The sequence below is a fragment of the Ixodes scapularis genome, unplaced genomic scaffold, assembly GCF_016920785.2.
Source record: "Ixodes scapularis isolate PalLabHiFi unplaced genomic scaffold, ASM1692078v2 PGA_scaffold10__122_contigs__length_95168666, whole genome shotgun sequence".
In the NCBI taxonomy this organism is placed as follows: Eukaryota; Metazoa; Arthropoda; class Arachnida; order Ixodida; family Ixodidae; genus Ixodes; species Ixodes scapularis.
Window position 1 is genome coordinate 24,921,616 of NW_024609836.1, and position 72,089 is coordinate 24,993,704.

At 45.7% G+C, this 72,089-nt stretch overlaps 2 protein-coding genes and 1 long non-coding RNA gene across 3 annotated transcripts; 1 reads left to right on the top strand and 2 right to left on the bottom strand.

The window, feature by feature from the left end:
• Window positions 1–10,552: 10,552 nt before the first annotated feature.
• LOC120840685 lies at window positions 10,553–15,333 on the top strand. Its single transcript, XR_005715617.3, has 3 exons — window positions 10,553–10,807; window positions 10,877–10,966; window positions 15,241–15,333. It is a non-coding gene; the product is annotated as an uncharacterized LOC120840685 (long non-coding RNA).
• A 9,920-nt stretch (window positions 15,334–25,253) lies between these two features.
• On the bottom strand, window positions 25,254–28,291 carry LOC120840748. Its single transcript, XM_040211406.3, has 2 exons — window positions 28,271–28,291; window positions 25,254–28,049 (listed from the first exon to the last, which is right to left on the bottom strand). Exons 1-2 carry the CDS (start codon window positions 28,289–28,291, stop codon window positions 25,419–25,421), a joined length of 2,652 nt encoding a protein of 883 aa, XP_040067340.1. The 3' UTR covers window positions 25,254–25,418.
• An 8,183-nt stretch (window positions 28,292–36,474) lies between these two features.
• On the bottom strand, window positions 36,475–54,377 carry LOC121046744. Its single transcript, XM_040501310.1, has 4 exons — window positions 54,372–54,377; window positions 50,735–50,896; window positions 37,735–37,854; window positions 36,475–36,624 (listed from the first exon to the last, which is right to left on the bottom strand). The coding sequence occupies exons 1-4, from the start codon at window positions 54,375–54,377 to the stop codon at window positions 36,475–36,477; spliced, it is 438 nt and encodes a 145-aa protein (XP_040357244.1).
• Window positions 54,378–72,089: the final 17,712 nt, after the last annotated feature.

Consider the following 72,089-nt stretch of genomic DNA (forward strand, 5'->3'; position numbering starts at 1 on the left):
CTACACAAGGTCCTTATGCGGTCTACAGACAAGCCATGCATGGTCTGCACGGAGTCCCTACGGGGTCCGCAGAGAAGCCACTCAGTCTGCAGGGCGTATATCTACGGGGTCCGCAGAGACCCACGTACACTTACCGCCCATTCAGAAAGTAATTATTCTGGTAAATAGTCAACACTTCCACCTTCACATTGAATATGCCCTGAGGTTGGACATGTCTTCAGACATCAGTGTAACATATGGATGCTTGGTGCCTAATTAACAACGCTTTGACTCGGGCACCGGCCGACACCTAGCGAAAATATCGACCCGGAATCATTTTAATAATCTACCAAGCTATAGCTGAGACCATAGAAAGACACTCGGATATCGATAGACTCGGCAGGGCCTTAGCATGGCAATAGAAAGGAATGAAAAACGTTTTGAATCGGGAGATTCCTATATCGTTGTTATGGCAAAGAAGCGGTCCATAAATGGTCCATGAACTTTCTACAGGAATCCATAGAATGGACGTAAGGGCAGTAGAATAGCACTAATATGGACATAGGACGTGCATACCTATTTTTGTAAGGCACCTGCCACCGACTACAAAAGTTGTAATCGGAGTTTTAAAACTCGCCATAATAAAACCCGAATGACAGAACACTACATACTTCGAAAATACGGATGATCCCCGTAAGAGGAAGACTTGGCTTTGCTACAACGTGAAGGTATTCGGCGTTGCTCACCCCACTCTCCAAGCGGTAGGTACACTTCGTGGTAAGATGTTTTATAAACACAATATCTTGTACTTTTACATTTTTTGTCTTAAATTCGTCAATATGTCTGAGCACCGGTTATATTTTATTTGTCTCCAAAGCCACACCTTATTGTTGCGGTTGTTTTTTAATTTTAAACAATCGATGCTTTGAAAAAAAAAAAGAATCTGGCGATTGAGCTCACGGGTTCGCAGCGCCTCTTCTAGGTAGAACCTAGAGCCACTAAATCGGCTGCGCTTAGAGTATAGGCACTCCCTTCCTCGGCATTGTTGTGGGTGTCGCCATTTTGGGGCTTGTGCAGAGCAGAAGCAACTGCCGATCGTCATGATTCAAAGGTGCGACTTCCTCAGCGTTAGATTCGGTGTTAGGAAGCTCATGTAATATTGCTTTGCTCTGTCGCGAACTGTTTAAACATTTGTGAAGGACGGAAAAGCGTTTCCAGTGATTTCAGATAAAGCTTCAGATAACTGACAACCATGATTTTGGGCCACAATATGGCCAAGTGTCGTTACTCTGAAGCGTAGCTTATTTAGTGGCACTAGTGAAACCCGATGAAGCACCGGATATTCGCCGTGGTCAGTTTGGGACTTCTTTCAACGCTTGAGCGGTCTCCGCCATTTAGTGTCGCTGGGCGGAAGCGGCGTCGCGTTAGTTCTGAGGAATGCTGGCCGCCTTCAGGCAAAGGATAGCCATCACTTGTGGAGGCTGTTCGTTGAAACATTGTGTAAATGCTAGCCGCTGTCTTGAAAATCCCGTGAAGGTTCTGCGATACCGGAGCACTGCAGAGACTCTGATCAGATTGTTTGGAAAGTTCATGTTGGTATCGGAGAGTTCTTTGAACACGCTGTAAATTTGTGCAAGTCGCGCTCAACTGATCTGCGGTGTCAAACACTTGGATACGGATCTTAGAACAAACACCTTGGTTGTGTTCGGGTGGGCGACAGGCGAGAAGAATTGTAGTTTTTACTTTGACGTCTCGTCTTTTCTCACGCTAACGACATCGTTTAATTGTGCCCAGTATCTCAAAACCCTCGGTCAGCGTGCACTGGGGTTTTGCGTCGCGTCCAGCAGGATGGCGCGGTTCGGGTGCCGGTGTTGCGCTGACTGTTGGCGGATTGCAGCAGGGTAATAGAACACGCTCTTTGCTGGGCTTCCACGTAGCGCTCGTGCACGGCGTGTGCCCTGCGCAGGCATGCTGTGCGTGTCGTCGACGTTAAGGCGCGCGGGCCTAGAGTTGCCTAAAAGCGTTGACAGGACCCTGTTACTAGAGAGTTTTAGGGAACCGGAACAATATACGATCGATAAACAAAAACGATCGATACCTTGGATCGGGCGTGTGGACCGATCGTGTGCCCTGAAACGGCTTTGGGGAAACCGTATTTGCAGACGATAACAGACGATCGGTACAGGTCGCGCCCCCTGGCAACCGAAACCTGCATCCGCCTCATCGAGAAAAGACAAATTTGCGTGTGTTTGTACAAATCGCAGAAACTCAAGTAAATAAAGATCGCACCCTAAATATATAGAGAACCTAAAATATTGTATACCTACTTATAGTTCGTCTCGTTTTTTTACTGGAATGAATGCGCTTCTGTAATACAAAACCTGGCGCACCACGAAGTGTCGCCCCTAGCACAGCGAAGTTCTAAAATGTTTGTCTGCTAAAAAAGCAGACGAGCTTTCCGACAACAATGGCGCTCGATCTTTTTGACCATGACTTGGAGTTGGTTATATTCAGCAAAAACAATTTAGAAAAAGTGATTTTGTACGACTGTCTGCGCACTAGGTGTGGCGTGAGCCTTTTCTGAACTTCCCGCTTTCTATAAGCTAGGCACGCACGCGCGTGCCGTGGTGCCCGTGACTTGTCCAGGGGCACGAGGGAATAAACATTCTTTTTGGTTTGCCGTGACACGGAGTCAGTCGCATTTCTTTTGGGTGCCACCGAGCACCGATACACTAAGAGAAGGCGCTTGTTGGCGGCAAGGCATAGGACGTTCAACTTGGCGTTGCTTTTGAGTAAACAAGAAAGTTGTGATACCAGGAATGATGTGCGGATACCACGAATGATGTGCCAGTGTATCTTGGGTTTTTTGTTTTCTTTCAGTTTACCAGATTTACATACTTTGGGAATAAAATAATGCCTCGACCGTACATGGTAGCTTGTTTTCTAATAAATCATGCGTTCTCAGCGGGCAAGCTTTGGTGTATTACAACAACCAAACATGATGTTTACACCAACCACGTCCTGATATGCTGAAACGTTGCCGAAAGCAAACTCGATTTAGCACAAGAACACGCTTGCGCGCGCTTATCATCAACATTCGAAGTCGTCTGCTAGCGATCCTGTCTCTTTCCCTCGAGGCCCAATGCAGGATCGAGTATTAAGAAAGCTATGAACAAATAAAGCTAGAAATATAAAATCTCGAAGAAAATACAAAAATAACCAAAATATACACACTATCTCAAGTTGATGCGGTCATTTTTCTTGTACAAAGTTAATTCAATTCCATTTTCAATTCAATTTTCAATTTAATTCAATTTTTATTTTCAGATCAAGTCATACAAAATAAAGAGCTGGCCCACAAAAGCAGCATTCTGCTTGTATGTGGGGCCAGGCGACCAACTAGAATACATGTTGTTACGAAAAAAAAAAAAAAGAAACACTTCGCAGCACAAAAAAAAAAATGAAAGGAACACAAAATTAGAAGCACAAATAAATACAAATAGGAACACTTTAGAGAATGAAATATAGGTGTTTATAGCCAGATCTACTCACGGAACCATGAAATAAAAGTTCGATATATCTTTAACGGTTAGGCTACGATATCTACAGCTCAGATACATGACACCAATTCCTTAGCTTCCTTTTTGGTACCCTAGTGGATTCTATATTCATAAGGAACTCTGGGAGTTCGTTAAATAAGAAAGGAATGTAATTATTTCTGTTTTTTCTTTGTTTTTTTTTTTCCATACAGTGTTTATATTTTTGGAATTACTTATCTTTCAGTACGTCTGAAATCTCTATTTTTATATACGAGGAGGTCAATCCGCTCCTTCGCTCCTCGCAACGAGAAGTTCTTATTCAACGCTGCGTCATTCCCAAGGGCTGGAGTAAAAAAAGGAGTAGCGCCTAACACCTCCCGAAGTAGAAAGATGTCTTCTGCTGTAAACCGCTTGCGAGGAGGTGACGGAGGGACGGAGGTAGATGCGGCGCTCATGTTGCTCTCTTACGGTACAAAGAGCAGACGATCACGGTCGTACGCCCGCGTACCGATCGTTGCGCCGTGTACGGTACGACCACGAAGAAAATATAAAGGAAAACCTGTAACTTTACTGCTGTGCACTTATTAAAACTATCACCCAATATTCAAAGGGGTCGTTTTATAGGATACATGTGATTAACATTTGTACAGAAATTTTAATTCATGCAACATTTTTAAACTAAAATGTATCCAGAGCCTTGATGCAGAAGGTTGTTGCTCACTGTGTTGCCACTACAGATAATCCTCAGTCATAACAGCAGCTGTAAAAAACGGGTGATAAGTGATCGAAATGCACATTCAATGTATGTATAAAAAAAAAAAAAGACTATAATATGTAAAAAAAAAAAGTGTGTGGGCAAGCGGGATTCGAACTCTTCACTACCGCTACTCTTCGAGCTCAAGAAATCGGCGCACCAATCCGCTAAAGACCAATTTATTCCTATTAAAAAAGTCCTTTTGCGTTTTCTTTCTTATTCTTTTTCTTAGTTGCTGACTCAAACTTTATGGACTTGCTGTAACACATGGCGCTCCTGCCAGGCACTGCCACGATTAATTTTATTCATGTTTGGAGCCACGGCACGCTCTCTCGGCCAGCGAAATCGCCGTTTTGCTAACCAAGCGATACTGTACATGTCGGCCATTGGTCGTGCCGGTCGTGCCTTACGGTTTGACCAGCGCATTACGGTAAAATCGCAGAAGACAAGCGCATGCGCAGTTCGTACCGGAGGGCCCATCGTACCGTATCGGATGTGCAAAAACGGTTCCCTAAAACTCTCTAATCTCATCATTTCCGGTGTTTTCTTCCTTACGGGCACGAGTACTACAACTGTCACTAATGGAGATAATCTTGTTTGTCTTAGTGGCGTTTTAATTTACCCCGGTTACATTCGTGACTTCAGGAACCCGCGGGTGCACACGTAGTTTACATGGCCGAGGAAAGAGGTTGAATTACATGGTTAACATGCTCTTAACATGCTTAACATGGAGGGGGACGTTACGGCGGCGAGATAACAGACTGACCAAACTCTCCCTATATGTGGCTCTGCTGCAATGGGAACATTTTTCTACCCTCATGTTCAACGGGTGTCGACTGGGGATACTACTCCAGTTCATACACTCACTGAGCACGAGAGTAGAGTGTACCAGCAGAGGGCAGGTGTCTGGATAGATAGAGTTTAGTTGGCGCACCAGGAGGCTAACCAATAAATATGGGTACTATACTCTGAGCAAAATGCCAAAAAAGCGCCAATCTTGACGCAGCAGTAACAGCGACACACAGTATCTATTTTACTGACTAAAGGGTACTGAATCATTATTTTTAGCTACCTAATAAATATTCTTCCCAGTTTGCTTTTTATGAAAAACTTTAAATTTACAAGAACTATTAAGACAACTACTAAAAAAAGCAACGGCGAAACCAACAATTGAATTTGCCTGCTCTCCAGTAGCAGGACATATATGGCAGGCGGAACTGCAGAATAAGCAAGCAGTCTAAAAACAGAGTACGTCCTATGCATATTTTTTTTCATTCTGTACGAGCAAGTGCTGGGTGGATGTTTCACGGCGTCCATTTTTCACGACCAAATTTCTTGCAATCATTTGAGAACAAGATTGAGCAGTGAACTTGTCCTCGCCGCTGGCATAACGTTTTAGGGTTGCCCGTGGAGACTCAAATAAATTTCTAAATAAAAATAAGGAAGAGAACCCCTTCATAAACATTCTGTAACTTCAGCAGAGAAAAGTTATCTTGACAAAAATATGTGGGATACAGTTTTACGGCGCCTATTCCTGTGCTTAACCAATTTTGAGGCAAATCGGCGACCATGAAAAGAAAATGCCCGAGTACCATTAAAGGAAAAACAGAAATGATGCATACCTACAACAGAAAAAGTTAGAACGACCACGGGCAGGAAACTCTAGTGAGGCTCTCGGAGTGATTCCCTGCAATGGGCCTGCGCGGACCACATAACAAGATTGGTCACAGCTTGCAGCCGTAAGGTGCTTCATACCTTGAAGTTCCAGAAGCAGCTGGAATTGAAACCAAAGTGCATTTCATTTCTATGCAGAACAGAGAGTTTAATAACTAGTATGCATTCATTAGGATTAGGTCATAGAGCCATGAATGCACCGACTTTTCATTGCAGCACTATATAACCAGTGTTAACCGTGCCGGACAACACTTGAAACCGGAAGCATTATTCCAAACTATCTCAGCTTAAAGTTAACCACGGCTGAAGCTTCAAGCCATCCTCGCAAATTTAGTTCGGAAAGCAAGTCATGTGACCTTGTCGTTGGACGCCATGGTACGTCGAGCTTTTCATCATGTGTCACACTGTTTTTGCTGCAATACCTTGTAGTGTCAAACGTGGTCCAGATTAAAGATGTACAAAGTATAGACGTTTATGAGTGGGGCCCTGGCCTAGTCTTCAGCTACCTTGCGAGGAAGGATGTTCAAACCAGGATGTTTGCTGCGTGTAATTGCATGACCAGCTTGTGCCCAGCGATTCTTGGAGCTGAGTACATGACCTCGATAGTGCCGTTGTTTGACAAGCATATTTATGAACGTTAAACATGACTGACGTAGAGAGAGAGCCTCATCAACTAATGAATTGGGATACCTTACTGAATACTGATATATTAACTAAATACAAAACAACTACTTGGCAGGCATTATATTTTTCAACAAGCTGGGTCGACTCCTCATTTAGTCAAAGTAGTTGATGCGTAGTAGCACAATACAAGCAAAAATATGCCTTACAATTCTTTTTGCACCCCAAAATTATGTGTTTTTAAAGGTAAGAAACACAAGGTACTTAATTTAGAAAGTGCCTCAGCTGTACGAATGCATATACAGTAAGGGCACTCGCCAAGCCTATTCTCTTCAACTCTGACCAGGTTAAGCCGAGTTAGAGTATAGAAGTACACGCTCACTGACAGAATGAGAAAGGGAGGGAGAAGTCTTACTTGTTCCGCCACCAGCCCCCCTGCTACCTTCGATAACGTTTCAGCGTCTCATGAGCCTCGAGTGAGCACGTCCTTTCAAAGCGGGGAGAAAAGTAGAAGCGCGTGCTGGAGGAATTCCCTTTTTGTCATTGGCTATACTACATATTTTTAGTGCAACAAATTTTTAAGTGAGTGAAAGTATCGCAAATATGCAGTACAGCTTTGACCATAATAAAGATTTCTGATAAAGATGACAACAGCGTATGCGTATTGCCATCCGCCATTTTCCAAATGAGTGCTCCCGCCTATCGGAACATCAACACATGTGGTGCGTAGAGTGGGTCCAGGACTGAGAGGCTAGAAAACAAAGCGCTCACAAGGCTTGTCTGGCCCTTTGGACCATGCGGGTACATTCGTCGAAAATCGCCGATTTCTAGCCAAATTTTTTTAGAATATGCAACTCTTGTCCACGCTCAAGGTAGACCACTGAATCGCGGTTCCCCCATATTGTGCGATTCCTCCTTCAAACTGCGGTTTAACTTGCAAATGAAGTCTGTTGTGCTGCGACAGGCGTCCATGCTGCCTGCTTCAGAGGAAAACCACTATTCGTGTTGAAGACGGCATTCCAACACGTACAGGTAACGGCAAACTGACTAAAATTAAATTTATATCATTCAGTAGACACAGATAGGCTCGCAAAAGTGACGACACCATTATTGTCGCTGTTGGTTTTACTCTTGCATACGAATAAAAGTGACATCTTATTTTCTCCGATGTGCAGTAAAACTCCTTATCTTCGTGGCGCCTATTTCTTCTCGAATCGGTCACAGAGGACATAATCGCGGCCACTAAATTTCGCAAAATTAAAGGACGTGAAAATTAACGGCTAGCCAACATTAGGGGGTTTACAGTCCTTCCGTGTGTCACATGATGTTAACATTTCAAATAGGCTGAAGGTATTGGCTTAAAAAAAGTTGGCCTATGCAAAAAACCAAAACAAAACAAAAAAATGCCCTTCTCCAGGTTAGGCACGCGAGGTTCTTTTGTACTCCTTAAAAGGTGGCAGATTTGTTTCGGCAGAGCTTTTGGTAAAATGGAGTCAACTAATTTGTGCTGCATTGTAAAGGCTAGAATGGCTTCCACGGAGCTTTAGCCCAGCATTGTCGCGAGGGCATGTGGTTTAGTGTTACGTCTCGTTTGCATGGTCTAGAAACACTAGCGCTGACGGAGTTAGAGCACTCCGGAATAATAACACACTGGCTATAAAAGCATTGAGAGATGCGCACATGCGAACAGTGCATTTCTTAAAAGTGGATTCGAGCAAACGTAAAACATGTGTAATTACGGCAGCCATACTTGCCATACTTGCCTTTCTCAAGCATGATCACTTGTCCCTCGGCAGCACCATCCAGTAAGAAGCACCAGCAACACGCCCATGAGACAGTGCCGATTCCTGGATTGAATGACGACCAACCTCAGGCCTTGGAGGGAGATCTGAAATACTGCTTTAGACCACATGTTGCATCTGGCGGGGCAGGGGCTAAAAGTAGAAATGAGCAAATTTATCTGAAGCGATACATTCCTATAGCATAAACTCTAGGATAGCAGGATTTTTTAGGTCAGTCATGTGTCTTAATTAGACACAGAAATGGTTGGTTTATATGATGAGCCAGCAGCCCCCGTTTTGCACAAATAAAATGGACAGGGTGAAAACAATCGCTAGTATGAGTTGCGTCCCTAAACTCATCAAACAGAACTTTCTATCTGTTATGACATATTGGGGAGAGGAGCCGAAACATTTGACGCGAAGTTTTCTTTTCTCACAAAGACGCAGAACCGTGTATCTTCGTGACGCTTTTCATTGAATGTGCGAAACATCCCTACCTATTCCTATACTCTGTTTCATACTTATCGTACAACGCTGTTAAAGGTACTGGCGCGAGCGCGTAGCTTCGTCTGTGGTTTTGTTCGCGCGAGAACGCGTGCAAACGATCAACGAGATCACGCTCCGTCCTTTCGCCAGTAGCTTTGACAGCGTTGCACGCTAAATATGAAAAAGCGTATAGGCGCCGAACAAGAGCAGCACGAGAGAGCGCCCGGAGACAGCCGTGGTTCATACGTGTGACGTCACGACAAAGATGATCAGCTGCGACCACGGTGGCTGCGACCGACATGCTTGATTGTCTCTATGATGGAGGTTTTTGTAGTTGCATTCTAAATTCAACACCGTCGAAGTTGATAGACTGATATCGTTCTTATTTCCGCCGATTAAGCAGCATTTAGTACAAAGCGTCCCTGTCCTTTTATTTATTTCGGTGATCAAAGTGTAGCCCGACGTGGCAAGGTCACAACCAGCCGAGTAGCATTGTTCACTTTCGGACGGATTTCGCTTCCAAGCGGTTGTCTCCCCCATCGTGGGATAAAATCATTTTATGATAGACTTTCGAAGATTAGCCAAACTGGGATTAATTATGCGTTCTTTAACGAAAATAAGAGTCATCTCAGGTTGTCAATATTGGCGGTGGTGTTTCGAGAACGCGAAGACACCAAGCTTTCATCTTACAGAACCAAACTTGTCAACGTCGACTTGAACAGGCGCCATCAAATTTGTCGTTCACAACTTATAATCCTGACCCTGATGTCAAAGGTATGAACTATAAAAGGACGTCACTGAACGCGCCTCTCGCTTGGAAGTCTGTCATGACCGCTTGTGAGTTCATGGAACGCGAACCATTTTAATTCCGGAATCTATAGAACCACTATTTCGAAAATTGCACGCTGTGCTGTTCCTCGTCATCACTCAGTCGGAACGCCTCTAGCAGGAAACAGGAGGACGGAGAGGGGGTCATTCCACCCCCAGTGGCGTCGAAAGAGGGGTCAAAGGGCGTAAATGTGTAAGGGGGGGGGGGGGGGGGGGGGGGATCGCCCCAGCTTTTGACAATAGCAATTCAGAGACTTAAAATAAAAAAAAGTAAATACGTTTGGAGTCCTCTGTAACGTCGAATTATAGCGCAGCTCTTGAGGAAAAGGAGGGGAGGGTATGCCCTTCCACCTTCCTCCGTACCCTCGCCTCCTCCTCTCCTGCTCCCCTCCCATTTAGCGGGGAAACTGAATCGGTGTTGGGATCACGTGACGTCAATTTCCCCGCTACATTTAGCGGGGAAACGTCCCATAATGCAACACGCGCGGTTATGCCAACGGCGGCGCCACTAAAGCCCGAAACCGGTGCTTGAGAGCTGGGTTCTAAAAATTGGGGGAAGGGATATACCCCTTCTTCACAATCATTACCCCCCTCTTTCTCTCTCCCTCCCTCTCTCCCAAACAGTTTGTACGACCTTTCCTGTCTCCTATATGTGTGCGTGTGTCTGATGGTCGTACCTTTTTTTTCTTTTATTTCCCTTCCTTAGGTTAGTTTCTCACCATCCCTTGTCGCTCCCTCTTTTCTCAAACACTACCGATGTCAATCAATACCACCTAGAAGACAAGGCCTGCGCATGACGTTTCATTAGTAGATCCCCGACCCGCCCCAAGCGGCAAACACGCTAAGCTCGACGAGAGTACGGTGCGTCAACCTCGTTGGGCGCGGCGGGTGCGGCTGGTGCGGCTGCGGCATCGGCGGCACGTCATCGAAACGAAACTTGTGCGGCTGGCAGTTGGTGCAACAGTGGACAGTGCGGCGAAGATGAATCGCTCAGCCTAGAACAGGAATCATCACATCGACGGGTGCTTCGTTTTGACGTTGGTCTTGCTCTGCACGGATCGTGTCTATTTTCTTAGTCTACGTTCAGCATCGTTTACAAGGCTCGGCAAGGCTGGCGTGGGTTCCGCAGTGCTATGGCAGCAACGGTAGGAAGACTACCATTTATTTCGCCTCCCTTTTTCTCTCTATTCCTTACGTATCCTTTCTCTTGCCAGGGAACCAGCGTCGTGCTGAGGAGTTACGGAAGCAATTTCTCTTGAGGCTTGCATCACCGGCCGCGCGGTCGATTGCACCCGCACAACCCGGTACGTATGGGAAACACGGTATGTAAACTAAAGCACTGCTCGGGCCTACTTTTTGAGGCCCGGCCGGGCCCTGGCCCGCTGACTCTCGACCCGGCCCGATGGGATGCTTACTTAGTCAGGCCCGGCCCTGCCTGCCTGAACAGGCCCGGCCCGGTGTGAGCTAGGCCAAGGTGTGCCCCATCTCTTAAATGCAAAGGTGCCCTGCGGAGGTGTTAGGGTAGTTAATTACTAATTTTCATGAAAGACGCTGTCATATCGCAGACACGTGGTGAACATTCGAAAGTTTACACAAATATAAAGGCATATCTTTAATAGCAAGATGCAGTTTTTTTGTTGTCGTTTTTTTTCTTCAAAAGTTTGAAAAGAAAGGGCAAGACAATCGTGCTGTCCCCTGTGACTGCAGATTGCCCTCGTTTTCTTGCCTGCTGGTGGTTGTCCCGCTATGCTGATGGAATCCCCATAATTCTATCTTTTTGCGGGCTTAGGCCAAAACAGCTTTGCTTATTTCAAAGATTATTTTAGTGGCATTGTAGCGAGATGGCCCTTCCGTTTTTTCTCTCTTTAAAATCTAAACTATCAGTGCGCTAGCATTTTCTTCTCAATGTTTTAGAAAGTATGCTGCATCATTGCGCGAGCCCGGCCTGGGCCCGGAAAGAATTCGTGCTACCCTGGCCGGGCCCAGGCTTTCGGGTTGGCCCGGGCCCTTGCAGAGCTAACGTACATTCTTTGTTGTTGATGTGCCTACCGATGTACAGTCGGGGACAAAAGTCTCCAGGATGCGCGAGCTGTGACTGAAACGAATTGCTCTGCCATCTGGCGGCGGGTCGCCTGGTTTCGAGATCACACAGAAGCGCATGCGTGTCCTACTGTGCCTTCAAACGTGTGTTTTCCTGCTCTTGTGCGGCACAACGCCTAACTTGCAATCGGGCGCGTGGTACCGCCTCTAAGATTGCGCTTGCGGCTGACCAGAGCCTGCTACGCATTTCGAAACTGGAGATACTGCCTGCAGCATTGCGCCGTATTTCGCCGTGTCAGCGCACTTTGGTTTATATATAAACCGCTAAGCTGAGCTGCCGTGACTTCTTGCTTTATAGGTGCCATGTCAGTAAGCGCGGCCGAATCCGAGTTTGGCGCCATGCCGCAGAAGAGCGGGAAAACGCATGTTTGCAGGCACAGTAGGACACTCATGCGCTTTTGTGTGATCTCGAAACCAGGCGGCCCGCCGGCAGATGGCAGAGCAATGCGTTTCAATTGCAGCTCGTGCGTCCTGGGGACTTTTGTCCCCGACTGTAGCTTCAGCGTATGCACTATTCCACGTAACATGATGTATGGAAACCTGAGATGGCGCTAGGAGAGAGGAAACTCAAAAGTAGAAGGTGCACAGAACGAAGATACACAGGTGCGTAAAACAGCAGTTAAGCCGTCGCTGGTTTTGTCTAATCTCCAGTAATTTAAGTGTTTTACAGGGGGAAAGTGGGCCAAATTAGGTCTACTGCACATGTGAAAGGGGGCGAAAAGCTAGAAGAGCAGTTTGGTGACGTTTTGCGCTTAGCTCTGCCCCGGCACATGCCGATAAATGGTCAGGACTAAACAGCAGGCTCGTTTGATTTACCTGCACCGGTGCAGAAAACTGTAGCGCGGTGTACTTCTGGTGTAGTACAGCAAGTATGTCGCCCTACACTTTTCTGCACTGGTGCAGGAGGAGCAAGTAAATGAACAAGCCTAACATCTAGGCATCACTAATGGCAGTCATGCTAATGCGGCATCCGTGAGTTTTTTTATTGCTGTTTTTGTCGTGCTGGGTACTTGCCGAGTTCAGAAAAATGATACTTTTGTGACTAGTATCCTTCTCAATCGAAGGGCAATGAAAGCAAGCTGCGTTTTGGATGCACTGCGTGCTTAAATGACGGCGTGTTGCTGTTCAAATTTCTGAAGGATGCCAAACTGCAAAAGATGTGGATCCGGCTAATAAACGGGGATAATTGAAAACCATTCCTCCATTGTCTGCTCGAGACATTTTGACGATTGTTAGATCAAGACGACAAGAAGGCTTTTCTAAAAAGAGGGAGCACTTGTCCATTGTTGCAACTCAGGGGTTCTTCTGTGGCTACCAGCCACAGAAAAGCGCCTGCCAATCGTACCGGTAAATTCCATTTGTTCAGCTTGCCTTACCTTTAAAGACTTAACCAACTCTTCCCTCTATTGGGTTCTTGTGATCCTTGGGTGATGAAAAACAATGTGACAGACTTGATCACAATTAACCAAACCGCCTTAGCATTGCAAGACAAACTTTAGCCGAGAACTCTACACTTTTAAGGCGGAAGCGCATCTTGAAATTAGTACTTGCCCCTGTGGTCCACGGTTAACAGGCGGTCACCGGTTGGCACCGATTTCGTTTCGAACATGACAGTTTGTGTGATCACAACAACTTGTGTAGGGCAATGAGTTTGGCGGTACTCGTCAAACATGGGCTCTCAGGGTAAATTAATTTACTTAAAACGACAGAACATACGCTTTGCGCTGTTTCCGCTCATGTTTCTTGAACTCTACAGCCTTGTCTTTGAAGTAGCAGAGTTTATCCGAGGGCTGCTGGGAAGCAGCCATTCCTATGGCCAAGCAGAGAGCACAAAGTCGTCACGCCACTTTGTTTACTCGCGATAGTCCCCAAGATCCCGCCTGAACCTCTCCTCCAATCGGAGCTCGGTGCCGTGGCGTCACGGCAGCCGCCTGCACGAAAGAGCAGACGACTTGCTTGCCGTACGGAAACTACAAGTTCTGGGGAAAGTACTAGCAGGAAAACTACCTGGTCGTGAATGAAAAAGCGCCAGTGTCTGGCGTTTTTCAAGTTTTTACAATTAATTGTGTACGTCGGACATGCATGGTTATTAGAGATGGCCCAGGATGTCGGAAAAAGAAAGCATACAACACAAAACTCTGCGCCCTTTGCCCATTTATGTGAGGAAACAAAGTGTCGCAGCAAAGCACGCATTATATTCAAAGAGTAAGACTTCACCATTTTCACTTCCTTTAGCGTGGGCCCACAATCGGGCTCAAATCTTTTGCCGATATGCGTCCCTTCAGTACTCTTCAATCAATATCATGAAAATAATCAAATCCCTAATGACGAGCCAAAGTTCTGAAGATTCAATAGGCATTTGTTCTTTGACAAACGCGGCCGTCAGATGCTTCGTTGGTTAATGTGGCCATTTGGCACTGCAACGCAACAGCATGCTTACATGGGATTAAAAAATATGAAAGGACAAAGCAGAACACACAGCTAAATACTGTACATGGTGAGGTATAAATGTGCTATGGCAAAACGTATTAGCATGTGTTTGTCAGCGGGCATTGCTGGTGGTCGTTATTGTTTATCGATGACATGCGTCTCTAAGAAACTTGACTAAGCACACCCGGCATATCTCCAACGAAATTCGCGACTCCAGCGACCTATAGGGACGCCACTATCGGGCAAATATGGCGGTCGAATCCAGGTCCTGCCGTGCCATGTGCCAGCTCAACGCACAATGCTGCAGCACCAGCAAGCAAGCATTTGACTCCAAATGGCTTGCCTCGCATCTTATCTTCCATGTTTCGAACCTGTGGTGCTGTGGTTGGGTAAGCGAACTTCCAGAGGCCTGACTTTCTTCGAGGAAACTAGGAAAGGACTGCCACCTGTCCTACAACGGTGCTGATGAACGTTTATGAACGCAGAATGTCTTTCTCACGCGGTTCCATAGGTCGCGTGCAGAGTAACCTTGATCACAAGGCGATACTCTGGTTACGACACAGTCATTGGTAGAACTGTTCTGTCGAGCAAACCATCGACAACATGTAATCACGGAAGCCACAAGAGACGAGCGGAAATCGCGAAAGGACCTGTTCCGGCCAGCTCAGTGTTTTCCCGCTAGGTGCCGTTCGTTTTGCTGGACTCGCGAATTTGTCGGATACAGTTCACCTGTCTTTATACACAGTTTCAAGCGCGTACACACACACAAAGAAACATTGCATGACTGGGTACAGCATGCACATTCTGCATGATCCAGTATCAGAACCTAATATTCTGAGGGATCTTAAATAGGTATGTATATGATTCCGGTACTCCCTCTGTCTGTGTCCATTTGTCGCGTAAATCGGTGTTGATTGCCAAAAGTTGTTGCTCAACTTTATGTAGCTCATTTCATATGCGTTTAAAATGTTTCATGCGCTAGTGAAGGAGTGAGTACGGGATCAACCATACCATGTGCACCACTCATTTAGTCCTCTTGCTCGTCCAGGCTGCGGCTCGCCTCCAGCTTCCGACCCCATCGCTCCTGCTCAGTTGTGACAACCCTGTTTTGGTGCGCGACTTCAACGACTGTCATGGTGAAGCAGACCAATAACAGGAGTGTGCGGCCTATCGGCCACCGATCTGTACCAACCAGACTGTACGGACCACCGATTTCTTTTCCTTGCATGTTCAGGTTGGTCCAATACTCTCGTAAAATTGTAAAGAAGCAACATGCGTTTACTGGTGTTCCTATGCCCAGAAGTGCCTTGTAAAACTGTTTGGGACTGTTGATACGGTAATCCTCCTCCTATCCGGTAACATTAAGATTATACCGGTCCGATGAATGAACAACTCAGACAATTCAATAAGATGCACAAGATGCTGGTAGAGGTTGATACACACGCGCTTAAAATAGGTCGGGCTGAATCAGGAATACTGGCATCACTAAACAAGAAATAACGATCCCAAGGACCTATTCAAACTGCCGTGACAGATATTATTGCTATATTGGCCGAGCTTGAAAGTAGAACTACTGCTCTGGTTCGAGAAGTTTGCGTGACTAGAAGATTGATAGAAGTAGTCCAACAAGAAGATTGGGCCCTGCGAGCACATCTAAATGAGGATGACGATCACTGTCGCTGTGGCGACCTAATCTTTTATGGGATATCTGACCACTTATCTGAAAGTTTGGCACAAACAGAGGAGGTAATTTTGGACATATTAAGGTAGTTATTGAATCTTCAAGTAACTCATGGAGCTATTATTCGGGCCCATGAGATGGGTAGTGAGTGATGTTCAGTTATCACCAAATGGGCAACATACACACTAAAAGTCCAAATTCTTCTGCCCAGGTCATCATTTAGATCTAGCCCCAGCACCGTGTGTGAGGACCTCTCAATTGAAACATGTCATGCATGAAAAAAAAACTGATAGAATTTGCCAAAGAATAAAATGTCACTTTCAAGCTTCGATACAGTAGCATGTGCATTAACAATAAATACTGTGTGTACAATCCCATTAATGACAATGTGCTTGAAACAGGTCCCTCAGTCTTGATTTCCGAAACCCAGAGTTTGTTTTGTGCTGGGGATCCACCTGGAATATCGAATTTAGAATAGCAGGCAGAGAGGGGAAGAGTATGCCATCCTCTTGTCTCAGATGTATCGGGGATTCTTACTAATAATAGAAGCATTATTAAAAGGTGAATGGACTTGCGTTTCATTATTGACTATATATGCAAGTGGGTGTTATTGTCTTAACTTAAACTTGGCTATCTGTACAGAAGTGAGTAACTGTGAACTTTTTGGTGGGCCTAAGGAATCTCTCTATGACCACCGTTCCTTGTAAACTCCTTGAGCATGTTATCTTGTTCTCACAATGGGGGGCAGGGGGATCTAGTCCCCCTGAGAAATTTGAGATATTTATAGCAAATAACTTCAAAGGCCAGGCATGTGTTTGTCACCTGGAGCGTAATTTTGAAATGGGTCCAGTACTGCAGAAAAAAATGAAGTAATACGGAGGTTGTTTCTAATCACCAGGAAGAATAACTATAAACTTTGGAGAGCAGACATATGATCTTGGCTTGTGCCCATAGCTTGGTGTTCGTTCAAAAGCAATGATAAAGTTTTGCGGCACCTCAACCTATGTATACACGAACTCAACTCTGATACGTCACGGCGCTTCGGGCGCACTTGTCTGGGGCTGTAGGCAGAAGACCGCATGTGTGATGCGTATTCCTGCGTTGTTTTGAAAGGGACCAGGCAAAAACCTGCCTTCTCATAAAAATGCCGTGACTGGGGCTGTACCAAAAGAGTCGAGAAAGTTTGGAAGATCAGTGTTCATGTGCTCGGTTCGTCCGAGAATCTGGGTATGTGCCATGAAAGGGCAAAACCAGACGCCGTCGGACCACGATTGCTTGGGCAGGGAGCACTTTGGGTTGAATTCTCGGATACTTGGGTCATCCGATTCATTTGCTTTGTTCCAACATGAACGCCGGAAAAGCGTGAGGTTGTACAGGACCACCTTCGGACAACAATCAGTGCGTCTTCACGTTGAAACGGCTGCCTGATCGTTCAGAATGTCGTCTGCTCTTACAAACGTTTCTGCTTGTCGTCTGCTCTTTTAGACGACACCGGCCCATTGACCAAACGTTGGGCCGATACTTGCGATAAGAAGTAGGTGCAGGCCTCAAAAAAAGACTTAGGTCAAGGAGATGTTGATCATTGTTACCAGTGGCCACCACCGACTTGTTATGCCTGATTTACTTGGTCCAATTCTGCTTGCTATTTTCAGTATCGATGTCGACCATCTCAGCTACGGTTCACGCTTTTGCAGCCCGAGCGGCGTCGCGACTGAAAATTGCGAACGAAATCTCATCATGCGAATCGGGCTGTAAGCGTACATACTGCCGCGTCCACGCGTAATGAATCGCCACATGTCATATTATTCACGCAAAGTTTGGCGGTGTAACGAGCCTCGGTAATTTCGCTGAGGCTGCTCAAGATAGTCAGACATTGCCAGGAAGACGTAGAATCAACAATTCGAACGCGAGAAAGGGCAGGGGGACTCGAACCGACGCCTACAACATCGCATTTCAATGGTTTGTTTATGGGCGACGGAGAGCTTCTTGCCCACACTCCATTGCGCATGCACGGCGCCGGTGGCTTCCGCTAGGGCCACTCCGGTTTGTTTCTAAACATGAGTTGGTGTTTGAGCAGCCGGAGGCATGCAAATAATGCTACCATGTTTTGTAAATAAGTAAACCTGGAACAAGGCTTAAAATCATAATCAATCATTATGTTCAAGGCATCAATGGCCTGGCAATGAAAACAAATACTGCTGCACCCTTTCACTCTATATGGGCAGCAATAAGGAAGAAAAGTGCCGTAGCATATAGAAGAAATGGGCCGCCAACACGGATATTCATGTCAATGTCTTCTGAGAATTGGGATTTGAAGGAAGTGCTAAAAGGAGGAGGCTTTTAGGGCTGGGCTTTTGAGGTCGGGCGCTTTCGTGCACCACTCCGACAGAATATGTGGTGTAACCCTCTGCGCGAAAGTTTGAGGACTAATGCGAAGGTGTGCAAGTGCTTGGCATTTTACTTTTTACCATTGGACAGTATTTTTTATTTAAGCCTCACATGCCCCATTGAAGCTTCATTCTGTATTAAAAACTCCAACAGAAATACTGAAAAAAAAATACTGTAAACGACTTAATTTTCGCGAATCGTCTGCGAATAACGAAAAATAGGTCCCACGAACAATTCCGGTAAAATGTAAACATATTGGAAACTATATTGAGATCCTACCGCATCGCGAAAATTAGAGCCCGCAAACTATTCCAAAACTTCAGCTTTAACCTAAATCGCGAAATATTGAGCCCGCGAAAAATATGTCGTCTGCAGTATATCTGAGGTTGCCAATAAATGCACAAAACATCAAAGTAGCGATTAATATACCTCTATAGCTGTTTTGTATTTGCCATCTTCATGTGCACTCATAATTTGTTATGTCACAATAGTTTCTTGTTGTTAAGATATTTATTTACCACTTCCTTACTTTTTCAGTGGGCGAGTCTCGAAAACCAGATGCCACCGGGTGTGGATACTTGGGACAACATTGGAACAGTGAACTTGAAACACCTCTGCAGGAATCGGTGCATGAAGCAGTTTGTGATATTTGGGAACTTCAAAAGCCACATTGTTGATACTTGGGAGACGGTTAGCAAGGTGGGTGTGCATGGCATGAAACAAGGTGTGTTTTCTGTATATATCGGATGTCAAGGGGATCAATAGAGGTGTTGAGTTCAAAACTTTCTGCGAACAATTTGATTTTATAAATCCTAATATGTATAGGGTCTTGGGTGGCCAAAGGCATGGTAGCACTTTTTAGATGAGGACAAAAGAAGGAAAGACAAGACAGGCACGAGCTCTTTTGTCCACGTCTAAAAAGCGCTACCATGCCTGTGGCAACCCAAGACCAATACCAACTAGCCATTCAACATTGATATATAGGGTGGCATGAATAGAGTTGTTGACTGTAAATTGTGTCAGAAAAATTGATAGCTGCACGTGGGCAGCTGAAAGTTTTGTTAATGGTGTATTTTCACAGTGCACGCTAACTTGTCAGATTTCAAAGCGGAGCTTCGTTTCTGTAAGAAATTAGAACAACATTTGTCTAAATTAAGATGACGAATGCTGATGCGGAGAAACAAGCCACAGCGAGAGCCACATTTGCTTTATTGACGAGAGATGGCGCGGCGCAATTCATCTTGGAGAGTGCTCTTGTTCCCACCGATTTTGTCTGCGTGGCGTCTGCTTTATTTCACCAATCGCCTATACTTCACTTTATTTGTGTTAAATCTCACTGTGCACACTTCATATACAACACAGGCAGAAAGACGAATCAAATGAATTTTACTGAATGTGGCCATCACGGCTAATGGCCCCAGTGGCTCAGATTCGAACCGCTGGCCTATGGATCCCCAGTTGACGGTTTAGAATGCCGGCCGAGGTTCCCACCATAATACTGATGCGTATTGTGAAAAGGGCACCGTGTAATTCAGACTTGTGCTGCAGGTGTCTTTTGTTGGTGTGGCACGTAAACCCCCCAATTTTGTTTTTTTTGCATCACGGCTAGTCGCCAAATCTTCAACAGTTGTGCCATCTCATGTTAGCAGTAGCAAGCACGGCTCTCGCTGTTCGTCTACAGCAGCGTCCGTCGTAGAAATTGTGGGCACCCTGGCGGCTTCCCAGTCCCGTCCAGTTGCCCGACTACGGGCCACAGGTGGCAGACTTTCCCGCAGGGCGGTGGAGTCAAGCCGGCCACGCGCACATCGCGCGCACCGCCTTGATAAGGCGGATCAGAGGCAGTGCACAGGCAGTCGCTGACCAGACTTAAGCGCCCCGGTAACGATGTTAGTGTATTGACCATCTCATTCATGTCCAATTAAATGTATTTTTTTCTTGGAGCCATTCGCTCTGTGTTATTCGTCCGGGTCGAGTATGCAGCAAGCAAACCGACCATAAAATTTACAGAAATATTCTAATTTCTTACAGAAATGGAGCTTCACTTTGAAATTTGACAAGGTAGCATGCACCACCAAGAGTATTGACCGAAGTTTGAGGTATGTACTTGCAGGTTCCAATTTTTCTGGCTCAGTTTACTGCCTGCACTCTATTTATGCCACCTTATACCTTGCGTATAGCGGCAGCTTAACAGGATAATTTTGCAGTTCACCCTCATTGGAGTGCAACTCGTATTCTCAAGGCACTGATGCACATCTGGAAGAATCCTCCTGCTTCAGGGTTTAAACCCATGACCTCTCCACTACTAGCATGGTATTTCCATTAGCAAAGTTATGAAAAGGTCCTGGGTTTAAACCTTGCAGCAGGCAGATTTTTATATGTGTGTGGCACTTTTTCTTCAAAATGGTATTTTTGGGCATCAAAATTTACCCCTTAACGTTGTGACCAAATGAGCACTTCCCACGACATTGGTAGTTTTAATGACAGCCTTTTGAGTCTAAAAGAAAAACAGCAAAAACCAGAGACCCCCTGTTTGCGGTAACAGTGTCACGCTCTGCAAACCAGTGCCTATAGGGTGCTAGTTGTACTTTACTCAGGGGAAGTGTAAAATTATCCCATCATGCTTTTACTCCACTTCTGAGATTTTTAGACAATCTTTAAGCTTTTTATCAGCCTTAAGGCCTGTTCACACATGCAGCGGAGCGCTACAAGCATAGCGCTGACCTCGCGCTAAGCACGTGCCGACGGGAGCGTTCACCAGCTTTGTATCGCACCGTCAAAACTGTTGCTCAGGCCAGACGATAAGTACCTGACGGCACGTGAGCAGCGCTACATCAGCGCTTCGCTGCATGTGAGAACCGGCCTTTATAGGAAAGCCTAAAAACTGTACAGAGGCATGTTAACTTTTAGAGTTTTTTTTTTATATGCTAGAAGGGCTTTGTACGGCACTGGGGTGAGTTCGGAAGGTATCGGTGGCAATTTTGGAAGCCTCTCAGATCTATCGATTGTAAATTATTTTTTCGCCTTCAGATCAAACCATGGCACTGCCCTACGGTTGGAAATGTGAACAGCTGCTTGCTGAGGGAGAACTTCGAGCTTTTCTATAGCTGGCTTGCCAAGCAGCTGCCGGTATGTTGGGGTCGCGAATGATGTAAACTTTCTCTAACTCGCTGCAGTTTTTGATTGAAAAATTCAGTTTTGTTCCTCCCAGAACCTGAAGTGACCTTCTGTTGGGTCCCTAACACCGGCTTCTAGAGTCTTAAAATGGTCTTCGGGAATCCCTGTCTCAACTGCGCCAATGTCTATCTTGAATAGTATCGGAGTCAGTTCTGAACGAGTATTATTGGCTGCCACTTTGAAGCTTGGGAGTTCGAGGCCATGCCAAGGAATTCGGCTCTTGCTTACCATTGGTTCTTGTGGCTAGATTTGAGGCAGTCATTTTATGTCCTTTTGAGCAAAGTCCTTCCTCTTCTTTAGTGACATTCCTGAGAGAAGACTTCAACCAATGAACTGCTATAAATTGTTTTCTTTTTTAACAACCTTGGCACACCACATCTTTTTCTAGACAACTCGCCCGAGGGTGTACTTCATATTGTAGTGATTGCGCTGGCGAGCTGGTGGATGTTAACCATTTTGTTCTTAGCCCGAGACTGAGGCAGGAAAAGAGGAAAGTTTCAAAGTAGAAGAAAAATGAACAGTCGAGGACACGTCTCAGTCTCAGTCGTGTTCTCGATTGTTCATTTTTCTTTTACTTTGAGACTTTCCTCTTTTCCTGCCTCAGTCTCGGGCTAAGAACAAAATGGTGTACTTCATGTTACCACGAGGTATTGAATCATTATGAATCATTGGCGTCATGTTGGTGATGTTTGACAAGGTCATATCTCAAGCGACCGCAGCCTTTTATAGTCCAGTACTTTTTCTTCTGATATGGACCTCATCTACAGATTCTGTACTTTGCGGCAGCTCTAGCTCTTTCTGCTGTTGTCGGACTGTCTCCTGCTGACAGGCATTCGTAAGTGCTTCCATTGGGCCAGTGACAAGTGCAGTTGTAGTAGGTTTTTTTTAAACCATTCGGTTTTCCAGGCCGATACACAAGCAGTCTTTGATAAGTTCTTCTCTCATTTCACCGAAGTTGCCTGTATCGGCTAAAATGTGCCTTGGAAAGAAGTAGGCTTTGTAGTGCACTAGTGTGACTTCAATCTTCTTGGAGCTTTCGGGGTTTAGACTGTGTCTCAGCTGAGCCTAAGCGAAGGCTACCACACCAGCAAAGTAGAACGCAAAGTTGACACTCAGGCGCTTGTGCACCCCAGGCTTGTTGGGCTTTCTTTCACCCAGTCTCAGCTGAGAGGTCCATTAAAAAAAGCCGGCCCTGGACATAAGCTTACCGGCCATAAACTTGTCTGATGGTTGCTGAGGTTTTATGTGACTGTGAACTGGAATGACTGACCAGCAGATTCCAGTGATGTGATTGGCCTAAGCTGTTTTGGAGCACCTTTCGGAGCAGCCAAAACAGTGTTTTGGAGCAGCCAAAACAGTGTTTTGGAGCAGCTAAAACAGTGTTTCGGAGCAGCAAAACTGGCTTTTGGTGCAGACATTCTTAGGAAAATAAAAATATTTGTTTTAAGTGCTGGACAAACAAAAAACACTTTGCTCGCCGCAATAAACAAATTATAGTCAAGGTAAACCACCTGGGAGTCTTTCAACATGTAACTGAAATGCCAATGACATGACACATTTTGCAATGCTTCAGTTAAATTATACATATATATATATATACCCGCTATAGGTAAATAAAAACCAAACTGCACATATTAAAATTTATTTGAAAATGACCAACTTAGTAGTAAATATCACACCATTAGGTTGTCTAGTTATGCAATAAATAGAAGCAGTCTCTAACTGTTGATACACGTGACCACTGGAGTGCAGTGCAAAATTGTCGTGCGAGAGGAGATTGCTGTTCGATCGAAACCATGCCAGTCCAATCCCTCGCCAACTGGTTCCCAAAATTGTAAACAAAATGTAACTGTCCAGCATACAAAAAAAAAAAGTCCATTCGCACATGCTTGTTAGATTGGCTAGCGAGGTACAAGCTAAACACAGCAAAAAAAGAATTTGAGTGCATCAATGCAAGACATCACGAGCGAGGGTCAAGAAGTTCTTGAAGCGCTTGGTGTAACGACTGATCTTGAGAGAAACAAGCGTGTTGTCCGGGTTCAGAGTGCAGACATTGCCTTCTTTGCTTTCGCTCACTTCTCTTCACCAAGTCCCTTTCGCGGCAGATTTTTTACGTACCTGAGTCCCCCTCGAAAGAAAGCCTACCAAGAGAAACCTTGGTAATCAGTACTTCGACACAGCAGTCTTTGAGCTTGAGGGATTTTTCGAGCAGCATATTGAACAAGAACAGGAATGTTGATGAATATTAGGGCGGTCCTTATGTTTCAGTTTAGAAAGCGCCATATGTGTAGCGACGTGGGGACGGCAACACCCAACGTCGCGCGACCATGGCGACTGGCAAGCAGGGACCAAATATAGTTTTCCCACAGCCGTTGCTTTCAGGAGCAAGTGCTTCAGCTCACAATGTAACCCCCGCCACGCAAAAACGTGATTTCGTTTCACAACATGATGGCATGGATGGTACCCAGCACCCGAGCGTCGGGGCGTCTGCAGATGCCCGCCTCTATCGTCGAAAAAGTTTTAAAAAAAAGATGCGAGACGATGAGAGCGCAAAACGCGAGACTGTGGTAAAAACCCTGCAAGATCGGATGAACGATTGATGAAGGGTACTTTGGTGTCAGGCGGCCGCTTGCGCCACCTAGCTATGTGTGCCCATTATGGTACTCAATATAGTTTCGGTTTTGAAAGTCCTTCGGCGCAGGCTTGTTACAGATTACCCATATTTTTGTAAAATGTAGCAGGATGTAGCAGGGTTAGCCCCATGGTGCAGTTTGGCGCAATTGGCGCAGCAATCACACCACGGAGATTCCGTAATCTTCAGGTTTGTATTTATAGCTGTCATCAGGGTTTTCCCCAAAAATATTTGAGAGGTGGACATCGAAAGGGAGGGGGACTGAGAGGAAGGGGATCTAAAGCGCACTTAAAAACAATGCGCGGTATTTTCGCGCTTTCTTAGTCACACTGTGCCCCTGTAGCAAGGATGCCAAATGCAGGCATCAGTTTGATAAGCATGGTGCTGCGAGATTCGCTCGATGTGGATGCTCCCAAGCACTATACGCTTCAAAGACTGCATCTTTTTGTTTATCCACGGCAGAATATAGAGTTCGCTGCTACATTATATTTGGGCTAGTGGGCGGCAGACCCACCACCGCCCACTGTGGCGAAAACGAAACCCTGACTGTTATTAAACACGACGCTAGCTCAGAAATATTGGCTGGTGTCGCAGCAATCCTTTGCTGTGCTCCGTTTATCCTAAAGCTGACAGTGCAGTGTATGCTGCGCTCACACCGGACCAATTCATGGCCTGGCTTTTAACACTTGACCTCATTCTCCGCTCGTGAGTACGTGAAGGGAGGGGGGGAGGTGTGTTCATGAGGTGCAAGATCGACAGTTGACTGGTCCAATGGGTATGCAGCTTTCACCGCACTGTCAACCGGGAAGTAAACGGCGTATAGCGGTTGCAAGTGGTTGTAATGCAATGTAACAGAAATGTATAACCAGCCGTATGTTCCACAGAGAAGTCAGCTCTCTCTCTCGTATACCACTGTAGCGATGATTGAATACAATGTCTATTTAGCAGCTTATTAGATCTTCGCTCACTCCTCTGCAATTTTTACTTGCTATTGGTACACCTTTTTCAGAACATGCAAGTAGAAAGAACAAAAAGTGTTTTTACTCTATAGTTTGCATTATTCATCTTTTAGAAAATGGTTCACCAATTTTTGTCAGAAACTACGTATCACTGCACCTTTACTGCTCTGGAGAGATTGTTCTTCCCTGCTTGATATTTCGTGGTTTTGTTATCTGGAAATCACAATATAACAATATGTAGTAGCTGGTCAAACCAAGAAGGAAGTAATAAACTTATATAATGCATGTTAATAGGTCAAGTACTGTCCATTTTCACAAATATTTCGAGAAGTAAATAGACAAATACATAATGCCAGTCATTGGAGATTTCTTGACAGTTTGTGTTTGTGCCACTACTTGCTCTGACTTAGGACTTGCAACTTCCGCACATTTTTTTTAGAGGCTGCAGCGTCTTGGATAGCCTCATTTTGGTTCCGGCAGTAGTTAGCAAGGAAAGTGTTAGCTGACACACTCAAGATGTGCGTCATCACAACCTTGGGGTCATGTCCAAAGTCACACACATCCAGGTCATCATACTTGGTCAGCATCTCCCTAGTGACAGACATAAGCAGTCCCTTCTGGTTTCGAATTGCAAAGAACTGTGCTGCATTCTCCTTGTCTGTGAGCTTTTCCAGCACTAGCTGTGTGTGGAGCACGGCATTCACGACTACGGCTTGGGGAAATTTCAGCCCTCCCCGGGAGATTCCTTTGATGAGGCTTGCATCGTCGAGCTCAATGCTTCTTTCTTCCAGGGTGAGGTTTTCTTCGCAAGCATCGCAACCAAGTTTTTTTAGGACTGCATGGGCGCAGTAGCCTGCAATATAGGTAATCGCAGGCATCTGATCATGTTTGGCAGCGATGTCAGTAGCATCTACTGTGACGCTGAACTGGTTGCGTTCCTCCTGTGTCACCTCTTCGTGTGTTGCTTGTTCTTGTGCCCTGCCAAGTAACTCTGTGGCGGGCACCAGTGGTAGCATCTTTTGCAGCCTGATCTTCGTCTCCGACTCGTACAACTGGTGGATGGAAATGTGGTATTGTGTCCCAGCAAGCCTCCTGTACTTTCCAAATTTGGCTTCCAGAGAGTCTGTTTGAAACTTGCCGAGCAGAACATAGCTGAAACCAAGCTCCCTGAGGCAGTAGATGGACACCTTTACCAGGGTGGAGCAAGTCAGCCTGAGCGCTTTATGTGTCTCATTGGTCAGTCTCCCACTGTCTGTGTCCATTGCTTCCCAGGTGTCGAGCCACTGGACCATGCCACTGAGGAACTTGAGCTTCGGATCTGCCACAGAGCTGACAGGCTCCTGCACTGGATCTCGCAGCCTCTGCCCTTTCAAGGGGGTCTTCACATTCGCCACTTTCCACCACCTCACAATCAGCTCGATGAAGTCAGCCGTTTCCAGGACGTGCTGGATGCCGAGGTCGTGGCCAAGTGTCCTTAAAGCTTGCACGACGTGGTCATTGAAGATTTTCAAGACCAACCTCACATTTTGGCGCTCCAGACTTGATGGATGTAGCACCTTGGCACTGAGTCCGTAGACAAACTTAGCCAGTTGGTCAGTCTCGTGAAGTTGCAACTCCCTCAAGGCATCAAATGAAGCTTGTTGTTGTGATGTGGCAGGAGTCGCCGTTTCGATGCTTTCGAAGCTTGGAAATGCAAAGCACTTTCCAGGAGTTCCTTGGCTCAGCCAGTTGTTGCGAATGCATTTCAACAAGTGTACAGGGTCGACAATGAAAAAGAGGGGCCTGTCTGTGTCTGCTGGGTGGCTGTAGACCATATCGAATTTGGCCTGGGTGGCAAATTGTGACATCATCTTGCGGTTGATGGCATTATTGTCGGTTACGACGGCGATGATCTTGAATCCTAGTGCCTCTAGCCTTAGAATAATTTTCTTCACGAAGCAGTGCAGCTGTTGGGCATCTATCTGGCACACAGGGAGGACATGTACGACATCTTTGTTGGATGACAACAGGCTCTGTATCATGAACACATGTGCTGTTCGTGCTGCTTTGCATGAGTTGGCAGAGCTGCCTTGGACATTTCCTCCCTTATAATCGATGTAAGGTTTTAAGTGTACTTCATCCAACATGAGGGTGGCAACTTTTTCGTGATCCTCAAGGTGTTCACTTTCCTTTTTTATGTAAGACAGAAGCTGTTCATCGTCTTGCTCTGTTGAGGGGTTCAGCTGTTGGTTGGAACACAGTCTCCTGATGGTAGAGGGATGTGGCAGCATGATACGGGAGGTGCCCCTCATAAACTTGTACGCGTGCGGCGAAATGGTGTATATGAGGCTTGCAAAAATGAGAAAGTCTGGTGCATACTTGGGCTTTTTTCTCAGGAGCACATCTACCTGTTTGCATAAAAATGTCAGCGCGTCTGCGATGTCCTGAACTTCATTGTCATTCCTGAGGTCATCAAGTAACGACAGGATGAGTCCAAGAATGGCGTCCTTCTTCTTGCTGGTGCCAGATGATGTGGCCGACTTGTCGAATGCTCTGATGTTGTCGAGCAGGTCAACCAGCGTCTTCAGACTGGTAATGGTGGTCGGTATCCAAAAGTCGCCTGAAAGCTTGGTTGTCTTCGTGCTGTAACAGTATACTGATACAGTTAAGTCAGGCTTCACAGTAACGGAGTACTTCAGCTGTGGGGCGTTGTTGGGGTCTTGGTTGATGTTCAGGAATGTAACACCTTGGTCGTTTTGAATGCAGTTCCAGAAGGGAGTAGCATTGATGTCTTGGATTTGGTCTATGAGTTGGTCAAATGAGATATCATTTTCCTCATTGGGTTCTCTTGGTCTCTTTTCAGGTGGCTCTGCCAGTGGTGGTTCTTGGGGCAGTGAAGAGGTGCTGCAGGCAAATATTGTCGGCACAGCATTGTTGGAAAGTCTCGGTCTATCGAGACGGGCTTGGAGGACTGCTCCGGTTCTGGGGTCTGTGTACTGTGTTGACGTGATCAGGAATCTGTCTTCAAAGTGTGCTGCACACACCTACAATAAAGAAAGTATGACTGTTTCATGTGACTGCTGTTATCTGGTAGCCAAAGCAGCTGTAGAATTTGGTGAAGAATATGAAATAATTTTGTAGTGATTGTAGTGAGGCATTTGACTGTTTCATTGCCTGTTACAAAAAAAATGTCTCCACTTTTTTTCTTTTTTTGACAATAAACTTTCTGGCATTATTGAATTTTAGATAGTTGTTCTTGATTTACGGTTAGCTTTTTATAACGCATGTTCGCCACTGAAGGCATGAATATATTTCCTCAATCCAAACTGACCCTTTAGCGAAGGAAGCTAGTAGATTGTCCTTCAAATGATGTAAAAGCATAGGTGAGTGCCATATATTTGCACTACATTTCAAGTAGTGCAAGAAAGAGTGAATAAGGAGAGTTGTACATATAAAACAAAATTAAGTAATCGAGGTGCTTATATATATTATTTCCATCTTGAATGCTGGTGTGTCAAAGCTACATTTGTTTTTACTGTACTGGAGTGCTCTGTCAATGCTCTGTGCACTGTATGTTAGTTAAGCAGAGAAGTTTATATTGCTGGTGGCCCACATCATTCAGCATATTCCGTACACCGTAAATTACGGGCTTAAGTTGAGCTTATTGGTAAATTATACTATAATTATAAATAATATATGCCTAATAATAAATATAATGTAAGTCTGTCCCCTTTTCTCCCATTTTTTCCTCTTTTTTTTTTTCTTGTTCCATAAGTTCATCTAACCATGCGTCAATCGAACCTGGCCGAACCTGGCACCTTAGTTGGGGTTCCAGATGGGCTCCTCGGGCAGCGACAACTCTAACTAGCAGTTTTGATATTCTCTCTCATCAAATATTCAGCTTTTAATTTCACAGATTACTAAAGTCACGTGGAATATAATACTTCAGTGTTTTTCTTGGGGTAGAGAGGAGTGCATGACTACAAAGGAACTATAAAAGAGGTGAAGGTGTTCTCCAGTGATTGTGCACTGTTGGGACTACCCCTGAGGAATGAGCCTGTAGCGTAGAAAAGTGCCTGCACTGTATGAACGCACGTGCGAGACCGGAATGCGCAGAGCGTTGGGCTGGTTGGGCACGCGTCTCTAGCTTTTTCTTAATTCGCTCGCACGGGACACCGTTCAAAACAAGAAAAACACGATCAAAACATCAGGACTACGCTTCGATTTAGTGGAGTCCGTATTTCGAACGTTGCCGGCACGCAACATCGAAACAGCTGCCCGGTACGACCCATTCACAGGGCAGCATTTTCTTACGCTACGTTACGAATGCAAGTCTCCTCGACTTCGACATTCGTGCTGCATATGTGCCGTGCGCGAAGTTACACTGAACCGGTTGTCATATGAGCCATTAAGCACGGAATATGCAATTCCTGTACCGTGGTGCTCTGAAAAGGTTGCGAAATTACATATCGTACCCCGCGTCAATTTTTCTGTGCGACGTTGAAACTTTCTGATCGGCTCGCAGCTCGACTGTACGATCAGCATCACGCCGACGATGTCGTCAGGAACTCGGCGCTGCAGCACTGCGGAAGCTACACTTTCTTCGTGAACGGTGGGTATAGTAAGCCCAAATTGCGACACAACGGCAGTTTGCAGATGTACCTGCCGAGTTCGCGAGTGCGCTCTTACGTCGATAGACAAGAGAAAAAAAAAACAAAAAAAAAACTCTTCAATAAAACAAACTGCACTACGTGCATTTCCTCGCCCGTCCTTATCGAGATCCCATCTCGTGTCGAATACGAAAAGAAGTTTCTATCAGTGTAACCTCGTAGTTCTTTAACTAAAGAGGCACAAGAGCCAATGCTTGAATGTACTACGTGCGCACCTTTGAGCATTCGGACACTACACTCTCCTTTGGCAGTGCTTGCAGCCACTGCTGCCTTCGGGTTTCATCGGTCGGGAACGAAAAAACTGGCACTGAACTATAAGACTTGTGCTTATTTCCTTGGCAATTTTTCACGCAGCAGTGAAACGGCATTTCATCCGATTTTTTCGACCTTCGCGGGTCGAGCGTCTGACGATACAGCGGCAGTGCTGTCAACCGCTCTAGCAGACGATGTAGCAGACGACGGCGCTCATCCGGGCTACCTAGGGGGCGCTCGGGGGATCTACTAGTGATGACGTTTAGAGGAGGAAACGCGCAGGCCTTGTGTTCTAGGTGGTATTGTGTCAGACCACACACGGTCCCTGGATGACACCGGTAGCGTTGTTGACAGTTCTGAAGATGAGCTCTAAAGCCGCGTGCACCGCGCACGGCTCCACAATATCAGAAAGTTCAATCTTCGCCTCGATTTCAAAGCGAAGATTTTGGCCTCAAATAACTCCTTCCCAAATTTGTGAAACATCACTTGGTCGTCACCAAGAACTTCCACAATCAACAATCTTCCGGCGAGAAAGTTCGGGGCATTTACAGCCCGCCTAGGTACAATTCCGTACGATCCATTCTAACGCGGTGTAGGGATGTAGGGACACGCGGGAGCGACGTCGTCAGTGCAGCCGTTCAATCGCCTGGCCCCACGGTGTTGCTCGCCCGCGCCCCAATGAAGCTCGCTACAACTTTGTGTTTCACATTCTCGCAGGAATTTGAGCACCCAGAAAGCTTGGATGGTTGATATCTCGTCCCGCGTGACGCCATCATCGTGACAGTCCAATGAGCACGCTCCGCGAAGCTCGGCCCCAACTTTTTGCTCCAGGAGTTTAGCGACCTTGGTCAAGAGAACGCTCGCGGTATATAAAAGCTTCGTTTGATACAGATGCACCTCCTCCACCGGTGCAGAAAAGTGTAGGGCGGTGTACTTCATGTAAGCAATTTGCCGAGTGACGAGACAAGTGACAGCAACGAGGACTCGCTGTCGCTCAGTCAGCCGCGTGACGAGGCACACCTTATAAAAGCGACTGCTGCAAGCGACCAAGGCGATGAGCGACGTTTTCTAGATACCCATAAACCTGGCGCCGCAAGCAGCGACAGTAAGAAATCTTCGTCGCTCGTCGCCGGCACTTATAGCTTGTCGCCGTCGCTAGTGTTGTTGATCACTATTGGCGACGTGCGCGATCAAAAGCGTCGCTGTGATCGGCCTTCCACGATTGGCCGAATGGTCACTATGACGTCAGCAAAGGTTTTCTCATTGAAAGAAATAAGATCAATGTAAGAACTTCAATTTTGACGGGGTTGGCAGTGTTGCTTTCAGAGCGCAATGATCTCAAGCTTCCACCATGCTAATTATAAACACCGTCGAACTTGTTGTTCGTAAGGTAATGACGTCACGAGAGGAAACCATAGGAGGGCGCCACCAAAACATCTCGCCGCTAATATTGCTTACATCCGTGCAGATAGGCGTTCTAAGTGCTTGCCGTTGTATTGGGATCAGCCTTGCATAAACCACAACCAGTTTTTTTTATAAATTGTTTTTAAGCATGGCTCCTCGTTGATTAGCACGATTTACATTTTCGGTAAATAAAAGCCGTGATTAGGCACAGTTGTTCCAGCTCAAAAGTGCCACAAACACTTGGCACATATGTTTACACTGAAGCGCACTTAACATAATTTAAAAGTAAAACGAAAAGGGGACGAGATTCGCTTACCGCTTCACGGAAAGACCGACACCTTCGGATCCTAGGCCTGACGGCCGAACTTCGAAGTCGTCGGCGGTCCGGCGATCGGACGAGGCGAGTCAGCCGCGCTGCGCCTACCCTGGCCGACCACACCTGGTTGAACTAAGAGGGGCGCCGTCGAGTTGAGAACCAGAGTCGCAGAAGAAACGGGCCGCCCAGCATCTGTCCCGAACGTAGAACGAGCCGACGACCCTCATGCCACTACGTCTCCGCCATCTCCGCGACGGCGGGAAGTGGGGAAGCCGGGCCGGGCAGCGAAAGCGGAAGTCACTGGTCGGAAGATTCACGTTTCGCTTTTAGCCGACGCCGGTTTCGGTTACGGGGTCGTGGGGTTGCGGCTGGTTGCGACGACGAGAGGGGCCACGAAAGGACGCCGAGTTGGCCGAGTACGAGTCACGGTACGAGCAACGGGCCGTTTGCTGCTGTCGACCGGTGATGCGGTATCCTCGGCTTGGTGTCACGATTGGTTTGTTGCCGAGCACGTTGGCTTTGCTATGCGGTACGGCTGGAGCGGTTGTCGAATTCTTGAGGTGCACATTATTCGAGACAGTCGTCCCAAGACGTCACCGTGAAGAATTGACCGAGGGATTCCTGTGAGCTCAACATCTCTCATGTTCCGTTTCGACATGTATGGTATATGTAACGTTACCGGTGGTAAACGATGGACGTTTTTTGGTAGACGATGCTCGGCCTTTCGGCATGTATAATTTGGTGATACCGGTGGTCCTGTGGTATACGCGTTTTGTTGGGAAGATGGCGGTCACCTACGTCATCGGACGCAAAATTATACCAGCCACACCGAATCATATCGGCAAGCAAACTGGCTGCCAGTATAGACAGACGCGGAGTCAAAGCGGTGCCGGTATCTCCAGTTAAGAAAGAACGCCAAACAAAACTAGCTACATCCATAATAACAACAATTTAATGTGATGTCAAATCAGAAATGTACGAGCAGCAGTTATGTTTTTTGTACGTTATTTCAATAGGGATGTTTGCGAGCTCATAATTTTCGGAGCCTTTAATATTGTCACGAATGACAATTGATGAGGCGTTGATAACTGAAGAAAACTAAACGTTTAATGGGGCGAACTTGTGCCCAAATAAAGAGAACACAAAGAAGAAGAACAGAGCGTCGCGGGCGTCGAAGTTGGCGTAACAGTAGGTTCGAGCGCTAGGGCGAGACTGAGTCCGGTTCGCCACGCGGAGCCCCTTATGTACATGCGTGAGCTTCTGGAATAATCGGCATAGAATGTTCGACGCGTAGAACATTCGGACTTCGAACATGCAACAGGATTCTCGAATCTATACTTCGTTTTACCTCATGTTGCACCGCAGCGAAGGCTAGAAACGCGAGCTCATAGCGTTGGCAGCCGCTCTTAAGTCACGAGAGCTTGTGCCGCCGAGATGTGCACCAGAGCAAGGAGCTCGCGCTTGTAGCCTTTCCTGCGGTACATCATAAGGTGAAAGAGAGAATACCAGAATACTAGTCTGCAGGAATAAACAAAAAGATGCGCCGCTTCTAGGAATCGAACCCTAGCTTTTCGCGTGAGAGCCAAGTACGATAATCGTTAGGCCAAGCGCGCGCTGCCTACTTGGCCAGCTGCGCGCGCGGCATTACTCCCTTTAAAAAGTGCATCGCCCCGAGGCAACGCAAAACAAAACAAAATAAAAAAAGAACGATAAAATAAAAGAGTCCTTTGGAGCACATAAGGTCCACAGTCCTATCGAGCGTAATACGGCTTCAGTCGCACGACGTGGACGACCTCAGGTCGTGGTGGGCGGCGTGACGATGCTTGTGTTCCGTCGGGCATCACCTCGTAGTTCAGCTCGCCGAGGCGACGAAGTACCTTGTATGGTCCAGAGTACCGCTGCAGCAGTTTCTGACTGAGGCCGCGGCGACGGATGGGCGTCCACACCCACGCTGGAAGTGAACGTCCCTGCGACGAAGGTTGTAGCGCCCAGCGTCGACGCGTTGCTGATCTTGAATCATGAGGCGGGCGAGCTGGCGGACTTTTTCGGCGCGTTGAGCAACCGCCTGGGCGTCGTCGCTCCCATTGTCAGATGGCTCATGGGGCAGCATTGCGTCCAGGATGGTCGTTACCTTCCGACCATGTACCAAGTTTCTAATTGAAAAATTAAGTTCATTTCCATTAATTAAGAAGCTAATTAACAAATTAGATTTAATTATCAGACTGATCGTTACGATTAGGCCCCTATACTAGATGGCCCTGGCCGCATGACTCACCTGCACAAACCGCATAAGTGCAGATTTCAAGACATTTTTAAACAAATATGTAAAGCTTAAAAAAATTGTCCTCTATAACAATAAAAAGGCGATATATCAGCATAATAGAGCCTTTCGGCTCTACCATGCTGATATCGCCTTTTCGCTGAGATAGGACGTCCCATATTACGTTATGCTTGTACGGTTCCGTGCGCGTATATGGTTCCGTAGTAATCCACTCCGCTGTTATAGGATGTCGCATATTATGGCACGCTTGTGTGCTTTCGACCCCCTGTATCGTTTCGCCCTTATCCACTATGCTGTAGGCGCCTTTCGCTTGTATAGGGTGTCCCATATTACGGCTACGCTTGTATGAGACTTTTTCTATCATCTTTCCGTCATCGAGATTTTCCACTTGGGTATCCTGGTGACTCGCGGTCGTATCTCGACTCCTTGACATGGTCTCAATGGTAAGGGCTCCATTGTCAGGGTTGTCGGCTTTTCGCCGTACCGTGGCTTGCCTGAGTCATTAAACATGTTCGCTACACGACACAAAAAGCACGATTGTCTCGAAAACTGGCCATTGCACTTTAAAGGGGGATGTCGAAACGTAGGGAAATGCAGTTGTTAAAAGTACGGGGTGATATCTGTATTAGGACCACGATGTTCATGTGCACCATTGAGTGTTTGAACACAACACCGCCCTTCCGAAGGGCTTGCAATTACTGTTGCCTACGTATGTTGAATCATCAAGAAGGAAAAAGAAAGTGAAAGCCGTTTACAACTCCCTGTAACGCCGAATTAGAGCGCAGCTCATGAGGAGGGAAGGGTACTGGGGGGGTCAAGTGACCTTGGGGGGGAGAGTCACGTGACCTAGGGGGGTCACGTACGATGCCGATGCCAATGACGTCATCAGTAACGATGACGATGCGGATACCGATGACATCATCAGTGACGTCACTGATGACGTCATCAGTGATGATGACCATGCGGATGCCGGTGACGTCATCAGTGACGTCACTGATGACGTCATCAGTGATGATGCCGATGACGATGCGGATGCCGATGACGTCATCAGTGACGTCACTGATGACGTCATCGGTGATGATGACGATGACGATGCGAATACCGATGACGTCATCAGCGACGTCACTGATGACGTCATCATTGATGACGACGATGACGATGCGGATGCCGGTGACGTCATCAGTGACGTCACTAATGACGTCATCAGTGATGATGGCGTCATCGTCATCAGTGATGGTGACGATGACGATGCGGATGCCGGTGACGTCATCAGTGACGTCACTGATAACGTCATCGGGGGGTCACGTGGCCCCGGGGGGTCACGTGACCTTGGGGTGACCTGGGGGGTCACGTGACCTTGGACCTTGGTTACGCCGACGCCGCTCAAGCCGGGAACGGGCCCCTAAGAGCTGCGCTCAAAACTATTATTACGCTATGAGACCTGTGCTCAATTGCTTGCAGCCCTTCGCACAGCAGTGGCTAGGCTTGTTCGCTCCTGCATTTAACGCTTCACGTGAACGTCGAATTTAATCTTAAACGCAGACGATGTAGCAGGCGATGGCACTCATCCGGGCTACTTGGGAGTCTCTGGGTAAGTCCACTAGTGATGAGGTAAAAGAGGAAATGCGCAGGAATTGTCCCCTAGGTGACATTCCATAGGACAGGTCGAAAATTGCTGAACAATGACCTCACAAGCGGGCATTGCCTACTATAGTTCTATTCACCTCAAGAACCGTAGTGGAAACAGTCGTTCTCCTCGCGGGTGAATGCTCATTTCTCCTTTCTGTAGAAAATAGAACTATAGGTGGGTGTATTTCGGTTAGACTGTCTGTTATCATGTCAAGACGAACGCGTCTTAGACGCCATGAGCACCGTTTCTTATTACTACCAAAGCTTCTAAGAACTACTTTCCGCAGTGTAGGAACAATGTGCAAAACATACTTTTCTCTTAAGGCTACAACACATACATATGTAATTGACTCAGCTCGAATAGAACACGAGTACCACGTCGGCGTTCGGCGAGCATTCCAAGTCAAATTATCACATCCTTCATGTTAAAGTAATGTTTATGGCCAATGTTGCGGGGTGGGGTTTTGAAAAGTGTCTATTCTTGAGCGACGGAGCCTGTAAAGGAGTTCGGGACGCCACCCCTGGGCCGATGAAAAACGATTGACATTGTACGGGAAAAAAACATTTAATGCATCGTGTGCGCCGAGAAATTAAAGGAGAAGAGGGTACGAGTGCGAACGGGACATCAGAACGCCGATTTCTGGTTGGAATGGTTGTTGGGCAGATGAAAAACTAACTGCCTTTCTATTGACTGTACTTGTCGAACGCGTTCGAATGCAAGAGCTAATCGCCGGACGCCAGCGTTCTGCGTTCTAACGCGTTCGACGAGTGTAGTGGAGACAAAAACAGCTCGACTTGGGTCAACCCGGGAGTCATTCCGACCAGAGCTCAGAGTTCTGAAGCCCCGTGCGCTCTCGACTCCTCCTCTCTCTTATTTTCTCGGTGCATTCTTTGAATCTGGGGCGACGCGGCGTCCTTCAGGCTTTGGTCCATACAACGTCTTTGATAGCCTTCAGCCGCCTGAATTTTCCGTCACCACACAGGTTGGCGAAGTCGTCGTACTCCAAGTCGAAGGCGGCAATCCCTGATCCGCTGGCTTCCAGGTACTTTTGGTAGAACGTCTCTGCCTGAAAGGACCACAAATCCTGATGGTGTGATATCTACTTCAATCAGTGGTGCCTGCAGGAACGCGTGTACAACATGTATGTTCAGCATCCTATTCCGGCGTGCAACGAAAGTGGTCACGAAGTGGCTATAAAGGACGTCACCGAATGCGAAGTATCATGCTGTCGGATGTCGCGATCCTGGAGGTTCCACGTAGAAGTCTCGCAAAAAAGCGCGAGGGAACGCGAGTGTCGTTGTCGTCGTGGTGCCTCAGTTCGTGGCTGCCTAAGCCTCCACAAACTGTGAAGCAATAGAGGCAACTGCACCAGAACTGCCGTCTTTTACATCCACCACAGCTGTTGTAAAATCGCCAAGATCGCGGCCAGCGACAGCGCGACACTTCTATGACGGCACCAGGAAGAATAAAATATACAAGGGGTGGTTTCTTCAAATCGAACACGCTTGTCGGGGTGGGTCTTTAGATTAAAATATATATATGTAATTGCGGCATTCCTGGAAAGAACAAAACCGATTTTCAAAATTGTTTAAAAAAATATTTCGCTTCAGAAAAATTATTGAGTGAAGCAGGGTGAAAATCTGCTTTTTCCTCCGTGATTTTTCTACTCAGTTCTGTACGCTGGCATGAATACGGGAAGCATGCAAAACTCACAGTAATGTTTAGTGCTCTTTTATGTTATTTTGAATATTTTTTAGTTTAAAGAAAAATACTTTTGTATTTTTGTTTATTGAGGTAAAAAATGTTAAACATCGTCTCTTTGAAAATCTGGTGACATATTCAGAGCCTCGTAACTCATGAGTTACTATATTTATCGCTTACCAAATACTCTGCGGGTGTAACCCTGTACATGGGCCATCGATGCGCATAAGTTTTGTTTATTTTATTCTCACTGAATGTTTTATATAAAATTTGAAATATCGTCGAAAATGAAATTAACTGATATTTTGAACACACTTTACCGAAAAAGGCCATTTTTTTACTTCGTTCAGTTTTTGGTCAGGTCGGAGAGCCATCCGATAGCGAATTAAAGGATATAATCAATCAATCAGTCAATTCCAAATGGAATGAATCACACTTGAACTCTATATTCGACGGCGCACCGGGCAGGATTTACCTTCATCTTGAACAGCTGATGATCGTCATACATGATAAGGAAGTGAAGCGTGGAGTTTTCCTTGCGCTTAGACATTTCCACATCTGTGTTCATCTCTGGCCCGATGTCCTTGACGCACGCCTGCAAAGTGTGAAGCCGCATCAGGAGACCCCCCGCGCATGTGAAACACGTACCACAAACTAAGAAAAAAATATTAGTGTTGATCGAATGTTGAAATTTAACTCAGATATAATTCGCATCCATTGATGCCGAATAGTGGCGAGAAAGTAAAAAAAATTGAAACGAATACGAATAAAAAAGTTTTAATCACAATGATTACAAGCCGAAAAACGGGCATGAGGTTCTAGGGTGTTCCGCTGCAGGTTACGTCGAAATGCATAACGTCGTTTGCCTTTTATAAACCTATAATTCCGCCAATTAACTTGCCACAAGTCCTGTAGCAACCAACAAAACATCAAAGACATATAAAGACAAAGAAGAGGAGTTAAATGGTGGTCAGTAAAAACAGTCATACTTTGCACGTCACCTCCTATATTTCAACCATTTCGACTTCAGACAACCTTCTCTTCTCGTCAGCCGTTGTGAAGACTACGGCACTTTCAGTGAACGCCTCGTGCCGCGACCTACGCATGTGTGTGATGCAGAAAAGCGTACCGCACACATTAACAACATTTTTTTTTTTTTTCGGGTTAGTGGTAAAATGTTGCGCTCAAAGTTTTGGAGTCCTGGGTTAAACTATCCCTGGAGACGTTCCGAATCGGGTTACTTTTGTTAAACTTATCCTTTTACGCACTCCCCTCTTATCTGCAAGCTTTTTGTGTTACAAATAAAAAGTCACCGGAGGAGGATGTACAACGAAATGCTATCGCATTTCGTATAGCATATTCAAAAAGACGCATTCTATGACGTGCTCCGCCTTGTAGCCCTGGCACCTCACTCGTCGCTGAGGGGAGCAATGCGTTAGCGAAAGGGGTGTTTCAGTTATCTCAGCAATTTGTATTTTTTAAAAGTTTATCATATTAGGAACGTAACAACTGAAAATATATTTATAGAGTGTTGAGCTCGATAGAGCCTGAAAGTAAAGATATATTCTCGAATTGAAAACGGCGACATGCGTGGATTACGGTATTTCAGGAGTCTTTCATCAAACGATATTAGAATTTCGTGAAGGTAACCGCTACTTTTAAGTCTGCTCCATGGCCAACTTTCTGCGGCATCACGATCTTGCTCTAACGTTTTACGCCACGTGTCGTATCAATATTGAGCGATATTTGAAGGCGCGAGTTTCCTCCTATGTGAACCTTATCTTAAGTACTTCGTTTCGAGTGCGCCAATTTTTTTTTTTATTATTTTCTTACGTTTGGTTTGTCTTACATAAAAATGCGGCTTCACGCATCGCAATTATTTAAGAGTATAAATAAGTTTTCTGAAATCGTAAACAGCGCTTTGGTTCGTTTGAAAGTGAAGTAGGTAAAATAAAAGGTAGGTTGGACGTTTTTTTCTTTTGGAATCAGGTGATATATTTAGAGGAAAAAATATAAACTTTATACTATACTTCGTCCATCGTTAAGATAACAGGGTGCTACACGCGACGTTAACATACCCTAAAGCCCCTCGAACTTGTTTTTGATTTAGGAACGTCTTCATGTTCCGCTTAAGAGCTCTGTATACTCCAATGTCGAGTAGAGTAGCGCAGTCTCGCGTAGCTAACACAGCAACTGATTGGTCTCAGACATCAGGTTCCTAGTCCGGGCCTTAGAAGCCCCACGTTGTACACTACTCATCCTTCGCAGCAAACGTACCGTACTCCAACATTGAGTAGAGTACTTAATGTCGGACTATAACTGAGTCAATAAAAACTCGATATCGCTCTACTTCACTAATTGACGCCCAGCAAAGAAGGCGTGTTAATCTGGAAGTAACAGTCATAATTGATTTTAAAAAGCGCTGCCAAGGGGACAAATACAAACCTGAAAAAATGAAATAAGGACAAGAACACAAGAAGCGCAAAATAACGAGCTGTTTATTTCCTTCCATATCATAAGGGGAAAAAACAACTTGAGGGGATAAAGAACGAGGGGGGAATAAATAACCGGATGAAAAGGAAAAAAAAAAACATAAACATATAGATGAGCGGTTACTACCATGACTACGCTTGATTCGTCGCTGCGACAGAGCTATGAACACGGGCGTAAATGCCCGTCATGATGCGGCAAGGTGTTGAGCAGTTCCATTTTTTGGAGCGAAAAGATATTGACAGTTCACTTCCACACTTTCCATCCCTTCCTGACACCATGAAATAAGCTTCCATTTTATCGCCTTCTGTTTTTCCTCCGATTTGGCATGATTGTAGCCGTTCCGAACTGTGCCTTGAAATTTCACTTTGAGCGATGTGCAGCTAGGTTGTTTGGAGCCTAGAGCAGATCACACGCGAACTTGTGCCTCCTCAACTTATTGTTGAGTCATCTTCCCGTCTGCCCAATGTAGCATTTGCCACAGGAAAAAAGGTATCTTGTACACTACATATTCAGCACACTCATCAAACTTATTATTGTCTGGAACATGGCACGTACGTAGCTTGTCCTCGATTGTCCACATTCCTCGATTGTTATCAGCCCCAAAGGGGCTGAAACTTCGTTTTTACTCGGTATCTTCTTTAGCCAATGCAATAATGCCGCCCGCAGGGCCGAGAAAGCAACGCTCGGTCACAGACTTTCAGAAGATTCGCGTTCATTCTCGCACCAGGCGTAACTTTTCCCCTGCTTCCTTGTTCTCGAAAGTGCCAGTTCATCCTCGCCCCGAGCGAGCGACGCTCGATCCTTCTTTGCCAAACTTTCGAGATGATGACTCACTGTAGATAAGCAACTACCCGCGACCTTGTCGAGTCAGTCTCGCTATCGCTCTTTGTTACGCTGCCGAATAGCCGCCTGCTTTTCTGCAGCCTCGACGCTCGTTTTTTTTTTTTCGTTTGGCACAAGTTCGCTAATAAAACCTTTATTTTTGAGTTCACTGCTCGTCATTTCGTCACCTTTATTCATGACAATATCTTTTGAATGCATGGCGGCACAACTGTTGCTTTTTTGGCACTTTTGTTTAAACTTGGACTTGGCATTGCTTCTTATTTTTTTTTAGTATGACATGACATTAAACGTTTCTGACTAAGTGCGGCTTCATAAAATAAGAATTTAACCCTCTGTGATTCGTTAAAGGTAACTGCACTTACCTCTCTTCGACACGAGGCCCGGTAAAAGGACCTACTGGCTATACAGCTATATATTTGGGGATCCGCTTGTTTCCACACAATACTCTTTAGATACACCCGCAGTCCAGAGCATAAACAGCTAGCTTTTAAAACGTGTGTAAATGCAAGCATTTTAGTCTGCCTGTTCTAGACAAAGAATGTACAAGAATGCTCGTCAAACAAAAATTATTATAGAAAACGAAGGTTACGTATGACTTCCTTATTGTACGTTGTTCGTTGCCCACTCTGAGACAGATAATAGAGCTAACGCTTTGAGAACCAAAAAATGTTTCGGTTTTAGGTGTTTCAGGTCAAACGTCTAACCTACTTTTACTTTGTAATAATCGTGAATGTTGCCCAGCACCTAAACCATATGTTATACTTTCCTCCTCATGTGCACTCCTTCTGGATGAAAGCCAAAGAAGGACAGGGTACTAATATCGCAATTCAGAAACAAAGAGCTCAACGGCTTGATGACCAAGGCAATTTTACTGAATAAGAATAAAAAAATATCGCTCATGTTGTAAACTATTTTTATGAGCGGAATACACATTGAGCAAACATTGAATTATAAATACAAATATATCTAGTATGTCGAAGATAAACAACTGGTGAAATAATATGCATACCTTTTAAATCTAGGGTAAACATTTCAGTTATTAATATATACCAAACCGCTGGGCTTACGGTCCCCCCCCCCCCCCCCCCCCCTTGGCAGGTGGTATTGTGCGGTGGGTGTATATTATAAATTCTTGAACCACTTGACCCCAAAACATGTTTAGTTTATCATAGAAATCCAACAGTTAATTTTTGTCATGAAAATTAACTTGATCGTCAAGCCTGGCAAAATATTGCGATGTTAGCGATACATCGCAAATGTACTTCACCACTGAAATACAAATACATTTTTTGAGAATCTGAATACATAGCTCCGGATACTCGAAAGAAACTTAAAATTACAATCGCCATAAATTTGCATCGCGATACTGCCCAGCCCTTTCAAAATCAAACTAAAAAACAGATAAAATTCTTTAATGTAAGGCCTTTCCTATCGCTATATCATTCACTGAACGTTGTCCTCACAAGCATCACTACTCTTAGTGCCTGTTTTATATATATGTAAGCTCGTATAATAAGATTCATGTCCGTTAAAATGTATATTGTGTTTAGTGTCCTTCGTCGTATGCGTTGCATATTATTAGCATTTGTTACATCATTCTTATTTGATTTTTTTCATGTTTGAACATGCCAAAATTTCTATGCGCGTTGACGTGTGCCAGGCGAGTTTTCTGAGTTCCGATTTTTGTGTGATGTCAGTTTTTAGCTAAACACTACATTTCAAAATGAAGAAGATGCATTCATGCACCTCATAACATTATTTTAATTTTCACTCTAAGTTTATTATCTTTATTTAATAATTGCTTACTTAGGATTATTTATTTTGTTCTTTCTCATTGATATATATTTATTTATTTTTCGGCCCTTGAGAAAGCACAGATCCCTGATCCGGCCCTTGGGCAAAACGTTTACATAAACCTGATTTATATCAATCGAACTAGGACACCGTCCTTCCCATTGTTACCTTCGCATAGAGCACGGCCAACCAGTCAACTACTGGGCTTTCGATATTTACCTCTCTTTTGGTCGTGACACACTATCCTATCTGGACAAAACACTTCTATATCCTAGCGGCCTAGCCAATACCCAACAACGACTTCATGAATCAACTGTCTTCAGCCACAGAAGCCTCCCGCCAACTTGCACGTTCCCGAACGGCAGCACATCACGATGCCTCAAAACGTCGCTACGCAGGCCAAGACAACACTCAGTATTTTTTTTATATGACCTTGTTTTAATCTGCTTTCGTTCCGTCAAGTCGGCCGGTTAAAGAGTTTCCTCCGAGTCAAATTGGAATGGGTTCCAGGCCACACTGGAATCGAAGGCAACGAGCTGGCCCATCAGCTCGCCCGTGAAGCCATTACTAAACCGGGACCTTCTACTCCTTGGCCACAAACATACGATCCTTACATACACAGGAAGACACTTCACACCAACAGAACCAACAGACTGTTGGAATGGAGAGAAAACATGACCACGCTACCATCCCCCTCCCAATTTCTGAACCGACTCCACTCTACACTGGTACGAAGAGCCCAGACTGGCACCCTCCTCACACCGCACATAACGCATCATTTGTTAAGAAGCAAATTTCAACCGAAGAGCGCAAAGTGCCACCGATACCCTAACAATAAACATATCCTCTGGGAGTGCCCTCACAACCAACAAGCACTACAAGAAACTCTCAACACAATACCGAAAATACTTCACCCGAGCAGCTGGGAGGAATGAATCGCTCCCCCACCCGCAGACAGCACTCTACTCTGGAGTTTGCTTGGAAAGCATATATCAAAACGCCGGGAGTTTATAGATGACGTCCTGGACTAACAAGGACCGCAATAAATGTTTATTCTCTCTCTTTCTCTCTCTCCAGTAAACAACCTCGTTCAATCAATTGGCCCAACATCTGATCGCCGAACTGTGGTTCGACACATCGTACATGTCGGCCGCCTCAAATTCTTCGATCCACGAAGCACTATATTCCTGAACTCTTGCGGCCACGATGGCCTCCTCTTGAACGGGGGCATTTGTGGTCAGGATAGCGGCAGCGACAGCGCGCAGAATAGCGCGTGCCGCGGCACGCCGGTGAGCTCGAGAAAAGAGACTCGCGGTAGGTAGGTAGGTAGGAACGTTTATTTCACTTTTTTGCATTAAGAAATGCTGCGGTGAAAGGGTTTGGGGTACAGGAGCAGGGGACAGGAGGCGTCTATTCTTCTCTGTTGGCCCGGTTGGTGCGACGGCGTCAGAGGATGGATGTACGGTAGGTTCAGGCCTGGTGTTTTGCCTGGACTCATTGGTGGAGAGGTGAATCCCTTGAAGCCGCGTGGCGACAGGGGGAGCTGCAGGGTCCTGGATATGCGCGAGCAGCGATCGCCAGAGTTCGATAGTGGTCACTTTGGGGAAGGAAGGATCCGGGCAGGCCCAGGAATGCAGCGAGCTAGGCCTGAAACTCTGCTGGATGGTAGCCAAGGTGCGGGTTCGGGGCTCCGAGAATAGCGGGCAGTCCCAGAGCAGGTGCTCCAGATCAGCGTTTTTATGGCACGACGCGCATGCACCAGGAAGGTTGGTGCTAGCAGCACAACTGCCCTTTTCGCGGTGGCTGCTGCTGTGCTGACGGAAGCGCTGTAGCAGGTAAGGGGTGAGGATGGTCCCGGTCTGACTTTGGCGGAGCGTGACAAGCTGCCGGCGAGAGAAGAGTTGAGAAGGAGGGAAGGGGTGTAAAGAGGGGATTGGCGGTAGCCAAGAGGTAGGCTCTGCGGTAGTGCCGTGCCTTGAATATATCTTCCGCTGGTTCCAGTGGTAGTGCACGGGACACTACCTGTTCGTAAGGAAGGCAGACTGTATCTTCGGATCTTGCTCTGGCCTGCACGGATAGCAAGAGCGCGCGTGCGAGGCGGTGAGCTTTTTCGTTGCCGGGTATTCCGGAGTGTCCGGGTACCCAGTGTATTGGAGGTCGTGCCCGAGAGCACGTAAGTGTTGCACGGAGGGTCTGAGCTGCTCTGCACCAACGGTGCTGTGCCGAACATCCGCACAAGTCCGAGTACGAAACATAGACTGGACAATTGTTTTCGCTTGTCTCTATCGTGAACGCGCGAAAACACGTCAGCAATATATGAAGATTATATAAAATATTCCTGGGGACTATCGCTATCTTTTTTTTTCTGTTGTCGCTGAAAAAACAAGGTTAGGGAAGCGTGAAATTTAAAATAAAGGTTTCAGCGGCGAATTTCTAGCAGAAACAAAGGAAAGCACGATCGTCGATAAACCTTCGGCACGCGTCGAGGTGTCGGCTTGATAGCTGGCTAGCGCAAAAGTGCCAGATTTCTCTCATCGTCGGATAAGCGAGCTGGCAGGGCCGCGCTGGGCTTCTTATTTATTATAATCGGCATCTCAAATATTTGGTCCAGAACGTTCGAGCGTCGAACACATGGGAGACTAACTCGGGAAGGTCATAATGGCCGCTTTATTTATTACAATCGAGGTTATAATTAACACCAATCTTCTAGAAGTACAAAAAAGCGTCTCCTCTCGCCCATCCGCGCGGCATCCCCCTCCCCCCAGGTTCCCCTTAAAAAGCCCATAGCCCCGATGCAACTTTAAATAATATAACACGAACACAAAGCTAAACCAAACGACCATTCACAAGAAACTGCACGGTTGTCAAAACTAGGAAAAGACTGGATCAAAAAGGGAGGTTCACAAGGACGGCGATGATTTTGACAACGACTGGCGTCGTCCTGGCTGCTTCCGGAGCCACGACAGGTTTGCGCAGCGTCATACGGCTCGCTTCCAGGCCCGATATGACTGCGCCGTACTCACACACAAAATCCATTCCGAGAATCACGTCTTCTGCACCGTCGGCTAGTACGACGACTTTCATGAGGCAGACCTCACCATGCATATCGAATCGCGTAGAGCACCTTCCGAACGGCGTAATGTCCTCTGGCGGTTCGACTTTGTTGGGCAACCCACGGCGTCGCAACGTTCCGAACAAGGTGTGAGATCTTTAAACTCACAACGGAGTAGTCGACGCCGGTGTTCACTATTGCCAATGTGTCGTGATCTTTGACAGTGACGTTATGCTTGTTCAGCAACTTCCCAAAGCGTCTGTTTCCACGAGAGATAGCTCTAGAGGGGAGGCCCTTCGACGATCTTTCAGGGTTTTTGCGTTGTTGCTCGGCGGCAACACCCTCTGCAGAGGTTGCCGCGCTCAGTTTACCCGACGACGGGCGAGGGGCAAGAGGCTCTCACGAGGTTGCCTGCTCATTCGTGAAGGTGGACATCGTGGTGACAACGAAAGGAACCCTCGGCGACGTGCAGGTAAGGCGAGACTGAGGTCTTCGAAGCTACTTGTCTATATTCCGGGTAGTTCACCGTGGCGTGGGCATGCGTACGTTCGGGTGGAAGTCGCGTAGCGCTAGTTGACGGTAGGGACAACGGCGGTAAATGCGGTCGCTTCCTTCCTCCCCCCCCCCTCCCCCCCACCACTGGTAGCAGAGCGTCTGACGGTCGGACATTCGCCACACATCATTCTTCTTTGGAGGAGATGGATTTGAGTAAGTGTACTGAACCCGGTCGTCTTGGCGCCGAACATACACTTGAGTTGGCGTGTCCCGTCGAGGCGGCGCCGAGTACTGGCGGGGAGAACTGGTGGTCTCTTGGAAATCGCGGCGTACGTTACTGATGGTATTTCCTGACTTGCTGTTACTGTGTGGTGGGAACCTCCAGTTGAAAGGCGCGTTTACTTCCTCTGTACTACTTCGGCGAGGAAGAGAGAATCTGTGCGATTTGAAGCAGGCAACAATTTTCTGTGCTGCTCCCGAATGGCGTCGTGGATTACTTCTAGAATGCCCGGAACGAACACAGGGTCCGGCATCGAGGCTACCAAACGCAGGGGCAGCAACGTTTGGAAGTCACTGGTAATACGGGGCTCGCGCTTGGGGCGCACACTCGATGTTAGCGGCCTCTTTCCCGATTGCCGCGACGGTAGCAGACGGGTTTCACACGAGGCCCCTAAAGATGCTTTCATTTAATTTTAGCATAAATATATTAAACATCTTCGATTCCTGCGTTTCCAGATCCGCGCGGTTTAATAACCGGAGACCGTCTTCCACGAAGCAGACAACGCTTTTACACCGTCCTTGAGTTCTAGCCTGCAGTAGTTCTTCGGTGCGTTCCCGATGCTGCTGACTTACAAATGCACGGCGTGGTTGCTCTTTGTGTGTTTCTCAAAAGGTGGTTGACGCTCTATGAGTTTTTAAACCAGAAACCGGTCTTTCCATCCAGCGAGAAGTGGATGTTTTGAACACTGTTCTTTGGCTTTCATCGATATGCCGTGCCCCTAGTTCGTACTGCTGGATCCGGTCGTCGACGTATTCGAAAGCTTCGCAGGGAAAGGGAACCGGCGCACTAGGTGCAATGGGCAGGACCACGACGAAAGATACAGCAGGAGGGTCTCAGTCGGCAGCTCTTCAAAAAACGCTTCCGGGTTCGTCGAACTCTTTGATTGTCTTACCAATGGATGTGATTCTGGCGGCTGACCTTGCGGCGGCGGCTTAAACGGGCATTGTCTTCTCGGGGGACTCGCTCTTCTTCCTGCGTTGGTTCTGCAGGACTCGAGACTGGGCTTTATTCACTACTCCTCGGTGGTGCACGAGGAAGGGGTATCAAAAGTTAGCCCGCACCTCCGGCAAAAATGTCGCAGATGGAAAAATATCCGCGAGACTAAGTCTGGGAACAAAAAATTTAATATGCTTTTGCCAAAAACAATCGAAATAACGAGCGCCTAGAAAGTAGCAGCGGATGTTGAGGTGTAGGCGCGACAGATGGCTAATGCGATAGTGTCTCAGTCGTTTCTTCGTCATCCGAGTGAGTCGGCTACTCCGCGCTGGCCTCCTGAAGTTTTACCGTATGTATCTGGAACATTCTGTTTAGAGCGTTAGAGTGTCGAAAAATCGGGAGACTGAATCGTCAAGGGCATGCTGCCCTCCTTAACTATTACAATTGGGGCAAGAGGAAACAGGAATTAATTAGAAGTACTGAGAGTCGTTTCCCCTTGACCATGCAGGTGACAATCTGTCTGAATGTTTAAAGTTTTATCACTTGTACTATATAACGCTCATATAAAATATCCGCGGAGACCATGGCGATTTTCATGTTGTTTACTTTGAATACTTTTTTTAGTACACCTAGCACACGCGCATGAAGAGAACGCCGGGAGGCATTAAATGTCAAAGGAGGTTGGGTATATAAGACTGTAAATTTACTTAGGGCAAGAAGTATCACGCATTGAAGTAAGATTTTATTTCCATATATCCCGCAGGAACGTTACTCTAAATCCGTGTAAAATGGACTGTCCTTCTAAATTTGCCTCCACAAACGTTTCGTTCTCTAATCACTAACAAGTAGAACAAGGTAGGGCACGGTAAATATAAAGCATCTTACCGGTCAGTAGTCAATCAGCTTGCGGCATCAGCCTATTAGAACGACGATGAACGAATCACGTCAAGCATGAAGCAATACCATAAGAGGACTTTGTTTCTTTGCCAGAATCCGACGGAACAAATAAAGCACCGTTTGCAATGTATCGTCACGGCACTTATCTTTTTTTTAGATTTTCTTTTAATGACGGACTTATTTAATCACGCACAAGGAACGCGCCGTAATACTACTTTTTCTTTCTGCCTGATTAGTCTAGCCGGTGATAGCAAGCCTACAAAAGCTACGGGTTGCTTCAGGCAGCTTGACGATTTACTTTTGGTGCGGCTTAATATCGTTCACTGAATCGTACCGTAGGCTGCGATCGAACTTAAAGTGAATCGGAGTATACTAGGGGTGGGGAACTCATATGAACCCGAAATGTTTTTTGTATAAACTCGATTTTTATTCTTTTTAATCGACACGGTCAACTTTTAGTCACCTTGAAAGAACCCTCAACATCGGACAATGCGCCTGTCAAGGCTTGTTTTCGAATGCTCGAGACAGCTTTTAATTTCGTCAATCTTGATACCTTTCAGTGCTTCAGCCGTTTTGATTTCTCTCTTTACCTTTTTCACATTTGGAAACCGGTTTTGTTTATAAAAAGAACTCTTTGCACACGTGTAAAAAAAATTTAAATCTCACACGCGGCAATGTCGGGTGAATAGGGGAGGTGGGGTGCGGAGGTAATCCCCGTTTTTGATCAAAAACTGCGGAAAACTCAGCGCCACGTGCGCAGGTGCAGTATCAGGGTGGACAAATCAATCTTACAAAGAAAGGCGTAACTTTTGCTATAGCTCGTTTTATGTGTTAATCGTCGGGTGAAGTTTTCTGACAGGAACTCCACAAAACTCTAGTGAACTCCACGAGTTGAGCAATCGTAAAACGTCTGTTATCAAAAATGGCTCGAGGAACTATTGCCACAGGCTCTTCAGATTGGCAGACTAAAAGGAGTCCGAAACGAGGTTGATTAGAAATCGACATTTCGCCGTGTTTAAAAACGAAAATCATTCCTGAACGTATGTATTACTCAGCGCAGCTTCCCTGGCAGTCGTCTGCAGTATAACGACTGTTCCTGATAAATGTTAACGCCATGTCCTTAAGGAGCTCATGTCACAGAAGAAGCCGGCGTTCATTGCGCGATATGAACATCCTGATTCGTCGATAGGGTCATGACGTCACAGCGCCATGACATCGCGCGGGAATTTCGAGCAACGCACAACCCTCACGTGAAACGTGACGTCACACGTGTAATCAGATTGAATTAAACATGGCTTGTGTTGTAAAATAAAGGCAGCCGCACATCTCAAGTGATTAAAATTTATAAAGTAATTAGTTTGCTGTAAGGAACAAGTGGAAAAAAATTTAGGCTGCATTCGAACCCAAGACTTTTCGGTTGCGAGCCAGACAGGCTACAGGCTAAAGGAACAAACGACAGAAGAGAATCAAATGCCGCGAACTCTGAGCAAGACTCCTATAGTTAAATGTATGCCATTGCGCCATCGCCCACAAACATTGATAATTTCAGTTCGTTTTATGATCTCAACGATCGGGTAGTTTGTACAATGTCCCAACCAATGCCGCATAGAAGACAAGGCCCTGCGCTTGACGTCACCGTTAGTGAATTCCTGACCCACCCCAAGCGGCTATCACGCTGCACCTCGACAAGAGTCATCGCAAAGTCTCAGGCGCATTCATCTTGTCGTCACCGTGAGCTACACGATGTTGGGAGACGATGCGACAATCGCTGGCGGGATGCTGACGCTAGCTAGCAGAGCGGCGTGGATGCAACTAGCGACGTCATTTGGGGTGGGGGAGGGGGCGCATGCCTTCCTTTCCAGGAAGTATCGCTCCAAAGGACATCCACTCCCATTCGGCAAAAGATGTGGTCGCCTGCACGAGACAGAGACTGCACGGCCGTTGTTGCGCCTTATGGGACTGCCTCTTCACATTAGCTTAACATATTAAAAATAAAATGCCTGACGTTAAATCTTCATTTACTAATCAACCCGAATATCAAGAATTGAGTTTTAGCAGGAACGCAGCAGACTCAAAACTCGAATACCATCACGGAGTCCAACGTCACTATGTCACCCTTTTATACTGCTTTAAAGTTTTCCTTGCTCTTTTCAAAACCTGCGAAGATGACGAATTTCGTTTCTGTGATCCTTAGGGTCCGCTTTCCCGTGTTTTGCTTTTTTTCGCCTCTTTTCTTCATAGTTGCATTGCATGGCCATCGGATCTCAAGGCGCATGTGCTTGGCAGCCGGCTCTCTTCCACTTCCACCCCCCCCCCCCCCCCCCCCCCCATAGTACGCTTCATTCTTCAGACTACGTGAAAGATAGCTTTTTGTGGGAACGTAATTTTGAGAGGAAAACAGTAAATCCCCATTCACACATTTAGGTTTGGCTACAATTGATTGAGCTGAGACCGGCTGCTAAGACACTTGTGAGAGTTGAGGGTTAGCTCCGCAGGAGCGCACTAGGTCGTAAGGGGCTCAAAAACCGGTCGTGTCTCATTCGGTCGTACTCGGTTGCAAGTGCGTCAACTGGCCTTAAACTTCCGAAGGCGCCGATAGCTAGAATGTTGGCAGCATTTGTTTTAAGAGCTTAAGTTCTCAAACGAAGAGTATTACCCCGCTCAGCAAGGGGCACGCACACGAACCTGCGGGTAAAACATGAGACTGTGCACAACCGGTACGTCAGAGACTCCAGCCGTCCAGGCGTCTGGCATACGGAAACCAGCACTGCCCATCGTGAAGCTCATCATTACGTATCTGTTGCTGTTGTCAATTTGTGCGTCCTTCAGCGCTTGTCCGACGACAGGCTGCAAAGAAGAGAAAATTACGAAGCATGATGAGTACTCGTATTAAGCCACGCCTGGCGTTTAAAAAAAAGCACTGAAACAAAAATAATGAGGCGAACTTTTCTAAAGAGACTAGATAAAAAACGTGTTTTTAAAACATTGCAACAGAAAAAGAAATGCTTTTTCAGCAATGTTTACGCTGCGACACGCAGTTTTCGTGGAGAAGACGGTGGTAGCATCCCGCTAAACACCGCCCTGTGCTTATATCGCGCTTAGGTTTTGTAGGTTTTTGGGTAGTCTAAACTTTATTCTACGCTGTTCAACCCGGATTCCTAAAATAATTTTCGTGTGAGACGAAGACTTCATTATTTCCTAAAAACTGGCACACTTTTTTCATAGAGGAATCCAAGTAGACTGCGCTTCTAGACATCTCCAAAGCATCTCATAAAGCGTCGCACGAATTCGTTTTGCTAAAACTAAATACTTTCGACATTAAAAGTAATGTAATCATCTTGATAAAATGCTCTCTTACTAATAGGTTTAAGTTCGCCACTGCCGACAAGAGTACCTCTCGGCTTACTTCAGTAAAACCGGGTGTACCTAAAGGGGCTCAGTGCAGGCCGCCTTTTTTTCACCTTCATAAATGATTCGCCAAATTTTGTTCCTTTATCAATTTACGTCTTCGCAGATGACTCTCATTCACCATGCAATTAATGTTGATTTTTATGTCTTATAATTTAAAAGTGATATCAATTTGATTCTTCATCGATGTGAGTCATGACAAATGGAACTTAACATTACTAAATAGAATGTGATAAGAAAATCATAAAAAATCCGCTGTGGCCTGCTGCTACCTTAACAATGACCCTTTACCTTGATTCTCGTCTTACATACCTATGCGTGCCCATTATATCTACATTTTCTGAAAAGCTCACATTGATTACGTAGAAAAAAAGATTATAATTGTATTCTCGATTACCTAAAACAAAACGTTTCACCTGCTACCTGCTCTTCGAAATTAACCTACTATATAACACTCATTCGATTGAACCTTGAGCATGCGTCATTTATCTTAGATTCAAGATATTGTAATTTAAATAACCTGCCAAGGGCTGTGCAAAATCGTTCAGCTCGTTTAATTCCTAGTAGCCGTCGTCGCACTCCAAGTCGTTAACATAAAATCTAATTGTTCTCTGGCAAGCACACTTGAAAAGTAATCCTTTACAATTAACGAATTACTTGTAATGCGTTGTTTTTTAAGTAATTTTGCAATTGTCACGTTACTTTTTTTGGAAGTACCTTGTAATGTAATTTCGCTACAAAATATTGGCAACGGATTGCTTAATTACTTGTTACTTTTTAAAAATGGGAGCTTAATACAGTAACTGGAGCATCTCGAGCAGAACATTCAGCAGCATAACGATAGCAAGTTCAACCAAATAGAAAACATCAGGAAGGGGAGAAGAGCCGAAAAGAAAATATGATCTCTTTTTTATGACCGGTCACTAGAACCACTAGTGAAACGGGCATATACAAATATACGAAAGACAACGATCAAGTAAGACAACGCCGAATAGGATCTCCATCGCATTCCGTCGTGTTTCCCTTCTCCCCGGTAGGAGAAAGCTCTTAGTGTTTATTTTGTTTTTGTAATTTACCGCCGTTTCTCCCTTTCCAACCTCTTCGACGACTCCCGCCCCCTGCGCAGGCGTCAAACGCGGGTCTGTACCCCTTTCATTCGCGGGTTCACCACTCACGTAACAGACGACGTAGCCCTCCCGCGAGGGGGTCGAATTGTCTTTGTCTTTGATGTGCCCAACTTCATCCTAGCATGCTCTTGAGGGACGGCTGAAAAGCGCCCGACGCGAGGCTAGGAGGATCGTCTTCGGACGTACGGACGATACTCCTTTGGTATCGTCCGTCCGTAGGAGGGGGGGGGGGGGTCGTTAGGTCGTCTAAGGAGAGCTGACAGAGAGAGAGAGAGAACGCGTAAAAGTGGTGCGATCCTCTATTGCTTTGAGAGTCCGATGGCCACCGGTTCTCTTACTCTTTATGCCCTCCCCTTTCATGGCCTCCACGAATATTGGCATAAAAGTGAGAGCCGATGAACAATCGATAACCCGTAACTGCCACTTTCTCTCTGACCGGTGGAGTTTTCGGTCATGGAGTGTCCGCCGTCACAATTAGCATCTCTTAGTTAGATGTTCAAAATTGAGGGCATTAAGAGAACGGACACTAGATCTTCTGCGTATACTTTGCTACCCCCCAAAACACGCATTGTAATCATCAAGAACAACGAACTCTAATCTACAGAAACACCTCAAGGTAATCTCGGACACCTGCATTCTGCATTGGCTATACATTGTAACGTTAGAAACAAGCTTTTTTTTTTCTTGTGTATAACAGGCAAAACACCTGAGGGAGCTTTTGTCGATCGCTTCTTTGGCTTCGAATCTCGTAGTGGAGGTAGACACTGCCATTTAGCATGCGCAGCGCTAGCTTTGTCTGCACAACTCCAGAGGTTTTAAAGGGATGCTGAACCGGAATCTGGGTTTTACAAAACACGCGGCAAAAGCGTGCAACGGGATTCTACAAACACCAACATATCACTCATACAGCAGTATCTCAAACGGATGACCGTGTTTTCAAGAAAAGGAGGCGCATTTGACAGAAATGTTCACGTCATGTTTTTCCAAAAAGGAGAGGGAACGGCCTCGCGTTTTCGGTGCCTCGCGGCCTTGAGGGAGCGAAGCGAAGAGAGGAGGAAAATAGATTCACGGTCACGCGCCTCGTTGGCCTGGTACAATCTCGACCTCTTTGTCAAAAATGCGGCCGTCCATTCGAGATATCGCCTTACGAGTAGTGATGTAGGGATTGTGGCGTCCCGCCTACATCTCCTGCATTGTTTTTTTCTGAATTTTTTTTAATTTGGCTTTACCATCATTTTAAGCTAGCGGGATGGTAAGTGTGGTTGCAGCTTTTGGTGCCTTCTCAGCTTTCTCTTAAATACAATATTTTATTTTTAAAAGGACTACCATAATACGGGCGTATGAGAAATGAAATGGAGTGTTGCAGAACATTTTTGAAAAATATCAAAATTGTTTCTATTCTTCTCTTGACCGGTGTACGAAAAAAGTAACGTGAAATTAATATGTAGCGTAACGAGTACAGTAATCCATTACTTTTGAGCGAAAGTAATTTGTAAGGATATCCATTACATTTGAGGCTTGGTAATTTGTAATTGTTATCCAGCTCATTTTTCAAGTAACCAGCATAAGTCTGCTGCCAAGTATTGCCTTCCGCAGCAGGGTAGCTCGACTGTTTCTTTCATAAATACTTATAACACATCACTCAGGTAACGACTCTTCACACTGCCTTCCAATGTTTCATCCCGTTATAATCATTCTTATAACGCAGGCATACCTGTATGTAAAATGAACGCATTCCATCACTTATTTATTTCTGAAACATCCTTAAATTGGAACTGCCTTCCCACCTTCATTGCTACAAATCAGAAGAATAATCTGCCTAAAATTTATCCTACTCATCTATATTGTTCGGTGGCGTATCCTAATGTACACAAATCTGTAATTTCGTTGGGCTTGAGGGTATAAAAATTAATAAATATATAAAAACCGGCTTCTCAATTGATGCACAGTTCGCATACGTCGATGTGCTCATGTTGTAACCAGTATTATTCTAAAACGTGTGTTTGAGTCAGGTTGATGATGGCTTCCACTCGCGATAACACGCCATCAACGGAGCACTCCTATCAGCAGTTAAGAACATGCAGGGAGAGCGGCGACGCACATTGCAACGGCATCGGCTGCCGTGAGCCCTTTTCGGCGACGGCAGTGCTGCAATCCACGAGCGCCGGCGCGCGGCAGTCTTCCAGCGCGTCACTGTTAATCCAGTACTTCGTTATGATTATGCAATAATTAATAAAGCTAATTTTGGTTTCTACATAATCGAGTAATTATTCATTTCCTGCTACAGTTAGAGCAAAGTCGCCTTTATGTTACCTCATACTCTGTGTAAAAAGTTTTCGTCAAAGTCGAGCGTTACGCTTTTAGCGGGAAATCCAGCCCATAAACACGTTCTGCGTTAAGAAATGCACAAATCAACTTCTGGATAGGCGAACGCACGAGCAACGAGAAAATATTTGATATGCTACTAAGTTCAGGATCGTGCCAGCATTATGGTGATAAATAATTCGCGATAAACAGACGGTAAAAAAAAAAAAAAAAGAAGAAGATGTCAAGGCTGGAGATGTGCTGGTTCCTGAGCTGACTTCGTTCAGCGCTGGATGTTTCATTTTGCTCGGAATCCCAACGAATTGACGTTCGCCAACCGAGCACGGTCTAGCGATTGCTTTCTTCGCGAAATGGCAAATGCCCTTAATACAAAAAAAAAAAAAAAAAAAAAAAAAACGAGATTGGTATAAGGAAAGAGCAGACAGACAATTGCTTGTTTGTTTCCCATTCTTTGTGTCCGTCTCTGTGTATAAAGTTGTCTGAGTACCGTGGAGCAAGCAAGCAAACAAGAGGTTAACTGGTGATCGATGTCTTCGACCACGGGAGTTGGCTCGCAGCCGAAGTTCCACGTTACTTGAGCTCTGTTATACTAGCTGGCAGGGAGACAACGGTGGGACGCCTCTTTCGGTTGCTTTGGCCTCCAGCACGCTCGCCCTGCCTTCCGCCGTGCTTTGACTGCACATGCACGCACGATGATCACGAGATGCTGAAGCTTTCACCGAGAGCAGAAAGCTCGAGCTGGAGGCGTGGCAACTGAACGTTTTCCCTGCCCCGTTTCTTTTCTTTCAGTAGCTATGGAGATGAAGTGTAATCGGAGGCCACACTACTCATACATAAAAAAAAAAACAGTCTGGAGACATCAATCACCGCGACGTACTTGGTTAGAATTCCGCGTGACAGCTGTCTCCTTGAACTCGTAGCCGTGCGGCATTCAGATCATGGATTTCGTGGTGACTTCCTTTCGAATCTGTTTCCAGAGACTGCCCTTTGTACGATGTGTACGGAGTATGGAGCTCGGGTTAAGTGCCAATTTATTTTTGTATACTCGCTTTCGCTCTAAACGCTACCGCATTCAGAGCTGCGAACCGACGCAGCCAATCACGCAGGGCCAAAACTGCATCGTCACTGCTCGCGTCGTCTTTGTGCGTGTGCTCCGGCTCAAATAAACCGCGACTAAAACCACTCGCAGAATAACGCCAAATTTACGACGCTTTAATTAAGAAAAAGCCTTATATGTCCAATTACGCGAAAAAGCGCCGGCGTTCTGCCCGAAAGATGGCCATCTTTCGCGCCGCTCAAGGTCAAAGCGAACGCGCCTCATAAATAAAACACAAAGAAAAGCACAACAACGCAGGTGCTTCCTCCGAAAGTCGTGATTCCTGAGGGGGAGCAGGACCTCCGCAGTGAGGGATCGTGATGTCAACGCCGCAGCGCCGTATGCACCGAATACAGACACATCTAGGATATAATACCGGCACAAACAACTTTAATGCGTGTAGAAACTTTACTCGAAAAGATTTCACCAGCGGGACTATAATGCTTTCGCATTCCTACACGTAAGCAGTAAAATGTGAGTCCGGCGTGTTTTTTTATTTAGCAAGCGCTTGAACTCGAAGAGCACCATGACGATCATCCAAGCGTGTACTTGTTACTTGAAGGAAAAGAATGTAATGAATTACAGTTTCAGACGCCCGCGGCTCAAATGTAATGGATTAGAGTTACACATCACTTTTGGTTTAAAAGTAACGGATTACTTTACTCCTTATTTTAACGTTATTTTCACGTTACTTTTCCCGTGCACTCATTCAAAAAACAATGGCGGCACTACGGTAGTCCCTGTAAAAATAAAACATTGTTTTTAATAGAAATATTCACAAGACAGATAAAGCTGCAGCCACGCCCGTCATCCCCCTAGCTCAAGACGACCGGAAATGATATTTGGGATTCTGCGGACGAAGCTAGCGGTGCGCATGCTCGGTAGCAGTGTTCACCTCCGCTAAAAGATCCCGGAGGGGACAAAAACTGACCAACGATAGTGCTGGGCTCTTTTAAGTTGTGTCTTAAGAGCATGCTTGAATACAGTAGCGCAAATCGAAGACAAAGAGAAACAACCGCGACCCTTTCTGGCGAGGCTGCCTTGTCTGCTACACGAGCTGAGAACCCACCAGTCGAGGGGGACCGGAGCCGCGTTTCATGCCTCTGCTCTGGCCTTAAGCCCGTCAAACACAAAGTTGGAGCAGAAGGTTCTTGAAGCGCGCCGATTGGACGCTGGCAACGAAAGCGTGAAGTCGCATTCATGATAGTCCAATCGGTGCGGTCCCTGAAGGTTGGCCCAAACTTTGTGTTTGAGGAGTTTAGAGCCCCAGGTGGCGGGAGACATCGTAGAAGTTGGAAAGCGTGAAATGGTGAGAAAGTTAAAAACAAATAAACCCGAAGGGATTTTTCCGTCAGGGGAGAAGAAAGACGCGATGGAAGATCTACTCGGCGTAGTCTTCATCTTTGTTCTTTGCCTATTTGAATATGCCTCGCACGGTTTTCAACTGGTTCTAGTGACCATCATACAACAAATTGTGTGTTCCTTTTGGTTATTCGCCTCTTCAAGACTTTTCGTATTTTGTTGAACTTGCTGTCTTCGTGCTGCTGAATTGGACTCTCATGTTGTTCCAGTCCCTGTATTATATCCGTGATTTCAGAAGTAAGAAGTAAGTAAGGTCATCCGTTATCAATATACGTAACTAAATTTTACTACGATTAATGCAGTGAAAGATTAACGCGGAAATTACAAATTTGACCCAAAATGCAACGGATTACAAATAATCCGTTACTTGCAACGGATTACCTTCCAATTCTACGATCCTCTACTGGTGCTTCTTTATCGGCTGTATAAGATGGATGTGTTGGATGCGACCGGAATGAATGTGAAACGGAATAAACTTTCGCCGATCAGTGACGCATTGCACCGTGGAAATTCCCGCACTTCGCTCGCTCTTAGGAGACGAATAGTCTGCTATCGGTACCGACGCTTGCACAGTTCGAGCAGCTCAGATCTCGATCTCCCTGAGGCAGAAATCGAGCCCGGCTCAAATACGTACGCTGGTCGGCTGAGACGGGATGGGCACGTTGGTCATTGTATTGGAACCGACGGCCTTTATGTCAGCAGGCGGCGTGTACTGCCAGTGTGTCACGTGACTTTTGACAATGACGATCGTGACGAAACGAAACTCGCTGAAATTAGGAAATCACAAAATATAATCATTATTCTTGTCGGCGTTAACTTATTCGTACTGCGTGAACAAGGATAACTTAGTTTCAACATTGCCTCAGCCGCGCACTCTTTGGAGAACGCGTTAAAGGAATACCACAAAATTGCAGCGCTTAATTCTTGGTCTATTCGTAATCAAGCGAGAAGTACAACATTAGATACACCCATCTTTTGCTGAAAAAGACAATAAATAAAAATTTCAAAACTGAAACGATTAGCGAAGACCATCTCGTGGGTTTAGACAACGTCTCATTTGTAATGTCCATCTGGAAACTTTGACTAGTGGTGACGATAACTGTCTCGCCTTCGGCCACGACGAGGGAAAAAGGAAGGAGGAAATTTCTTCTTCCCGAGACTCTTTTTTGTGTGACTCAGACGTCGCTATTTTCCCTCTATCAGATTACAAAAGATTAACCCGTCACTCAAAATTCGTTTAAAAGGAGCTTTGGGGTTAGTTGTGGTGGCCCAATCGCTGGCGTCCTCCGACCGCTTCGGTGGCTGAAACGCTGGGACATCCTTCCGAGGTCAGCCTCGGCGGAGCTCTGCTCGTCCTGAGACAATGCACGTCACGATTGCGGCGGGTGTTACGTGGGCTCTCCGATGGCTGTTTTCTGAGCGCTTGCCAGGCTGGCCGTTTATAAGAAAACAGCAGCCACCAGGCTTAACATACAAACGTGCGATTGTGATTTAAGGACATTGTGGATTATAATTCGTTGGATTATTCCTTTAAGGCCGGTTACCACATGCAGTGGAGCACTGAAATAGCGCCTTTCACGCATCGCCACCTATTTATTGTCTGCCTTGAGCAACAGATTTGAACGTGCGATACAAATCTAGTGAACGCTCTTGTCAGCGGGACGATCGTAAACCGGGAATCTGGCGGTCGCCATGTTCCTCCTCGTGTTAGTAAGCAGGTGCAGTTGCAGGCCTGCCAAATTACCTTCACGCGCATGCTGCACATGCTTGTAAGCATGGGGCACCAGTCGAAACGCCATGATTGCAAACGTCCACAGCCCTGCGATCTACGTGTGAACACTCTTTTACTTATGCGGCTGAGTAAGACGCGCTCTCGTGTAGATAACGGCAAACGAAGCTACCCGCCCGTGCAGGTAGCTTTGGATGGGTCAGCCTTAGAGCATAGCGGTAGATACGTTAGCCTTGTCTATAGGGAGTTTTCGTCGATCGCTTTCACGTATCGCAGCACTCTCCGCAACCCGGTACGGCACCTGCGAATTCTACAGTCAGGGCATCGCCTTGCAGGCTCAGTAGCGGTTTCGATGCGGAGGGCTTAGCAGAGAAGGAAACGTGGTCTACAAAAGCTCCCTAATGTAGCACAAACTAACGTTCCTAGATAACGCTATGAGAGGTGGCGACAAGTCCTTCTCCCCCTCTATCCTCCCCTCGCTCCTCTCGTCTGCTAGCGTGTGGTCAGTCAATATTCTTCCTAATTCGCCCAACATGGCTGTGTTCGAAATCTTCCGAGTTCTCTAGCGGGTCATGTCACGAGAATATCTAGATATACAACGTAGGACGAGGGCAGGTTTTCGAACGCCAAGGTTTTAAGCCGTTGCTGCAGGAGGAGCTCGAATTAGATCCGCGGCTCGTTCTTCGTCACCGGAAGGGGAACGCGGGCACGGACCAGCCGGAGAGTGCGTCGGCACATCCACTTATGTCGATAGTTAGCAAAGTGTTTATCTACGGACTTTAGCCGATGCTCGTTCGACCGGTTTTGCTACAAAAAGCTACTATTGACACGCACCCAACAGCGGTGATCATTGTAGATCAAACGAAAAAAAAAAAACGTTAAAAGGCATAATGTGCAAAATCTAAAGCACAAAAGGGTAATATGACTGACTTCTGTTACATGACAAAAAAAAATATAAACTTTTTTGGATTATTGTGACAAAAATCCGGGGCATACAGAATGTGTCGTGCGCGCGTTGTGACATTGCTTTGACCTGTTACGCATGATTACCTGGAGCTCTTCTGGGTTTGCTTCGTACAAGCTGTACACACGACACACGCTAGTGTCATGTAAATAATTAGATCGATCGAGTATAACTATCTTCAGGAGTGAACTGAGAAACGAGAATATTTCAATATAAAGTTTTTCGTACGGTACGCTACTTCCCTGCGCGCGAGTAACACCTGGTTTACAAAATTGCGACTGCTCACGACGCGTTGTTTAAAACCTGTTAAAATATTATATCACGGGAGAAAACACTGGGGTGATCTATCGGCTAGCCAGCAATCCTAATTGTCCGAATATTTCCTTTTTTAAGCAGCATCCTTACTTCCTTGGCTCGAAAAAATGTATGACTGTTGCAAGCGACCCTTGGGCCTATATATCGTAGGTCCCATACATTCCGCAAATGCAGTAAAACATTCGCTGCAGTGAAATGCATCGAAACATGGAGTACAAATAATAAAATGTCCGTTAGTAATGTTAGTAAGCGCGTTCACGTAAGCGTCACCAAAATAAGTGTTTCCACAAGATGGAAATCGCTCTCTGGGAGGGTGCAGCTGGGCATTGCAGACGACAGTTCCAGTGGTTACTTTACGATAAAAGCTACCTTTCAGACCTAGCGTGCCAGCGTTTTTACACGACTATTAATCGTGGACCAATCGCGCCATTATCGCTGAAGCGGTCTTACTGAACTTTTTAATGTGAAGCAGAATGTCAACCTGCGACCGTAGACATAATTTCGTCCAGATGTCTCAGCGCTGGTAAGCAAAGCACGGAGACGTCCACAACGACACAAGACTTCGTTAACAAAGCACATCACTACAATAAAAATTCTGCTTACTCACGGAAATCTAAAAAAGGCCTGATCATCTGATGACACTCGGTAACAGGAAACTTATCCAAAAGTACTGCAAACAGCGCGCACGCGCCCCACAGAATAACATGCCTTATTTGGAACAAAGCTGAGGAGACGACCATTTTAGCGCAGTGTACATAGGACTGCTGGCACTGCTCTGATGCTTCGCTGTTTGTTAGCGGCTTCATTTGCTCGTCTGACAAAATTAGCCGTAAAAGCGGTATTGCAACGGAGGTGCCTCTGTGAGTTAAAAATACCAGAAAATTACGGGCAGCTCACGTTGCCGTTGTCGCTCAATCAAATCGATCACGTTTATTAAAAAAAAAAAAAAAAAACAGCTGTGCAACGTGCATGACACACGAATCCGAAGGAAGGTAAGGCGGGAGAGAGGAACCTTCCTACCGTCTTCCTGAAGAAGAAAAAAAAATAACCCTCCTCTGTTTGTGTCAGCTTGGGTGAGAATGCCAGTAAAAGGGAGGCAAAGGCGCTGTTGCTACCTTTCTTACACAATTTTCTTTGTGTTTTCCAGACGTGACTGGAACAATATGCTTACCCTGCCCCATTTACAGCAGTCGCCAGATTAGATGGCGCCGATTCGACGCTACCAGTTTCCCCCCACGCAGCGACGGCGATGTGCAGCTTTCCGCGGTGCCCAGCTCGCTTCGTATCCAGGAAATCGTTGAATACCTGTGCGTTAGAAGCATTCAGTAAACACCGACGCCGACTTGATTGCCCCCAAAGATAAACGCATGTTCCAAACCACAGCGTCCAGATGGAGCTTTCACGTTCCACTTCACCTGAACTCACCAATTACTTTAAAAGTAACTATTTAGTGCGCGCTATATTTTCTTCGCTCGTTATTATAGCCTTATCTGGAGTGCGATTAAAAAAAACAAATCTTGGTACCGCATTTTCTGGGATGTACCCTCCACCCGGTTTATTGTCGGTAGGCGAAAATGTGGAGTCCTAATTAAAGGTTTTTGCTCGGACAGTCTGATCCCGGTGCTTAGTCCTCACGCCGTGCATAGTCCGCACCTGGTGCTCGGTCGACACACAAAGGTATTTCCATTGACGGCACACCTTGACAGATGTCTGCTTTCTTAGCTCAAAAAGTTGCTAACATATGTTAATTATAATTAACATACTTTTTCGGTCACAAAGTCCTTAAAGTCTCGTCATAATTAGCGGTCTTGAAAAACAAAATTACTGTATAGTCCGGACGCGTAGATTATCCGCACAACCTAAAATTTGAACTTTTAAATATGCATAGCCCGCGGATGGTTGTCTTTAACAAAAGGTACTGGGTTGGTTTCATTTGAATGCGAACAAACCTGCGGGGGGGGGGGGGGGGGGGGGGTAGGAGGGGGCAGGTTTTTTTTAATATTTTGCGAAACAGCATCTGATAGCTCACGTATTGCAATCAACAACACTGCGCGTCAATACATATTGAAGCAATTATTATCATAGAAAACTGTACTAACGTGCCACCTGTTGGAGTCCATCATAGACTTGATTTTTATTCTTCATAAACTTGGCCGTTGCTTAGATTTCGCTGATTTTATTCACACTGGTATTTGCTTTTAAATTTTAAAGGCGATCACAATTCATTCAAAAGAAGAGTTTATTGTTAGCCTTCAGAGTTTTGTTTTTACACGAGCGCAAACTTGCTACCTCGAGCAACTTCGTCTAAATTTCAGAATTTATTAGATACTGAACAGGTAAGAACTATGAAATAAAACAACCATGTGTGTGCAGCTTCAAGCATAAGTTATTTGAAAATATATTGTTCATTTATGCCAGAATTATGAACTAATTTGCCTTGTCCAAACTTCCTAAAAATCTAATATTTAGGCATTTGATAAGTAATTTTCTGTCAGACACACTATGTTTTAAAATTTCTTCTCTCTGTAGAGCGTAGAGTTTACGTTCATCGGCTATAAATATTGGTTGTCGTTTTTCTTGCGTTTGTGAGACAACCATATTTTATATGCTCCAAAATTAATCACCAATTAAAATTAATTAAACAAAATTAATCAAATTAATCATAAATTATGATATCCCCCAAAGATAGACATCTTCGATTTTGTTAATAAATCTTGATTTTGTTAAAAAATATATTAAATAAATAAATTTTATTATTATATTTACTTTTTTGTAGATTGCCCATAAGGTACAAAATCAACATATGTAAATATCTGTCACACTTCGTTTTGTTGCGTTCACGGGACAACAATTAAATAGATCGCCCTCTCACTTGACTCGCAATCTTCGGTTCGGAAATGCTGGCTTGAACGCAGCGTCCTTTGTGCACTCAATAATAACATATGTTCCACAAGAATCATTTATCCTAATGTACTCATATCATGTCTTTCTCATAATGTCATAAGTAGCCCCAAAACACCGGCCACTGATGAAGAAAAGCGCTTCGTCTGAATAAATTAGGTCCTAATCACAGCCTGGAGGAGACAGTCTTCATGCTTCAGAATCTGGCAGGAGAATATTTTCTTATTCATTATCGCTGAAGGTCGTGTCAGAACGAGACATCTCTATACTTCAGCAAACATTGATGAATGAATCACCTGTGCAGCAGCTTTTCACGCATGTAATAGCCATGTGCCATATGAGTGCGTCGCATTGAGCAGCGAGTCTGAGCTTCCTCGAGCAAGCACGGCCGCCTCATTTATATAAGCAAATACATCATAACTTAATAATATTTGTTAAGCAGCTAATAAACATCAATCTCTTCAATTCCATAGGACGAAGTTGCTTGCATCGCAGAGCAAGTTTCGCATTAAATTTGTATGTCTAGAGAAAACTATATACACCTTATGAGGAATTACATTAGTTAAATCTCTGCATAACTGGTCGTGAAATCTATTTTACAGTCTATTGCGTGGAGAAAAAAAATATAGCTTTTTGAAGTTCCTAAAACGAATTGAATGTAAGATTTTCATGCATTTGTTTTCTTCTCAAAATGATTATTTTTATCTCTCGGACCTTTCCCCGTCACAGCCTAATTTGTCATACATCACGGTTAGTATAATACTGTCACGGATGGAAAAATGCTCGACGAATGTGAACTAAAAATAAAAGTTTAATCGACGCACTTGTGCAAACAAAATTTTAAAAAAACGTGCGTCGAGAGAGAAGAAAATTAGGCGGCGATCTGGCGGTGTAACAGCAAGCGAGAGCGAGACTTACTCCACAAGGTCGCGGAAAGTTCCTTATCTAGTGTGCGTCGACATCGCGAAACTTCCGCCAGGAAGGTTCGAGCATCGAATGTTCAGGGTAAGAACGGATTCAGGCGCTTTCGAGAACAAGAAACAGGGGCGAAATATTTAAGAGTTACGCCCCGAGTCAGAATAAAGGCGAATCTTCTAGAATACCGTGACTGGGCACTGCTCGCTTGGCCCTTCGCGCGGCAATATTGCTTTATCAAGTTGTTGAATAAAATCTGCTTAACATAATAACACATTTCTCGCACCGCTGCCTGGACGCCTCAAGGTAGAGCATAAAAGTTGCAATAGAGCGTTGCAAGCAATAAAAATAAAAATATATAAAAGCTCCAGAATAAGCTGTTTGCTGCACAACATGATTTGAAATAAGTGTAATATACCACATAGTTCGAAGGAGTAGCTTCATGCAATTTCTTGTGAGCGCATCATGCGAACGCTTATTCCAATAGCAATCTGTTTTCACGCTCCACGAGTCTTCGAATATGAATACAATGTGTGACTTCTAGTGTTGAAAAAAGCCTATGATCTAAATCTTCAGCTTTTTATTGGAATATTATTATGTATTTTTATAACACAGTAATCGTTGCACATGATACTCTTATATAGACTAGAAATGTGTGACGGTAACACCCAAAAAAGGTATAGAAGTATTGAAAATCGGGTAAAATGATAAATCTGGGTACGTGGGTCAATAAGCACCGCGGCAGCATTAAAAAAAAAAAAAGAAAAACTCACATTGTTTTATCTTTTTTATTTCAAGAATACGGGTGGAGCACAAGACGTGGCGGCTCAGTCGCGCCATCTAGGAGTCGTTTACTCCCGTTCGATTGCACGAATGGCGCAAGCCGGTCTGAGGGCTTCAATATGCCCTTTTATAAAAGAAAAAACGTAGAGACCCCAAACGTGTTGATGGGAAATTTCTCCCTCTGCCGCGCGCGTTTGCTGCTCAATGTGGATTCAGTTGCGCTCGTGGGAAAGATGCGAAGTTGCAGTGTTTGATAACGGGCATCTTCGACCAGCGCGCGCATCGCGCGTGGGCCGATATCACATCGGCCTCTGCGCTGTAAGTTTGGCACTAGTAACTGCTTGGAGGTATCAACGACAGAGCCCGCGAGCATCCAGCGTCTCTTAAGGGAACAGCGGCAGGACATCCGGCAGCTCACGGCAGGACATGCCAGTGCAGTGCAGCTCACTGCAGGACATGCCAGTGCAGTGCAGCACTGGTATTTGCTTTTAAATTTTAAAGGCGATCACAATTCATTTAAAAGAGAGTTTATTGTTAGCCTTCAGAGTTTTGTTTTTACACGAGCGCAAACTTGCTACCTCGAGCAACTTCGTCTAAATTTCAGAATTTAGTAGATACTGAACAGGTAAGAACTATGAAATAAAACAACCATGTGTGTGTAGCTTCAAGTATAAGTTATTTGAAAATATATTGTTCATTTATGCCAGAATTATGAACTAATTTGTCTTGTCCAAACTTCCTAAAGATCTAATATTTAGACATTTGATAAGTAATTTTCTGTCAGACACACTATGTTTTAAAATTTCTTCTCTTTGTATTTATAGAGTTTACGTTCATCGGCTATAAATATTGGTTGTCGTTTTTCTTGCGTTTGTGAGACAACCATATTTTATATGCTCCAAAATTAATCACCAATCAAAATTAATTAAACAAAATTAATCAAATTAATCATAAATTAAGATTGTCTCCAAAGAGAGACATCTTTGATTTTGTTAATAAATCTCGATTTTGTTAAAAAATATAATTAAGTAAATATATTTTATTGTTATATTTACTTTTTTGTAGATTGCCCATAAGGTACAAAATCAACATATGTAAATATTTGTCACACCTCGTTTTGTTGCGTTCACTGGACAACAATTAAATAGATCGCCCTCTCACTTGACTCGCAATCTTCGGTTCGGAAATGCTGGCTTGAACGCAGCGTCCTTTGTGCACTCAATAATAACATATGTTCCACAAGAATCATTTATCCTAATGGACTCATATCACGTCTTTCTCATAATGTCATATGTAGCCCCAAAACACCGGCCACTGATGAAGAAAAGCGCTTTGTCTGAATAAATTAAGTCCTAATCACAGCCTGGAGGAGACAGTCTTCATGCTTCAGAATCTGGCAGGAAAATATTTTCTTATTCATTATCGCTGAAGGTCGTGTCAGAACAAGACATCTATATACTTCAGCAAACATTGATGAATGAATCACCTGTGCAGCAGCTTTTCACGCGTGTAATAGCCATGTGCCATATGAGTGCGTCGCATTGAGCAGCGAGTCTGAGCTTCCTCGAGCAAGCACGGCCGCCTCATTTATATAAGCAAATACATCATAACTTAATAATATTTGTTAAGCAGCTAATAAACATCAATCTCTTCAATTCCATAGAACGAAGTTGCTTGCATCGCAGAGCAAGTTTCGCGTTAAATTAAATTAAAAAAAAACAACATTAAATTAAATTAAATCATTCACAAACATTCTTGCCAGTAACAAAAATCCTTATAGATGTGAGATGATCGAGGCGCTCGCATTCGAGGAACACGCAAAATATTTTGTCAGCTCTCCATCAATTATCGTTCACAAAAAGGAAACTTAATTCCTATGAAATTTCACGCCCCCACAAGAACAGCACGAGCTTGTGGCGGGTTAGATTAAAAGCAATCTTTTTAGAGAATTATGTGGACATTTTTTGTATAATTTACATGAGTGCAAAAATTGGAAGTGATCTTTATTGGTGCAATAGGTTTATGTATGTAAGAGGTTTATCGTGCTCCACTTTAGACTCTAAATGAAGGAGCTAGTGCTCAAGGAAGAAGTTTACACGAAAACACCGTTGGTAGTCAGCTGTTTGTCCTCTCCTGTCCTTTTTTTTACTTCGTGTTTTTATTTAATTCTAAAGTTTAAGCTCATATATTTCCAATAGAGTTAGGCTGCCTGGAATTCTGTCTGCAACAATGTGGAGGCATCCTTATTTTCTATCAAGTGCAACACAGCAGAGAATAAAAATATCGAACTGCAAAATGTTACTACTGAAAAAAGAGGCTGTGTATGAGAGGCACACTACTCGAAAGCTGTGCTGTTGTCCGCCTGATTCCACGCGATCTAGGTGTGGGCGGTTGTAGATATTACTAGTTTGAGCTAATTCTTTTGTGTTGCAGGAATTGACCTTGGGGTTAGAGTTGCGCCTTCTTATCTATAAAATTGAGTTTATACATTACTTTCTAACTTCAATTTTTATAACTATTGACGTACAGTATCGCTTTTCCTGGATCACACATTGCGCGAGCTACTCCGAGTCAATTTGGCACTTTAAGTTTTCAGTACTGCACTCTGAGTGAAGACAAAGCTCCTCACTCAAATATGTCGCTCATTGAAGTGCGTTTAAGGGGCGCTAAAAAAACCTATTTGGAAATCGTTGAAGGGGCCACCGTCGGTTGGAAAATATGCCGTTTGAAGCAAATATGTAGAGTAATAATTTTTACCAATCTGCTATTTACCTGTTTCTACAACAATTGAGCCTATCTTGAATACTGTACTCAAGACACTGTATTTTAAGAAATTTTGGAAGCATTTTCGTATTTTGCAAATGCATTTAATATACAGTATTTGCTACTGTATATTAATAACATTACTCACTATGTTCAGCCCTGTATCTCAACTACATTTTGCCAACTTGGAAACAAAATTCGCCTTGACACTCAACGGAACTAGGGATCGTCAGACTCCAGGGCAAAGCTCAACTGATTGCAAGCCTGGAGCCAAGCGACCGAACGGAAAACAGGAAACAAGGCACGAGCAAAACACAGCCTCCAAATGCCAACTAAAGACGAAATAGATAGCCTCACGTACGCCCGCCTTTTTTAAGGCTCTTTTTGAATAGTACGTCAGGCTCGGAGCTAGCAGAGTGCTTGTGATGTCATATGAATTTTACACTCAGACCCCACATTTTGTATGGGACTAGAGTACTTCTGCCAGCGGAGGATTGTGACTCCAACACTCTGTAGGATCACAATGAATCATTTTCGAAAATCGTAGTCTCAAGGGTATGATAATGGGCGAACACCTATTCATGTGAGCACAGGCACTCCTTCATCCAAAGCAGCTAGATCTTGTTGGCTTTGTCGAGCTGCAGTGATCTAGATTAAACTTTCCCAAATATCCTTGTGTGCCCATTGTGGCTTAGCTCTTTCTGCAAAGCTCGGTCAAAAGCGTTTCTTTCGTCTCCTTCCGAGTGCGCGCATTATTTAGTCCTCAAAATTTTTAAAGTCAGTTTTTTGCCAGGTGCGATCATTCATAAAGATTCTGAATCTGGAATCTTGATCATCTTGACCTCAGTGCGTCAAGAATGGTTTGAACTGGTGGAAATGGGGGCAGGGAAAAGCGCTTTAAAATCGCGTTTGTAAACACTTCCCTGGGTGTTCAACTTAAACTTCCCGATATTTAGGTGTTTTTTTTTATTTTTTGCTGTTGTGACAGGTTGAAGGTACAGGTTCTTATTCTCGCTTTTGAACGGGAGGACAAAGTATTTGCTCTTGGTTGTTAATCAGCGACGGAGGCTGCTGTCCTCGAGTAGATGTTTCTTCAGATCGATCAGGTGTGTTGTTCACTCGCGTACTCATCAACAAGCCTGGCTGCCTGACCAAGTTATAGTCCGGCTCTTAAGGATATGCGATGCCGGACTACATGTCAAGTTCTCCGAATCGCAGCGGGGTCATCTTCTAGCAGGTCCAGATCTTTTCTTCGTCCTTTTTGTTGCGCTCATATTAATATTTCTTCTGCAGTTAACAACGCAGCGCCAGATATTTTGAGCACCTTTTGTCGGTGATGTATATCGGTGTTTATAATTTACGAAAAAACAGTTAGAAAGCTAATATGCAACCGGAGAGAGAGAGAACACTCGGCATTGAAATCAATTAGTAAACGGCGGATGCGGATGGAAGCACCAGGTTAAACTCTCTTAAGGAAGAATGCGCTTGTTTGCATTTTGTGGTTCTCCTAGGGGCCACTGCCTGTGGGAGTACCACATTCGCGGCGAGACGCTCTACCGCGAAGCGGTAGAGCGTCTCGCCGCGAACGTGGTACTCCCAAAAAAGGCCGCCCTTGGCGGCCTTTTTCTTTTTTTTTCATTATTTTAGTTTAGTTATGTGTTTGTGTCGGTTGATCTGTTTGCGGGTGACTATTGGCTAAGGAGAGGGGAGCGTGGGGATTGTGATCCTTGAACATTCTGTCGCGTCAGCGTTTTGGCACGCCGTGGCGGCCGCATTGACGTAGCGAGAGGTGGCGCTGCTCACCACTGCGAGTGGCTTCCTCCTCTCCCCTTTGGGGCGATTTTCATAACGAACCCCCGCAGAGAGGAGATCGACGTGTCGCTCCTTGCTTGGCCACTTCGCCCCCGCCGTTATCTTAAAACCAGCGGACAGCAGAATCTCGTTGCTCTCTTCTTGCTGGGATTCGGCGGCGGCGACAACGGGGAACCGTCCGGCGCACCGGTGAGCGTTCACCCCGTCCTTTGTACCTTTGTGAAGGACCGTTCGGCCGTGGGCGATCTCCACACCGACGGCGTTCACCAGCTTACTAGCCGCTGTTTTGTTGTTATTTGTTTCGTTGTAAATAAACAGAGTTTATCACCGTTACCAACGTGACTGATGTCTCATTGCGCCACTTACAGGGGCTGCCTCTACGAAAACTTCGTATATTAGTTCCTCCGTCTACGCAGATTGTAGCGGGGCGCCTGTCGCTCGCTGCTGGCGTCGTCTCGCGCTGTGTGTGCATGTTTCCACGGGGGCTGAGTTTTCTCGTTGGCCCAGTTTTCCCTGTCATGGTAGGGTTTCAGATCGCACACATGTACCGGCCCATCAACTTTTCTTGATTGCAAGTTTGTCCGCTTGTACACGAGTGGGGAGAGAAGTTCTTGCACTCGGTACGGGCCACACCACTTCGGAGCCAATGCAGCCGAGAAGCCTTTGCTGGCATCACTCAGAACATGGTTCCGTCTGAGGACGAGATCGCCCACTTTTTAGCGGAGATCTCGATGCGAGCAGTCGTACTGAGCTTTTTGTTTCGCTCGCGCTACCCCGAGATTGCGACGCGCCTCTGAGAAGGCTTTCGTCATCCGAGTTTGTAGCTACCGCGCGTGGTCCGTTTGCGTCGGCTGCGCGTTGTCCACCCCGGCGCTCGCCCCTAGGACAGGGTCCATGGGGTTCGGAAGCTCTTTCCCGAATGTGAGGAAAGCGGGGGTAAAGCCCGTCAAACGGTTGAGAGTGGTCCGAAGTGCGAGCCCGATCTCGGGGATATATGCGTCCCAGTCACGGTGCCTTTCCGCGAAGGCGGCCAGCATTGGTTTGATATTTCTGTTACATCGCTCCGTGATGTTCGACTGGGGGTGGTATGGCGTGGTTGTTTTGTGCTTTATGCCAAGGGCCTTACATGCGTCCACGAATACCTTTCCGACGAAGTAGCTCGCTCGATCAGTCAAAAGAGCTTCGGGGAACCCAAAACGGGTGAAGACCTAAATGAGCTTCTTCGTGATCGTTCGGGCTGTCTGCTTACGGAGTGGAAAAAGTTCCGTCCATTTCCTGAAGTGGTCAGTCACAACCAGCAGATACTGGTGTCCTTTAGGGCTCCGCGGTAGGGGGCCGACCACGTCGCAAGCTGCCAGAAACCATGATTGCTGGCTCAAAATCGGTTGCATTAGGCCCGGCGGTTTGCCGCCTCTTGATTTGAAGCTTTGGCACGAGTGGCAGGTGCGGGCATAACGGAAAACGTCCCATTTCATGCCCGGCCAGGTGGCGATGCGACATAACTTTGAGTAAGTCTTGGAGCCGCTCGCGTGTCCGGCCAAGTGCGAGTCGTGATAGTAGCGCAAAACTGCGTTTCTCAGACTGCGGGGTACCACTACCTTGAACGCCTCGTCGGAGTCGTTCTCGGAGGGTATGTACCTCAGCAAGAGCCCGTCATTGCTCAGCAGATATGAATCCTCCGTGCCCGCACCAATACCAGATACGTCCCGGCACTCGGCGCCTACTACAATATCAGTAGTTTTGCTCCCAGCGGTCGCACCGCCCGCCTCCACGGCGTCCGACTCTTCCGCGAGTCCGTCGATCACCTTTCGACAAAACGGATCATTCTGCTGGGCTTTCAGAAGCTCTTCTGTGCTGAACACGATTCCTACTGCGCTCACTGCGTCTAGGTCGTTGATCGTCTCGTCCAGGGTGGTCAGATCTGCTGCCTCCCTTTGGGACTGCGTCACGACTTCGCCTAGAACTGTGAGTGTCGTTGGCTCGGCCTGGGTCTTTGCGGAAATCTGTGTGCACTCTACGGGGGCTCGTGACAATGCGTCCGCCACCACGTGTGTGCTGCCTTTCCGGTACCGCACGACGTAGTCATATTTTTGCAGCATCAAAGCCCATCTGGCCAAGCGACCAGCGGATTCGCGAAGTCGGGAGAGCCATATTAGGCTTTGGTGATCTGTTTCGATCACGAAAGTGGTCCCGTCGACATAAATGTCGAAACGCTGGAGTGCAAAGACGATGGCCAAGCACTCTTGTTCGCATGTGCCGTAGTTCCTTTCAGCTGGCGTCAACAAGCGGCTGGCGAAGGCCACTGGTCGGAGTAGACCTTCGTGCTGTTGGAGCAGGACCGCGCCCAAGCCCAGATTGCTGGCATCTGTTTGGGTTAGAAAGGGCTTGTTCGAGTCGGGTAGCTTGAGTTCAGCTGCGTCCGCGAGCGCTCGGGAGGTGCGGCGAAAGGCCGCTTCCTGTTTGGGACCCCAGCTCCAACTCACGGACTTTCGCAATAGGCGTGTCAGTGGTGCTTGAAGCGTCGCGCAGTTTGGGATGAA

What these genes read in the sequence shown, in the direction of transcription:
- LOC120840748 (XM_040211406.3), bottom strand. Translation starts at nt 28,291, where the DNA reads ATGCGTTATAAAAAGCTAACC. An exon ending in TGCGTTATAAAAAGCTAACC is followed by an intron (nt 28,050 to 28,270) that starts GTAAATCAAGAA and finishes TCTTTATTGTAG; the next exon opens with GTGTGTGCAGCACACTTTGA.
- LOC121046744 (XM_040501310.1), bottom strand. An exon ending in GTCTCATGTTTTACCCGCAG is followed by an intron (nt 37,855 to 50,734) that starts GTTCGTGTGCGT and finishes CACACTTTGCAG; the next exon opens with GCGTGCGTCAAGGACATCGG. An exon ending in ATCAGCTGTTCAAGATGAAG is followed by an intron (nt 36,625 to 37,734) that starts GTAAATCCTGCC and finishes TGGTCCTTTCAG; the next exon opens with GCAGAGACGTTCTACCAAAA.